Here is a 72,089-nt window from a genome sequence, read left to right as displayed (position 1 = left end):
GGTGGCCTGACACCACTTAGGAACGCCCGCTGCCCGGGGAGGATGCTGACTGGGGAGGGTGGACCCCGCAGGGTGGCACCTCCCCAGGGTCACTACACCCCGAGAGCACAGAGGCCGCAGCGAAGCGGCCCGGACTCACCCATCCTCCGAAACCTGGGTAGGCCATGAGGCTCCGACGGAGGTCTCCTTCACCCTCAGTCTGTCCCGTGGGAGAAAGGCACTAGGTCCGGTGCAGGTGCCCCTGCCCAGAGCTGCCCCTTTCCAACCCGCCCCGCTGGGGTCCAGCTCCGCCCTGCAAGGCTCTGATTGGCTGAACGCAGCCCACCCCTTCCCGGAGTCGAACCTTACTCTTCCTCGTCTCTGATTGGTTACATCCTGTCTCCTGGCGCCCAGTTTGTGCCTGCTTTGCTCTAATTGGCTCAACTTAAGTTCTCACCCAAGAAGCTTTTTCAGCGGTAATTTCCCCACCCTCTGTGGAAGAGTTCTCTAGGCCATTTACTCCTTGAGTTTCTTTTCTCTGTAGAAACTCAAAACCGTGTCCAGTTAATGAGTTGTTTTAACCTATTCCTAGACTGTAGCTGAACTTCAAGTAACACACCCGTGAGTTTCAAAACACACTTCTATAGTGTTGATGTCACACCAGAAGTTTAAAGTCAAGACTACAGCTAGGCCCCAGAGGCAATACACCCTTGACACCTTACTTAAGTTGTAGTAGAAATGTACAAATGGGCTAGTATTTGTAGTCTCGTAGATAAATTATAGTCACAGTTGTCAGATGAAGCAAAAGGACGTTTAGTCAACTTTGACTTTAAAATAAAGTTGAAAATGCAGTGTAAATATGTCACAGGTATGATCTATGTCCCATACTTTCAGATTTTAAAGGCTGTTTACATGCTGATAATGTGTTTCCTAATTATACATACCAAAAGAATCGCCTGATAAAAAGTTAAAGGTTCAATTGGATTGAGAACTCTAAATTTTGTAGCTTTAGCTTTAATAAGCTTGGATTTTTAGCTTAGAAACAAAAACAAAAGTATTATTTTGCATTTTCTCTGAAGAAATAAGTTAACATTTTTTTGAAAATGGAAGGCTGTCTTTTAAAAAAGTGTTAATTAGCAGAAGAAATTAACCTTGCAAAGCTGAGTAACTTAACTTGCTCAACTACCCTGCAGAGGAAGAAAGTGTTGGACCTTGTGAAACAATTGTTATCAGTAAGAGGCAGAGAGAAAGGAAGATTGCTAATGTCCAAGCTACTTTCGAGAAAGTTTCAGTTCCTGTAACACAGTAGGAAATACTTTAGCTAATAAGGTTAAATTATTTGGATAAATAAATTGGAAGAGGATAGCAAAACTTATGTGATAAAAGAATGTGTAACACATTATGAAAGTACCACAAGTGATATTAGAAAGCAGAAAAAATTACCAAATTTTGTTCCAACTGATCACATATTCAAAGAAATACTTAGGAAGGATTGAGTGATTGTATTTACACTGTTTTTCTAAATCAAAAGTCAGAATGGTTGTGCATCTTCTTTTGGTAAATGCACCATTAATGATGTATTGCAGTTGTATACATTGGGAGTCAGATTTCTGTGAGGTCTCATGCATTTCTGCATATCTAACTTCAAAGAGAGTTTTCTCTCCAAGGCAAAAATATGGATATGATTGCTACCATCCCTTTTAAGACACTGCTTTCCTTATATGGACTTCCTTCAGTGTGATAACAGATTCTGGTCAGCTCTGCTTTGTCCTGTGGGACTAGGCTCTTGTTGCCTCTTGTGCTTTGACTAACAAAGTCCTTTCTCTCTGACCCCAAAAATTCCATGCCTTATGCCAAATTCTATGAGACAGAAAGGCTAACTTGTTAGTTTGCAAATAGAGTGAAATATCAAATCCTTCAGAGCTCCTGGCAATGTATCTGTTTTTAGAGAAAAAGCTACCCCGGAAAGTAACTACCATAGAATAACCACCACAGAGTAGATACAGAGAGAATTTCAAGTGCAACAAAAATCTCCAAAAATGGAAAGTTTCACTTATAAATTTTCTGGTATTAAAAATAATTTTTAAAACATCCAGGTTGATTTTAAAATATTAGTAAAATTTGCTTTCATGATTCACTTAGTGTTCTATGAACAATAACACTTTATTAAAATATAATGTACTAAAGCCAATTTTAAGTCATGTATTTGTATTTCCAGAACAACACACATACTGGTCTAATGTGTGTATGTGTGTGTGTGTGTGTATGTGTGTGTGTGTTCTTTATTATTTTATTATTTTATTGTCAACATCTTGACAGAGGGGTTACAGTTACATAAGTAAGGCAATAAGTACATTTCTTGTTGAACTTGTTACCCTCCCTCATTTTTCTCCCACTTTCCCTCCCCCCACCCACCAAAGCTGTACAGATCATTTCCAACATGTTGTCTTGTGCATATTGTCCTTTGTGTCTTGCTTGATTTAGGTACCCTGGGTATTGTATATATGCTTATCTGAATTAGGGAAGAGAAGGGAAACAGCAAAAGAGTGAGATATAGTATATATTTTTGTACAATGAAAACTATACACAACAGTCACTGTGTGTTTTGAGGTGTTATTTTTTAAAATAGAAATATACTGGATGTATAATACCTATTATCTCCAATTTATGAATGTGAAAAGTAAAGTAGAGAATTATATTTCTCTTACAGTTGCATAATCAGTAATAAAGCTGAAATTAAAACCAAGCAATTTGGCCAGAGAATGTGGTCTCATACTGTATTTCTACTTCTTCCCTACCTCTAATTATAGCATTTCAAAGTATAATAAAAAGTCACTCCCAATACATAAAAAGGGAAGGTAAAGGATAGGAAAAATCTCAGTATGAAAAATATCTAGAGTAACAGATAAGGAAATACATTTGTTTTTACCAAGAAGAGTCAATCTAACCACTTACATTATATACTATACATGCTCACATGAATGCCTACCTGTGGAATTCCCTCTGAACTATGATGGCCTATGGACTTATCATGCATTTAGATATTTAGTTAATTATCTTACTCTCCCAAAAAATCGAAAAAGTTAAATTGATTATGCTTATCCTACCTACTGGTTGCCACCTAATTGCCTCTTTCCCTCTATATGAACGGAGTCTCAGGACACACATACAAGAGGTAAGAACACAAATCTTACTATTACTTATCAAATTTTCATTGCAGAAACAGAGCCTTTTCCTCATTGTGATAGTCAACTTTTTGCTGCTGTGTGTTTAACACCTTTCAGGGGAAAGGTTCATAGTTTCACATGCTTCAGTCCATGGTTAGCTGGCTTCATGGCTTACAGATATGTGGCAGGACAGAAACATCATGATGGAAGGGCCTGGTGGAAGAAGTAAGCTCCCCTCATGGTGGCCAGAAAGCAGGGGGTGGAGGGGGAAAAGAGAGAGAGGCAGAGAGAGAGAAAAGGAAGGACTTGGAATTCCATGTACTCTTCAAAGACACACATTCAATGGCCCATTTCCACACCTAGGCTTACCTTCTAAGATCTCATTTAGCTGAATGAACTAGACCATGGACAAAATCAGCATCCTTATGATCCAATCACTTCTGAATAGTGGCACTAGTTTAGGACCAAATCTTCAACACATGAGCTCTTTGGCACGTGTAAGTCATTTCCTATTCAAGTCTTAATACTCATATAAATCATTTATACTAAATATTTAAATAAAACTTATCAACTAATGAGAATGAAAAATAACACAGGTTGTTTTCTGTCACAAAAAAATCTAATTTACCTTGCATAATGTGTTAACTAATTACATTGCCCCAATTTATTTATTCAGCAGTGAGTTATTGAACACATGTAATATAACACTACTTTAGATAGGAAAAAAATACAGCAGTAAAGAGAAGGAGTAGTGATTGTTCATGCCAGTGAAGAGCTTACATTCAAACAAGGAGAAAAGACAGTAATAGTAAGATAATGAATATGGAAATTACACAGTATGTAAAAAGATGATAAGTGCTACTGGGAAAAAATGAAAATGGAAGAAAATTACGGGTTGGGAAATGACAGAATAAGTCACAGGATTAAATAGAATACTAAACATAGCCTCATTATAAAGGTGAATTTAGAACAATAACCTGAAGGACATGAGCAGGTTGTGTTCATAGATATATGTCAGAAAAAGAGTGCCAGGAAATATTAAAGCTAAATTCCCAAAGCAGGAGTTTGAGTGAACTGTTTGATAATGACTAGGAGTCCTGTGGCTTTGGAGTAGATTAAGCCAAATAGAGAGTAGTAGAAATAATTATAGAGCAGGGCCATTGAAGCAGATCTTTTCTCTCACATCTTTTATTCCTACTCTAGGTGACACAGCAAACCACTACGGAACGTAATATGACAATTTAGAAAAGATTGTTCATTCTGCTGTGGTGATTGTAAACTGAAGCAAGATCTGTGAACAATCTGTTTGTGGCCTACAGAGGGTGGGGAGAAATGGTGAGATTGTTAGTCTAGTAGTAAGGAAAAACCAGAAGTATTTTCTTAAGCTTCTAAATTTTCCCTTTAATATCCTGGTGAAACCTGGAGAAGCAGCTATTTGAGATGGGACCAAATCAAGAATCAGTACTGAACATGTTAAGTTTGAATTGTCTGTGAGATTAACTGACTGGCTCAGACAAATTGTTGGTCTAGAAATGAATAATTGAACAAGTGGGTCCTGCTGCAAACCACTCAATACTCTTCAGGGACTGTGTTTTATTCTTCCCTTCATATGAATCAACCATTGAGAAATGACAAACAACTCTCCACCGCACTCCTAGGCTGGAAAACTGATCCAGAACAATTTTAACTGAGAACTAATTGATACTGCTGGCTATGAAAGTAGCTCAAAAAAAATCAATGAGTATTAGAATTAACTTTATGACTCAGTGGATTAAATATATAGCTTACTACATATGACATATGTAATAGCTTATTACATTACTTCTATATCTGTGTAGCACTTGAGAAAGCTCACACAGTGTCTTATTCGGCTCATGGTCTAATGACAGAATACCATAATGCAAACAAACGATTTGTTTCTCATTATTCTATAAACTGGAATTCTAAGATCAAGATTTCTTGGGTTAGTGCATGAACATGGGTCAATCCTTGCGAACAGCTGCTGTCTCTCTAAGTCCTAATACCATATCTGCTTGGTAGGTGCACTAATCTTAGTACAGAAACCACTTTATGACCTTATCTAACCCAATGGCCACTTAAAAGCATCATCTCTAAATACTATTATCAGGAGTTATAGTTCAAGCACATGAATTTGTGGAGAGATTCAATTTAATCTGTCCCACATAGAATCTGAAAGGTAAGGAAGAAGAGACATTTAGTCATAAGGTCTATTGTCATGTTATCACACAAGAATTTATTTAGCCAGGCGCCGGTGGCTCACTTCTGTAATCCTAGCTACTCAAGAGACTGAGATCTGAGGATCACAGTTCAAAAGCTAGCCCAGGCAGGAAAGTCCATGAGACTCTCATCTCTAATAAAAACCACTAGAAAACCAGAAGTGGTGCTTTGGCTCAAGCGGGAGAGCGCTTGCCTTGTGCTGAAGAATGCAGGGATAGCACCCAAGCCCAGAATTCAAGTCCCAAGACCAACAATCCCAAGACCAACAACAACAACAAAAAAATTTATTTATACCATGCTTATTCATGTGGATTTCTTTTACATATATGTGTGTTACATAGACTCATATTTCAGAAATCATCCTAATTGTTTCTGGTGTGGGATAGTGAAGGGTTATATGTATGCAAATAGCATACATGTAAAGAATAAAGAATACAAATGTCAAGAAAAGGCAGCAGCAAATGAAGCCATTGAGTTTCAACCATATTTCATTGTAAGACCCAGTTTCTTTCATGAAAGACTGCCTAAAGGCTACTGCCCACCTGTGAGGACGGAAAGAAAAGAGTAAACGTCTAAAATAAAAGATTTAAAAAATACGACTTGGTACTCATTACCTTGCTCATGTAACTGTAACCCTTCTGTACAGTAGTTTTACAATAAAAAGCATATTTATTTAAAAATACTATTTGCCATTTATTACCTCAATTAACCAGTTGACACCATGACCTTTCCCTAGCTAAGCTTTCAACAACAGTTTCTGCTTCTAATTCTAGTAAATTAAGTTTCTTTTCCTTTTGGCAGTATCACAAACTTTAAAGCAATTTAACAAACTGCACACATTCGAAAAGTGTCAACAGGGCCCTTCACAGGTTTCCTCACACATCCTCGCATTGGTGATTTAGTCCTACAAAGCAATGCAAATGCTGTGTACTTTTTAATCATAATATGTATAGACAACTAATGCTCAGTAAGAGCAGCAACAATATAATTATTAACCTCAGTAACTGATTATTCAGGCAATGTTTGACAAAAATGTTTAAAATTTTAAAGTCAAGTCACACACTCACAAATAGTATTTAGTTTGTGTACAGATAATATAGTTTACTGTAAAGGCTGACATCATCCTTCTCTACTAATCCTCAGGTATTTAATGTATGTGTGAAATAAAAGTCTCCCTCTTTGTCAAGCTATTAGTGGGAATGAGATCTAGTAATAAGAATGAAGAAATTAGAGCCTAGTGATTCTTCCAGTCTAATGATGTTTGAACAGCTATATTGCATGTTGTCACACTTCACCTTTACAACTACCGTGGAGGTAAATAGCAGCAGTTACATTATATAAGGAAAATCATATAGTACTAGGTTGCATTGTTAAAGCAAAAACAAATGAAAATAGTCTCAAAATACTTGTTTTTTAAAAAATAACCTGATTATGTTTTTATGCTAGCAAAATGACAACCCACAGTGGTTATTGTGGTTTTTCAACAAATGCAGGTAAATGAAGTCACATTCTTAGATTTTTTGATATGACCAAAATCTAAGGATGAAATGATAATATCCTTAATTCTTCACATTATCCAAACTTAGAAACTGAAATTAAATAAAAATAAAAAGCTCCTTTACTTCCTGCAAAGTCATGATATGTGCCAATGTAGATGAAGATTCTGGGATTAATGTTGGCTTCAGGAGAATGCAGAGTAGGTGCAAGAACCCCAGTCATGGAATTAGTCAAGATTCTTCAAACTTACCTCAAATACTGACCTGGCTTCTTGTTCTTTAACGGTAAAGGTCAGTTACTGCTACATCCATTCCCAAGAATGGCTTTGTTTAAACACACTTATTATGGATTTTTAAGTCACTATTTACAAAGGTATTGATGTAGGTATGAGACAGCAATAAGGGATAATATAACATCCCACTACAAACAGTAAGGCCACTATGTAGCTGTAAGACAATGATTCAGCCGCTGATACCTGGATGCAGTTTCTCCATGAAGAGGGTACCCTGAAACGTGACCTTTAGTAGACAGATAAATGATGAAACTGAATGAAATAAGAGACTAAATACTAAACTCTACTCTTCCTGACTCAGATCTCCTGTCAATGATTCTATTCACTGAGCCCAGTCAGAAGCCAGAGGGAAAGGAAAACCACTGATGCTGTCAATCAAGGTCAGTCTCCCAGGAAACAATGCTATTTCAGGAAGGGTGGAGAGGGCATCTTCAGGACAACTGGAATTTATTAAGTACTTTAAAAGAAGCTCTAAACCTATACTTACTAATACCTACCCAAACCTAATAGCTCTTCAGTTAGCATCACAATCTATGCAATTATTATGTAAGAAGGAAAAAAATTCAGATCAGTTACATAAAGCAAATATTTATAGAACATTTATGGTAATGCTACATCTGTTTTTAATCAAATAAAAATGTATAACTGAACAACTAGGCTATACATTGGTTGGGTGAGGGGGAAATGACAGAAAGAGAAGGAGAAAAGTAGAGATTGAAGCCTAGGTTTTCATATTCAGCCACCAAGATTATCCTAAGGGCCACAACACTACAAGGGAAACTATAGCAACCAGACCAGGAGAAAAGGAGGAAAGAAAGCAAAGGGGGAAGAAAAGATGTAACCTAGCAACAGATTCTTTATGCAAGAGTTTACCCATAAATTCTCTAATAATATTGTAACTAATTGTATCAGAAAACTATTACTAAATAAAAAGAAGCTACATAAAAAAGGCTGGTTAAGAATGTGGGACGAAAACATTCAGGTATGTCAGTAAACATGATCATGATTATTTTTAATAAATTTCCTATGTAAAATGCCATTCTACATATTTTTTTAAATGAATCTACACCCAAGTTAAGGAACATTTACAGGCAAACAAGGCTAATATCTATTGGAAAAGCTTGTGACTATATACTATCTTTTCATGCCAGCAGACAGATAATAAATTAATCTTTCAAATTTTTCTGTTTCACTAATTCTTATACCCTTATATCAAAGAATATGTTACTGGTTCTCCTCATAATTTCCTATGTTAAATTCTTAGGGGAAGTGTACAGTAAGAATTAACTGACTCATTTCATCTACTGGCTGTGTGACATTGGCTCTTACAATGCAAGTAGTTTCTTTGGAACTTGCTTTCTATTGCGAAACATTGATATTCCTTATCAATCCTCTTAATATCATGGCAGAAAACTCAGTTCAATGTCTGTAAACAAGGAAATTTATTGTCTTTTTATCTCTGGTGACCCAAAGCCCAGGCTTGGCTTCAGATTAGGCTTTATCTGGACTTCCAGCTGTGCTCTCTGCCTTTGTCTGTGGGACATGAGGAAGTATTGGACCTACTCTTAATAGATCATTAGCCTATTGTTCCAAGTAACTATAGAGAAGTTTCATTTTCTTCTTAGGTCCTAAGTGGGTTATCTGCCCATCACCTAATTACTGTGACTAGAAGGTGGGATATCTTGATAGCTTAAATTGATCAGCTTTAACTTTAACTTTCTCTTTTGTGGGAAAGGAGCTAATACCACAAAACAATGTTTGAGGATGGGTGATTTTTTTCCTACAGACAATCTGGGGTAATTTTTATAAAAGACATAAATAAAGAAAGAAGGAAGGGAAGAAAGGAAAAAAAGAAAAGAAAGTAAAGAAAAGAAAGACAAATTGAGGGGGAGAAAGTGCCAGGCCAGTTTTTAGACATCAAAAAAGTTAATTTCGTAGACCTTAAAAATTAAAGTGGTAACATACAAACAGCTAGATATCATTACACATTGATCTTATATTCCTTCAACCCCAGCACACAGTATCCATTAAACAATCATTCCTCCTATGTGTTAAACTCTCCACTGCTGTTGGAGAGGTAAGAGAATTGAGAAAGGTGAAGATGTGTTGCTTAGTCTTGTGGAGCTTAGACTTATTAGGAATGGCATATACATTGAAATGTAATTGCATCACAGTGAAGCAAGTACGGTGTGGAAGGAAGCCCTGGAGGCTGTGGGGTAATAGAAAGAAGGTGGGAGGAGGGGCAGAGAGTCTTGATAACTAGCCCTGTATACAGGCTTGGTGAAGTCTAATGTATAACATAAGTTCCTAACATATAGACACTAACCCTCTTATCCTCTGATTAAGGAATGAGCCCTGGGCAATGTAGTTTTTTAAACTTAGAATTTTGTTTTTCACACTTTTTTCTTCATAGTTTTATTTTCTTTAAGGATGTACATATGAGTTGCAGTTAAACAGCATTTTGTGAGTGCTTCTTGGTCGGTGTCACTTCTTTTTACATTCTCAATTATTCCTCCCATATTACTTTCTCTCTCTTTTCTTAATTTTTAGATTATGTTTTACACTTGACAGCAGCTTGATTTTAAGTGATTTTATTTTCTCGAGATTGGGCATAGCTATTTAGTACGGGTAATAAGGTAGAAGGTTACTCTCTTTGCTTTAATATGTGTACTTCAAACTAAATTATAACCATGGTTTTAGCTTTCCAGTGTGAACTATTGATTACCTGCTTTTCTATCGAGTAACATCTCTGGACTAGTATGTAGAATCATGATTGTTTAGAGTTTAATTTCTTCCAGTGAAGTTAAGATTTGAACACAAAATCCCCACAAGGTGGCGACAGAGGAAACTTATTTACGGGAAACAGGACTGAGAAGGCTAAGAAAACACTGGATGTGACATTGTTCTTGAGTCTGACCTCAGACACATATTGAGCTGTAGGCAGGATCTGGTTCCATCTGATAACTAAGGTCAGGTTAGGAATGCCTTTCATGAAGTGAATTTGAAGTTTGTCTCTATTTTTTTTCCTCTGTAGTGTGTGGGTGTTTGACAACATTAAGTGTGAATAATAGTCTTAATTCCAAGAAACAGCATACAGCACATTTATGGGCATATAAGTCATCTAATCACTCACAGTCCATGCCTGCAGCTTTATTTATTCTTGTCTACCTATTAAAACCATAAATCATTCAACTTAAAATATTATTGAGCAGATCATTTAGAGAGATAAAATAATCTTGTCCACTAGATTACACGAAAGAAAAATCTCTCATCTAATATAAATATATTTTTTGCAGTTACTTTTGTGATTTGGAGGAGAAATAAGTGAATTGAATGAAACCATCTGTCATCAATGCCTTCTAAAAATATGAAAACATCTAAAGGTCTGATATGATTATTCCAGCAGAGAGTGGCTAAGCCTATATATTGTCAAAACAAATACCCAAACAAATACAGTGCATATACATTAACCAAGAATTCAGGTGAGTAAAATATTAATTGATCTGGAAATTAAAACCAGGAAATATTTTTATAATGCAGTATAATTTTACAATATAAAGTGATATAAACTAGAATTCTCAGTGAATAGATGTATCATATTTTCCTTAATTTACTACCTTCTCATTTATAACAGTAGAAGCTAATCAACAAAATGCTCTACACTTTTCAGTGCGTGCCCAACTTTCCAGCATTGATAACTTCATAGGATAAAGGCATGGGCTTAGCCTGTATCATTACTTACTGAGTTCAGATATGTAAATTGAGGTAATCTAAGGAGGCTTTGATACAGTAATTCCATTTTACAAGAATTTCTTATATACCATGTTTAGTCTCTCTGTTCAGCAATCTGCAAATACACTTCCCAAAATATGTAACCCAAAAGTATAAAAGCACTAAAAGTAGATCTGCTTTTTGAAATGCAGTATGACCCAAAGCCTCATCCAGAATATATACTCTGTCCATCACTTCATAAGGTATCACTAAAGCACATGCACATGGAGTCTCCTCACATTAGCCAACTGGGGAGACGAATAATTTGTAACAAAATGGTTGTGTGTTATGATTGTATAAAAGTTAAATTTCCTGATATGAATCCCTAAGTTTTCTCATCATGACTTTTAAAAGTGTAAGAAAATCCAATCATATGTTTTGACTGATACAGGAGTTGCTTTCTGGCCTTCTCTTTGCTTGGAGAATTAGCATGTCTGTAAGTGACAGGCAAGAGTTAAGCAAGCATTCTACCAATGTAACTCCAAATCAGAGTCCGCATGTTTGTTACTTTCTCCCCAGTTTATAGACTTTGTGTGTGGGTATATGTGTGTATGTATGTATTTCAGTTGGATTAATATGGGATCCAGTTTTACAAATACTAGTTAAGAATTTATGCTCTCAAATGTCCAGGGTACTACAGTCAAGAAGTAGCATATTTTCTATAATATAGAATTTGCTCTGTGTTCTAACTCAAATGTCTTGTCTCAAATGTCAGATGAATGGTCCAAACTACATCATGTCTGTTAATGAATTACTGAGACTATATGTCCATATTGATCATAGCATTGGCCAAAATGAAATCATAAATAACTCAGGACTATGTCTACCAAACAGAATCCCATTTTCCAAATAATCCTTAACAGGCAAGGAAAAGCGAAAATACATGATACATACATACACACATACATATATACATACATGTCTCAGGATATTATTGATGCTAAAACAAAATACCCGAGACAAGAAAATTTATAGAGACCCAACATTTATTGCCCCGTGGTTCTGAAGATGAGAAGTACAAGATCAGAATTCTGGCAAGGTTAGTGCCACTCATGGAAAAATGTTGGCAAGATCCCATCTCTGTCAACAAACTAGTAATAGTGGTGCATAGGCCTGTGACCTCAGCTGGGTTAGGAGATTATGGGCAAGAGGATCATGGTCTGAGGCTGACTCTAGCAAAATTAAAGATCCTACCTGGAAAATAATTAAGCTTAAAAGGACTAGATAGGGGATAGCTCAAACACTATCAGCCATGCCTAGCAAGTTCAAAGTCCCAATTTCCCAGCATATAGTATTTTCCTGAATCACCACTTACCCAACAAAATGCCTAAAGATGTCTAAAAACTGATGGAACCTGAAATGTATACTGGAAATAAAAAAGATTCAACAACAGGTCTAAGAAAAAGAAAGAGACATAACTAATTGTGGCTTGCCTTTTTAACATATATATGTTTATTTATTGTAAAGATACTTTACAGATGGGTTATAGTTACATGAGCAAGGTAATGAGTCCATTTCCTATCAAGTATTGTTACCCCCTCCTTTGTTTTTCCCCTACCATCCCTTCCTTCCCCATCTTTCCAACTCCTCCCTGCCCCCCCCACAAAGCTGTAAAGTTCGTTTTCAACATAGTATCTTGTACATTTTGTTGTTACAATGGGTCATCCTGTAACCTTATTTCATCATTTTGTTATTTCCCCTCCTGTCCCCAAATTAGAAAAGAGTATATACAAGATGCAGGACACTGGAATCAAATACAATGAAAACAGGGATTATACCATCCACTAACAGAAGTCTTGTTTATATTATTGAAATGGTGGTGGATTCTTTTTAAATTATTTATTTTTATTATCTTTAAGTCATTCTACAAAGGGTAGTAGTTTCTTAAAGAGAAGTTCCATTCTGTTTTCCCAAGGGCTTTCTCACCATGCTCAGTCCTCATTTCTTTTTTTCGTACATTTTTATTGTAAAAATACTGTACAGAGGGGTTACAGTTACATGAGCATGGTAATGAGTACATTTCCTATCAAGCATTGTTACCTCCTCCTTTGTTTTTGCCCTACCATCCCTTCCCTCCCACCTCCACAACTATACTCCCCACGCCCTCCAAATTCTAAAGTTTGTTTTTTAACATATTGTCAGTCCTCATTTCTTAATTGTGAGGCAGAGTGACACGTACTTGAAAACGATTAAGAATTGATCCTGAAGGTCATTATGTAATGCTGGTAGTCAAAGTTCAAGAAAGTCAGCTACATGGAAAACTAGCCTAAGTTACTAGCATATATTTTTATCTGGATCTTACCATAGTCTTTATAGCATTTATATTTATCTAGAAAGTTGGATATTTTGTAGTTGTTACGTACAGCTTATGAGCTCCATAAAAATAAGAAGCATGTTTATTTTATTAATTGCAATAGAACTGGCCTCCTGATAGTAATGTGTGTGTGTGTGTGTGTGTGTGTGTGTGTGAGTGTGGTGTGGTGTGTACTTGGGGCATATAGCTCTTGCATGACTTTTTCCCTCAGGACTGGCCTCTACCACTTGAGCCACACCTCCAGTTTTGCCTTTTTGCTAGTTCACTGTAGATAAGATTTTCTGCCTAGGCTGACTTTCAGCCACAATTCTCAGCCATCAACCCTTGAGTAGCTAAGTTTATAAATATGAACCATTGGCATCTGCAGGATTTTAAGCAATTGAATGAATGAATGGTATAATTTTAATACCAAATACTTAAATATCTACTTTTGACCTACTCACTTCCAGGACAGTAATTTCCTATCCATATCCTGCAACCCTTCCTCATTCCTCAGAGTTTGAAACCAAAAGACAGAAGGAAACAGAATGAATTGGGGTTCGTTGCTCAGTTTGTGTGTTTGTTTTAACATATTGAATGAAACACACAGGCAGGTAGGGAGCTGAAAGTGTATTTTTAAGAAGCCTTAAAATATACCTCTTTAAACTTAGTAACTAAAATTAATTATTTGAATGCTTGTGTAGGAACAACATATTTGATTCTTTTCCTGCTTGGTACAAAGTCAACTACCAAAATCAAAGTAAAAGAAGCAACAGGTTTTATGAAGAAATGGAAAATACAGTTTCTCAAGGCTAAGTATCCATGCACTCATTCATTTCACTAATTTTATCTGTGTGTTGGACATCAGGCCAGTTGCTAGAAACAACTAAAAACCCATATTTAGAGAAGAAATCATCAAGGACCTAGTATTTCTATGTCCTTTCTTCAAACAGCTTACTAGCCTTGCAGGGAGAAAAATTTTTAGCTACATAATATACTTAGAGAACACAACAAGACCACATGTTATAAATACTTATTAGGTGATTTTACACCTCCAATAACTAGTCTGAAAACTGCAAGTTGCTTACTTTTTCCACAGTGCCATTGAACTTCCTTCCCTATATTATCCAGACTTCACTGAGTATGCTTTGCTAACAGATTATTTTCTACATATGTCTTGGTAGCTTAAATGACCCCTCCATCTTCCATATAACTCTGGACCATGAGGTTCTAATTATGATGTTATCTACTGCTATCACCACCCCAATCATCTCTAAGCTGCTGAATGCCTCCTTTGTGAAAAACAACCTTAGGTACTTCCATTCCTGTGGCTTCTGTACTGAAATGAAGTTGCCATTTTTCAGTGTGAATGTCTTTTTTTTTTCCTCTTGTGACATAGACAAATGTTGATATTTACTACAAGTTGGTACATTAGTTGCTAATTAAGTTCCTAGAAGCTTCAGCCAAAACTTGCTGTATTGAATCCAAGAAAAGAATGGCAGCTATATCAAAAATAAGTTGCTTGGGGATTTTTTGTTTTGTTTTGTTTCATTAAAAGGAAGTTGTCTATTAAAAAATATGGGAGGACTAGAGGCATGGCTCATTGGTAAGAGAGTCGGTCCAGCAAGCTCAAAGTCCTGGGTTCAAATCTCAATAAAGAGAGAGAGAAGAGAGAGAGAGAGAAAGAGAGAGAGAGAGAAGGGGAAAGAAGAACCAGAAGCAGAAGAGGAAGAAGCAGAAGAGGAAGAGGAAGGAGAAGAGGGAGAAGAGGAAGAGGAAGAAGAAGAGGAAGGAGAAGAAGGAGGAGAAGGGGAAGAAGGAGAAGAAAGAGGAGGAGGAGGAAGTGGAGGAGGAGGAGGAGGAAGAAGAAGAAAGAGGAGGGGGGAGGGAAAGCAAGAGGGAGAGGGAGAGAGTGCAGAGAGGGAGGAAAGAGAAGAAAGGAAACTGGGATATCAACAAAAGTAAATGCAAATGGAGAATCTGAAGGATAGGCTGGAAAGTAGGAACTCTTCAGGGGTTGCTTCCTCCTGAATTGAGTTTGTCCGTAAAATTTCTCTGCTTGTCCCTCACCAGGTCCAGATCAAAGATCAAAGCTGTAAAAATACTAATAATCTAAGCAAGAGATAGTAAGCACAGTAAGACTGCTATTTAATACTCGCCTTTGCCTACTCACACTCTAATTCCCAGAGGAACAAATTAGTTCCCAGGCATCCACAGGTTTATTTTAGAAAGGGTACAGAAGTGACTTCCTCCTGGGGTTCCACAATTCTGGCAAAAGAGCTTTCCACTTTCCCTCTTCCCCTCCTGCCTGAAGTCCGCCCCTCTGCACCCAGCGAGGGCAACTCCAGATCTGGCGACTGACTGTATCTCCTTAGTTTTCTGGTGGAAAGTCCCGAATCACACGTGTTTGAGCCTGTTACACTTTAGCTGACCCAAAGGTCAGAACTTCTCTAGCACAAGCCAAAGGAGAATTGCCCAGGAAAATCAGTTGCTTTCCTTTTCTATTCCCCATGGTGTCCAGGACCAAAGATCGCTCCTTTCCAGCCAAAGGTTGGCTCCTTTCCAGCCAAAGGTTGGCTCCTCCCCAGCGAAACTCACTTCCCGCCCAGAAGAAGATTACGTTTGGAAAGTCTTGAAGAAGAGAATCGAAACAGAAACCAGGCTGGCAAAAGCATAAAAACCCTGAGGACGCAGGAAGCGAGAGCTCTTCACAGAGGGTACAGACGCAAAGCTCGGGCTGAGCCCAAGAAAAGGCGCAGGTCCCTCAAACCTGCCTGGCTGCGTCTCAGCGTGAAGGAGCTCTCCTGCGCCCACCTGGCGGCCCTGCAGGCATCCGACTGTTAGGCTCAGTGCTGGAGATTCTGAAACTCCCAGGCCAAAGAACTGGCACACCTGTTGACGCCGTGGTTGAGAGAACCCTCTGCCTTTTCCCTGACAAGGAAAGATGTCAAATGGGCACTCCTCCGACAAGAGTTTTCGCTATCTCATCTCGTGCTTCAGGGCCAGAGTGAAAATGTACATCCAGGTGGAGCCTGTGCTGGACTACCTGACCTTTCTGAGCGGAGAAGTCAAAGAGCAAATTCTGAGGACAGCTGCCACCCATGGAAACACCCCTGCGGCCGAACTGCTTCTCAACACGTTGGAGAAGGAGGCCTGGCCCCTGGGCTGGACTCAGGAGTTTGTGGAAGCCCTCAGGAGAGCAGGCAACCGCCTAGCTGCCCGCTATATGAACCCTGAGCTCACCGACTTACCCTCCCCATCCTTGGAGACTGCTCATGATGAATGTCTGCAGTTGCTGAACCTTCTTCAGCCCACCTTGGTGGACCGGCTCCTGGTTAGAGATGTCTTGGATCAGTGTGTGGAACAGGAGCTGTTGACAACTGAAGACAGAAATCGGGTGTGTATGTATATGTGTGTGTGTGTGTGTGTGTGTGTGTGTGTGTGTGTGTGTGTGTGTGTGTGTGTGTGGAGAGACAGAGGGGGGGAGAGGGAGAGAAAGAGCATGCTTGTGCAAGCTGGGCCTTCTGGGAGATTTTGTGAAGTGGAAGTTGCTGGCCTAATTTGTCCTCTTCCTGAGGGACTCAAGCTTTCTTGGTGAAAACTTGTTCCCTTCCATCATTCAAAAGACAGTATCTAGTTACTTCAAGACATAATTTTGAGTTTAATTTTAAAAGATAACTTTCGAATCCTTCTACAAAATAAATAGCATTAGTAATGTGTACTAGTAATGTTTATAAACACTTTCTATGTATAATTAGTATCATTTTTTGAAATGAGTTATTGCAATGGATGTTCAAAACTACTTGGAAGGTGCTAATGATATTAACTGTACAGATGAGGAAAGTGAGCTAAGTGGAACACTTCCTCAAGGGCTGCCAGGAAGAGCTAGGACCCATTGGGTACTTAAGATGTAGTGTTCGTTAACTTATTTAATTATAGTCCCATAGCACAAGGTCATCAAACTATGGCACACAAGGTAAACTGAGTCTATTAGATTACTGAATTGTAAATTCTCAGTGCTCACGGTTTTATTGGAACACAGTTATATTTATTTGTTTGCATATGTTTGGATGTTACTTCACAATTGAACAGCAACAATATCGCCTAGAAAGTCTAAGTATTTACTGCCTACATTTTTCAAGGAAATTTTCACCCAATTTCTACTCTGCATTTTACAGATCCCATTTAGTCTTAGTTTAAATGGGGAAATTTCCCTTGCCTGTCAGTCTGTCTCTCTTTTATCTCTCCTCTCACTCTTCCCTCTCTCTCTTGAAACCATCCCTTCCCCACACACATAATTACATTTTTTCTTTACCCAAAGTTTCCATATTTTCTGGAATCAGTTTAAAATTAATTCATTGAAAAAAATGTGATATTCATTTCAGTTTTCTCATTAGTAAAGGAAAGGGGGATTTTTTTAGTAGGTTGCATTTTGACAGGGTAAATTTTACAGATAATCTACTGCTTATTAGTTTTTTGATGCAGGAAAATGGACAATGAACTATACAAATACTGATTTACTTGAATCTGACTTAGAATTGTAAGTCAATAGTCTTATTTTAAAAGGCCTGTAGGCTAATAATACTGTAAGTCAAAGGCCTTGTCAATTCATTGTTACGACTTTGACATTTTAGTTTTTTATTTATCAGTTGTATTTTTATTACAAAAGTTAGGCTCTGGGGCTGGGAAGGTGGCTCAGTGGTAAAGTGCTTGCCTTTCATGCATGAGGCCCTGGGTTCGATTCCTCAGCACCACATAAGCAGAAAAAAAAAAAAAAGAATTACAGCTGTGAGCTTCTAGATCCCAGCTATATATTTCCTTGGACAGAAGAGAACCTTACTGCATTGTTGGTGGGAGTGTAAACTTGTTCAACCACTTTGGAAAGCAGTATGGAGGTTCCTCAAAAGACTACACATAGAGCTCCCCTATGACCCAGCAATACCACTTTTGGGCATTTACCCAAACGTTCACAAACAAGACTACACTAAAGCTACCAGCACAACTATGTTTATTGCAGCCTTATTTACTATTGCTGAGATATGGAACCAACCCAGATGCCCCTCAGTAGATGAATGGATCAAGAAAATGTGGTATAAATACACAATGGAATTCTATGCCTCCATCAGAAAGAATGACATTGCCCCATTTGTTAGGAAATGGAAAGGCTTGGAAAAAATTATATTAAGTGAAGTAAGCCAGGCCCAAAGAAACATAGGTCCCATGGTTTCCCTTATTTGCAATAACTAGTATATGTCTGCATTAAGCAGAAAAGGTCAGTTATGTATTCAAATGTTTTTTCTTTCATGCGATTGTTTCTAACACATTTATAAGATGATTTCTTTGTTGCTTTGTATGTCCCTCCCCCATGGTATAACCCCTGCTTTCACTGTATTTGATGTTGTTATAATTTGTGGAGGGGAAGGGAAAAAACAAATCGTTTAAATAGGGATACAGGTGGACCCATTGCAACAATGAGATGTATAAGTCATTATGTCAAAAATGAACTTTACCACTTTGGTAAGGGGAGGAGGAGGGTTGGGTGGGGGGAGGGAGGAGGATGGGATGGGAAGGGGAAACAAAGGAGGAGGCTACAATCCTTGATAAGAAATGTACTCATTATCTTGCCCATGTAATTGTAATCCCTCTGTACAGTATTTTCACAATATTTTTTTTTAAAAGAAAGAAATTTGAACACCTTAGCTAAAGAGAAAAAAAAAAGTTAGGCTGTGATTGGCTATGGCCTGTGATGTGACTTGGTCTCTCGTGACAAAAGCAAATTTTCCTTTGTAAACCTAGCAGCCTCTGGGCTTATCCAAAGACCCCAAAATGCATCTAATTTTGCTGGCCAGTTTTTATAACAAGTAAATTACTTTACATTGTTGTCTGTAGTGTTTATGTCATTTTGTGTATTGAAAACCAACTACAACGCATTATAGTAGCCCAGCTGGATATGACAAATGTGTACATCACTGTGGCAGAATTCTAATTTGGAACAAAGTATGCAGCCTTCAAGCCAGCTGGAGATGGAAGATGGCATTTCCAGCCACAGTAGCTGTGAGGAAGTCCAGAAGCAACAGAGTCCAGTAACACCACAAAGCTGTTTATGTTTGGTGGTATGATGTCCCGATTGCCAGTGAAACAGCACTTCTCCTTATTTACTCTAAATACTTCTGCCTATCAGCATCACTTTTGTCTTGCCTGGATTGAATTTCCGCCAGCTATATTTTATCCAAGTTCTTGATTCTGCCAAGCTTAGAGGCAGCTAGCAGTAATGCAAGGGATTTGACACAAAGAACATAGAGAGTAAAGGGACTTTCATGTACCCACAGCAGTAAAGGCCAGAGCAACCCAAAGTTCCTCTCAGATTCCTATTTCAAAGGATGCTCTGAAGAACTGAACACCTATGTATTGGAGGCTCTCTAATGAACAAGCATGTAACTGTGAGAGTCTGTAATGATTTTATGCATTTTTTTGCATTATCAGTTCCAAAAATAAGCATGGAGAACAATGGAAAAGACATACCAGATTTGGGAGAATCTCTTGATAATGTAATTATTGGTAATGCTTATCTAACAAAAATAAAAATCATAGGAAAACTGTATAAAATATCTTTTTATATTGGGGAATTAAGTTCCCTCATTCTGTGACAACTCATGAAAAAAAATAATTTTTTCTATGCAGTATTTTAGTAACCATCAAATGAAAATATTATTGATGAAAAGTTTACAAATAATAAATAACTCTTTTGAAGAGATATGAAGATTATACCGGCTTTTATTATCACTCATTTGTACAGTTCCTGGTAATGTTACAATTTCAAACACTTAAGTTGAAATTGAGATCTATTTTTTTCAGATTCATGGATTAAACTGATTTAAAGGGGGAGGCGGTATTTTTCTATTATTATCTTTAGTTATACAAAGGAGTTGCATTCAACAAAGCAGTTTATAATTTCAATGCATCTTGTTCAATGTCATCTCTTTCAACATTCTCGCCCTTAGAACCTAGACTCAACTGGGTATAAGGTTGGTAGTCAATAAGTACTGATTTTTTGATTGGATGTTTGAATTTATTCGCAAATGATGCCTAGAATAAGAGTTAAGAACACATGATATGTTGAACTGCTTTCCCAGACATTAAGCAATGAGTTAATCTTTGCTTAACTAAGTAATAAGGACTTCTAAAAATGATCTCTTATTTTTATTCTTTTTCCTGTGTCCCAGTAGAGATTTTTTACATGGTCAGTTATTTTGGTTTAGGATTCCCACCCCCATCTGCTAGCTCCTGCCCCCAATTATAGCAGGACTTCTTAAAACAATCTGAGATTCATTTTGTGTCCTATGAGTACCCAAAGTAAATATCTAATTTATTGATTTATTCATCCATTCAGCTTGAATTTTTTGAGTGGCATCTTTGTGCCAGACATCATGTTAGTGGTGAGAAGATAAGAGAAAAACACAGACTCGGCCTGTGTTTCCTTAGAGCCTATGCTGTATTGTTAATCAGAGTTCATTCTTACTCTCTACTATATGTGAGGTACTATTTTAAATGCTGAAGACTTAGCAACATACATGAGTCATTTTGTAAACTAATGTACCAGAATGAGCACTCATCATAAGGAAGTGTTTCTATGCTGCCCCACTTCTGTTAGGATGCCTAGTGACAGTTTTGCACATCCATAGACATGGACAGTATAAACTCCAAGACAGAAGTGATCATATGTACCTCTCTCTATATCTTGATTTCAACCTCCCCTGCTAAAGGCATGTTTCAGCCCTAGTAGAAAGCATTGACACATCTAGTTTTGGTGACCTTGCAAACCATTTATTTACCCAGAGAACCATGGATGCACGACCAGTCCAGCCAGTTATCCAAACATGAAGTTGAGTGTCCAACTAAGTCTCCACCCACTAATTTTGCGAGGCAAATTAGAGAGGGTAAGAGTCTTGTCAGAAAAAAGGTATGAATAAAATATTAGCTATGTGAATTTGAAAATAAATATTCATTAGAGTAAGACATGAACCAAATGCTTTTCGCATGTGAATTTTGCTTCCTGATTTATAGCTGGTGAGAGTTGAATTGTACAGGATTAAAAATCTCATTATTTTAAAAAGGTATCTAATAAGGTTATTCAAAATGAAAGAAAATTTATACATTGTATAATTGTGTTAGTGAGTTAGAACTTTATGAAAATATCCTTGGCTTTTATGCTTGAAGAAAATAGTATTAATGGATCTCCAAAATTGTGTTATGACAAGTTTGCTTATATTTTATATTCCATATATTAGTTAATAATATGAAGGAAGTCATTCTACCTCCTGTTATAGTCTCATGTCCAAATATTCACCTCAGCAATTTCAGTAATCATGCTTATGTATTAGGAACCAATACCTCTATACTATCTACTCATGCTGATGTATTAGGAACTACTACCTCTACACTATCATAGTAAAATGGAGTAAGCAAAGCACACACAGATGATAATTCTAAAAGGAAATTATACAAATTTTAGAATCCTAACATTTCACAGAGTCACAGAATGAAAATAGTTGTAGAAAATAATAGTATCACAACCCTCAAATGCCTTGGCTCAATAAAGGCAAAGTAGAAAAGACGTTTACACATAAATACTCAAAGGAAATTGAATCTATAGATTATGCCTAGAATTTTAAAGATGTATTCAATATAGTGCCCATTCACCTTTTAAGAGAAATTCTTTCTTATTCTATCAGATATATTTCAAGATGATTAAACAATATAATAATAAGAATGGATATAAGTAAGTTATATCTATAGCATTTACTTCTCAAATCAGGAAATGTAAAACATTATAAATACCGAGAAAACTAAAAATTCCATGTGGGAACAACGAAGCTAGAAAAAAATAGGAAAGGAGCTAGAAAGTAGTTACAAAATGCTACACTGGAGATGTACCATGCTTGTTTAAAGTTTAAGTCCAAATAGTCACATTAGCCAATTTTGTGAGCAAATGACCATAAAATTGGAGACAATTATTAGCTAATGAGAGCACCATCCAGCTTTTAAACCCAAATGCATGAGAGCAAATTCCACTCAACCACTTGGCAGATTTGTAACCTTTGAGAGGAAGATCAACATTTCTGTGCCTTGCATTGCTAATCTGGAAAAAAAAAGTGTAAAGAGGTCTTAACTAGTAACTAACAGTATTAAAATACCACTTAAGTAGAGATTTTACTGTGCTAAATAATGTCTGTAAGTGAAATGTCTGTAAAAGTAAATGCTTTTCTAGACAGTCCTAATAATAGTTTGTACAAAGTCTGTGCCAGATATTATTCCAAAAATATTAATAAATCCCTGGGCTAGAAAGTTTTAGAATACAATTACAGTACAGAAAATACTTAAATCTTACAGTGAAAAACCGAGCATTTTGAATCATTGACATATAGGAAAGACTTAGAAAAATACCTAAAAAATATTTTTATCCAGGATGCTGATTAGAGTCTCATGAGATGCTGGAAAAATATGGATTACCAAATATAGTTTGTCTAAACTATATCAGAATTTCTGAGTAGTTTCTTGATATTGGCATTTCTCACATGTTCACAGGTAGTTTTAACATGCAATAGGGTGGAGAATCTATTATCAGGTTCTTCTTCACACCCCATGTAGAAGTAGGGGAGATGCAGTGAGTCTGGATGCTACAGGATGCTACTGATTTCCTAATTTCTTTGTTGTTGTTGTTATTGGTGGTGGTGGTGGTGGTGGTGGTTGTGGACAGGGCCTAGGCACTCTCCCTGAGCTCTTTTTGCTCAAGGCTAGTGATCTATCACTTTGAGCCACAGCAGCACCTCTGGTTTTCTTTCTTTTTTTCTTTCTTTCTTTCTTTCTTTGATGTATAGAGGGGTTATAGTTACATAAGTGAGGTAATGGTTACATTTCTCGTCTAACTTGTTACCCCTTCCCTCATTTTTTCTCCCTCTTTCCCTCCCCCACAATCCCCCCGTGCAAGTGTACAAATATTCTGTTGTGAGTATCACTGTTGCATAGGTTCCCACTCTGTCCTTTGTCTGACCATTTTTGTTGTTTCCTTTCCTTCCCTTGTTCAGATTAACATATGTACCATACCCTGGGTTCCAAAATCAAATACAGTGACAACAAGGGATATATCATAGGGGGAAAACACAAAAAGAAAAAAGAAATCACATAGTAGTACATTGAGAACAACAACAAAGAAAAACCTCTTGTGTCCATGTCTTGGAGTTCATTTCACTTAGCATCATCTTATATGGTCATATGTACATAGCTATTGGGCTATTCTGCTACGATTATCCTAGATATATGTGATGATGAACCTCTACAAGGTTCTGGATTGATGCTTGTCTTAAAACTGTGTTCTGGTGTGGAATTGGGAATACTTTCAATCCCTAAAAAGAGAGATAGAGTAGAAAGAACTTACCTTTGATTGTGAACTTCCTAAGACTGCACAACTACAGGGCTCTGGGTTGGTCACTTCTTTTTTAGAGGGTTAATTGGAGATAAGAATCTCACACACTTTCCTGCCTGGGCTGGATTCAAACTGTGATCCTCAGATCTCAGCCTCCTGAATAGCTAAGATTGATTACAGGTATAAACCATTGGTTTATACACCCACTTCCTAATTTATTTCTGATCTAACCTAGCTGTGTTAGTACTCTCTGCAAATGTATTTTACTCGATTAGAGGAAAATACATTATAAAAATGATTTAAACATATGACACATTTTTAAATGATTTATTAGATTAATAGAAAATGTAAAGTGAATGAAGGGTAAAGATGTTAATGAATGGATATAGAGATCTCACATTAAGACACAGAAGCCAATTTCTTCAACATTTAGTAAAGATTGGGAAAGTTTTATTCTAACAATAATATAATGCAGATATTCCAAGAGAACATATACCTGTGGTAGCAATGATTACTTCCATAATATTTATAACAAAGAAAAATGGATATGAAATGTTTAATTTCTTACAGTATAAACTTTATGGGCTGAAAAGAAATCGTAAGCTATGGATATACTGGAAAGAATTGGCTAAGAGAGGAAGGGAGGGAGAGGAAGAGATACTCATTCAGAGTAGTCCAGATAAAAAATATTTATTTCCTATGTTAGTGTTGAATATTTCAGTGGCTTAAAAAATGAAGTATATTTAGCAGAGGCCATGACTCAGATCTTTTTTACTTGATAGACTTCAGAATTTGGAAAACAAGCATTGCTATTTTCTTTAGCGTTTGAACAAATGCCTGTGTATTGATGCTTAATTGCTCAGTTTTTCTAAAGCATGTTTCCAGCTTAAATCAATTCAGAAGATGTATCAATGACTTTTTATTTTCTTCCTTAAAACAGATTTCTGCTGCAGAAAATAATGGAAATGAATCTGGTGTAAGAGAGTTACTAAGGAGGATTGTACAGAAAGAAAACTGGTTTTCTGCTTTTCTGAACATCCTTCACCAAACTGGAAACAATGAGCTTGTCCGAGAGTTAACAGGTGTTGTTTGCTCAGAAAAAGATGCAGGTATTTCTAATTTTACTATTGGATATTTTACACATTCTGCCTAGTACCTGAGAGTTTTCTTAAGCCTGTATATAAAACACCAGTATTTTGGGGATGCAAATTTTAAAACAGGAAGAGATCTGATAAATCATTTATTGTATTCCTTTTACACTTAAGGAAAGTAAGACTTGGGTAAAGATAAACTTATCAGAAACCTCAACATTCAGGAACCTGGGACACTCCTAGCCCTTTAGTACTGAGTCATTAATCTTATTTTGGAAATAAGATCTTTGGCAAGATAGTTTAGTATTAAAATACAAAATAATGTAAGAGAAAATCCTTTTTCTCCTGAGTAGCTAGGATTACAGGCGTGAGCCACCAGTGCCCGGCTGATATCACTTTTTTGATATCAGGTTTGTTTGATTTATATATTCAATGATTTAATATTGAAATTATGCTAAGCACAAAGTAAGTCGGCTATTATAATTATAAATCCCCAGCACTCTTAATGTCTGAGTGGAAGCATCATCCAGTTGGTCCCTTGTCTAAAGCCACAACTGTTTTCAGTAAGAAATTCTCCATGCAAAGTTAGATGCATTTTCCCCTTCTCTTTAAGATGAGAAAATCTGAAATGACACTTGAAGAAATTTTCTGTCTACTGTTAGATCTCTCTTGAAGATCCCACTTTCAAGTAGAACAGAAAGTCCTTTTATTTTTTTTAAGTCCATCAAGTCCTCAATAAAACCCCGAATATGCCTTGATTGAAGGCTAAAAAGCAGAGAGAGAGGAATGGACAAAAAGAGAAATACAGAACATTTCATTGAATTAACAAACAACTCCTGAGGATGTTAGAAACATGAATTTAGTGCAACCTTAAAGCAGATGTGCATCTTGTGCAGAACATGCATCAAGGGAACCAAATGGAAAGAGCACAGCTGCAAGAAAGTCACCTGACTTACATCTTAATTTATTCAGCCTTCAATGCCTGTTTGAATCTCTGAGACCGTGAACCAGAAGATAATGGTGAGGCCGGAAGTCATCCCACTTTTCTGATTTCTAGCATAATACTCATATATTCACCTTTTTAGAAAAAAATTGAAACCAGGTGCCAGTGGCTCATACTTGTAATCCTAGCTACTCAGAAGAATAAGATCTGAGGATGACAGTTTGAAGCCAGTCCAAGCAGAAAGTATCTGAGACTCTGATCTCCAATTAACCAGATACAAAATGAAAGTGGACGTGTGGCTCCAGTGGTAGAGTGTCAGTATTAATAGCACTCAGGCCCTGAGTTCAGGGCCCAGTACTTGCATGAAATATTTTTTGATGGTTATTTTTTGATAAGTTATTTTTTGATAACCATCAAAAAATCTCTCACTGTTCATGTTAAAAGTATTGTGTATGGTCTCATAACTTGTTCTAAATCTTTCACACTGTCAAAAATTTTAACATATATATTAAATAAATCTTTAAGAGCATTTCTGTTTTCAAAACAACAATATTTATTTGTATTATCTAGAAGCTTGTATTACTTTTCAGAGTTACCTATTCTTTTTTTTAAAAAAATCTAAAGTATTTAAGTTATATTTGGAAACTCCATTCTGTTTTTACTATAACAGTAACAGTTGTGTATGCTGTATAAAACATGCCTTGTAGAGTTACTTACATTGCAGCCTTTTTATTCACAGAGAGTGGGCAGTTGTCACATGATGAAGGTCCTGAAATAAATGAGCCCCTTCCTTCAGCTTCAGATAAGCCAAATGGAGAAGGGCAGCGCAGCCTGGAGAATAGTGCATTGGAGTCATCCTTGGCAGTCTCTTCTGAGGTTTCAGGTACTATAAACACATTGCTACGTTAAAGACAGCTAATTATCACTTCCCAAAAAACACACTGGTGGACTTATACACTAAGATCTATCAAACACAGGAAAACTGGGCACTGGAGTATGTGAGCATTTTTATTAAAACAATATTTTAGAAGAAGAAAAGGTAATGTTTCTTAGCTTAACTTTCTCCAACAAATACAATGTTGCTGTGTTCTAAAGATGCACATACTTGCTTCTAATTTTACTTTCTAAGCAATCTGTGGTCATTGTAGTGTGATAACTAACACAAGCATGTGCTATAGTTCATGGTGTCCAAAATACCTCCCCAAAATATGTCCATATTCCCAGCATAGAATTGACACTTAAAAATTGATCCTCAGGCTTTCCTGGAGGTGGATGTGTAACATTACTTCTCCTCTGTTCATTAGATATCCTTCTATAGCATAGTTTTTAATAATTGAATAATGAAATATCCAGTATAATTAAATAACCAAATTGTTGAACTGTTACTATGTTTCCAAATTGGCACATGGTGAATAATACTTTAGTCCTTTGTATTTAAATCACAGTTGACCTAATAAAAACATGTCATGTGATAGGTGTGGCTAATCAAGAAATTCCTCCCCTAACATGTTCAAATCCCATAAAACTATATTCATGCATGTACACATCCATACATACCTGGTATAGAAGTAGACTAGGTCAAATGGTTTAATATAATTTTGTCATATATAATTTTTGGTCATATATAATTCTGTTTCGCTGTGGGAACACTCCACATGGTCTTTCTCAGTCTAAGGGAGTGCCTGTTTCCCTGAAGTCTTTTCTAGAGTCTTTACTAGTTTACTTGCTGTTAAAATTATACTTTCAGCCAGGCACCAGTGGCTCACACCTGCAATCCTAGCTTCTCAGGAAGCTGAGATCTTAGGATCACGGTTCAAGGTCAGCCCGGGCAGGAAAATCCAAGAGACTATTATCTCCAATAAACCACCAGGAAATTGGAAGTGGCTCTCTGGCTCAAGTCGTTGAGTGCTAGCCTTGAGCGAAAGAGCTCAGGGACAGCACCCAGGCTCTGAATTCAAGCCCCACAACTGACAAAAAAAAAAGAGTCTTTGTTATTTAAATTTGAATGCTCTGATTTCTACTAAAATATATTTAGCAAGTGGATACTCTTTTTGCCTTTGACTACCTATTTTCTGGTAGGACATTTGTATTCTTCTTGCAGTTTTCAATGACCTGTGGAAATATATAAATGAACAATCAACATTTTCTAACAACAAAAAAAACAATTTTTTGTTGGTTGTGGGGCTCGAACTCTGGGCCTGGGTGCTGGCCCTCAGCTCTTCAGCTCAACACAAGCACTCTACCACTTGAGCCATAGCGCCACTAGTGGTTTTCTGGTGGTTTATTGCAGATAAGTGTCTCACAGATTTTCCTGCCCAGGTTGGCTTTGAACTGCGACCCTCAGATCTTAGCTTCCTGAGTAGTTAGAATTACAGGCGTGAGCTGCCAGCACCAGGCACCTTTTGAGTTTTTGAGAATTATAATTAACACATTTTATTTTTGGTGGGATTGGAACTCAGGGCCTGGTGTTTGGTCATCTTGTTTGCTGGAGCTTATCCAGCTGTATCTGACAAAATTAAGCTATATATAGCTCTTTCATTGAATCTTTTGATTTCCTATTTCTGACTGCTCTCCACTTAAATTAAGGAGGTATATTTTTCGCAGATAATTTTGTAAATGTTTTTCAACTTCTTATTTTAGAAATTTATAAAATATACTGAAATCTTTAAATTACATTATTTATAATTCAATTCTTTCTTTCATTTGCTATAGCATTCACATGCAGGAATTTAACTCTTCTATTTTCCATATCAGTCTACATGTTATTTTAGACATTTTCTAAAATATTGAGTATGTAGTTAATGATTAAGGGAAAGAATGAGAAAAGACACTGACATAAATTTGCATATTTATTGATGGATTCCTAAAATATTGTTTCTATTACTTAGCCATACAAATCATTTCCCTATATAACTTGAAGAAAGTTTTCAAAATTCAAAAGTAATAATGATAGTAACATTTTAGAGTATTCATTATACTTCCAATGAAGTATATTTTGAATATTAATAATAAAAATGAATATATTATCACTGCATTTTATTATATATTATTAAATAAATGTATTTACTTAGTATTTAGACAAGAGAATATAGATTCATGTAAATTTTTAAAGTATTTTGTAAAAAAGATTAAGTGTTTTAAATTGTGTTTGTTAAGGAGAGTACAAAACAATTGGAATATGTCAAAATAGAGAATACTTAAACATTATACATATATATCAAAATGGTTGGATATGTTTAGAACATATGTTATAGGGTTTAGAAAAATGTCATAGGGTTTCAAGACATAAATGATTTTTTTTTTGTCAGACGTAGGACTTGAACACTGGGCCTGGGCGCTATCCCTCAGCTCTTCAGCTCAAGGCTAGTGCTCTACCACTTGAGCCAGAGCATTACTTCTGGTTTTCTGAGTGGTTTGGTGGAGATAATAGTCTCCTGAATTTTCCTGCCCAAGCTGAGTTTGAACCATAATCCTCAGGTCTCAGCCTCCTAAGTAGCTAGTATTACAGGCCTGAGCCAACCAGCACCTGGCTTGACATAAATGATTTTAATCTGTCTTTAGTACACATTATCTTTTACAATAAAAATAATTATCACTTTTTTTTTTGCTGGTACTGAGATTGGAGCTCAAGCCTGGTGTTTATCAGCTAATTTGCTGGTGCTTTAAGCACTTGATCTACTTCTCCAACCTGTTTACTTTTTGTCTGCTACTTTGTAAATAGAGACTTTTCTGCCCAGGCTGGCTTTGAACTATGATCCTCCAGCACTGTCCTGTGTAGTTAGGATTACTGAGATGTACAAATTAATGGGATCCACTGTGAAATTTCTATACGTGGGCACACTGTGCATTGACACTGTCCGTCCGACTTGCTTCCGCCCTTGGCCTGTCTCTTCCTTCCCACCTCCCCCTGGCACACCTTGCCTGCCCCCTAGAAATCATTCTTTTACTTTCACTCAGGTCAATTTGCTATTTGTTTTCCAGTGCTCACAAAGGAGGCAGAGTAAGCAGCACTGTCTCTCTGGCTCTTCACAGTATTTTTAAATGCAGTAATTCTGGGGCTTTCACACCAGATGAACTACCTTGGGGAGGCATCTTGTTGAATTACAGATTCTGAGTCAACAAATGTAGAGAGCATCCGGTGATTCCATTCTCTCAGATGCTACTGCAGATAATGGTCACAGGTCACACTTCATTTGTGGAGATTAGCTAAGTGTTCTAACATCTGCACTTTCCTTCAGACATCTCTAGTCTATAGCACTGCCCAAATCTTCTCTCACAATGTGGGTCTTTCTTGTTTAACAGTTTCTTAATGGGATACTTGAAAATTCTATGGATTGCTGGTGGTTTTCTAAGTCCAAAACTAGAAAGAATTGACGACCAAACTGAGTCCGGGAGAGGATCCTGAATCACAAATGACAGCTTTCAGACGAAAGTCACCTTGCAATTTACCTAATCTGAGTAGGTAGTAGACAAAGTTGCCTGGCACCAATGTCTTTCCTGTAGTCATAGGTACTCAGAACGCTGAGTTCTGAGGATCATAGATCAAAGCCAGGCCAGGCAGGAAGGTCCAGGATATTCTCCAGGTGACCACCAAAAAGCCAGAAGTAGAGCTGTGACTTAAGTGATACAGTTGCAGTCTTAAGGACTAAAGCTCTAGGACAGCACTTCGGTCCTGAGTTCAGACCCCAGTACTGGTGTGTGCGTGTGCATGCTCACGCACACACACACGTAGAGAAAGAGGCAAATGTTTTAAATTTGTTCTTCTTTTTACACTTACAGGCTTTAAAAAAGAAATATATATATACATATATATATACACATATACACATGGACATTATTTTAGTTGACAGAAAAGTTTGCCTCCCCTCCCTTGAAATCATTCCCTATTTCCTCCCTTTCTCTAAACACCCTGTCTCACTTCCTTTCACTTCTTTTCCTTAAGAAAGAGTTAGCACACTCCTGTCATTGGCCAGGCACCTTATTCAGTGCCAGGATACAGTAGGAAATTTTCCATCATGGTGTGTGGACCACATAGCAGTCATCTTAGAGCTGCACTCCTAACAAGAGTTAGGAAAGAGAAGTATAGAGTGTTAAAAAAATATGTGTTCATGTGATGGTGTGCAATGCTATACAGTAATCTAGACAGGAATCTGAGGACCCAACTCACTGGGATCTTCTAGATTGTAGGAACGCGATGACAAGCAGGCTTCTCAAGATCCAGGTTTTGCTTTTTTGATAATGCTGGTGATTTTAAATACGAGGATCTGTTCATTTTCTGGACCTTACCCTAGAATTACTGATATAAATAACTTGTACTCTTTGCCTAGAAGAAGGTAGCTTAGACTAACTTGGAACTCACTATGTAGTCCGAGTTCATTTCAAAAACTCATGATCTCACTGCCTTGAATGCTGTGATTATAGAATATGCTACTGTACCTAGCTAATAAATTTTTTGATTGAAATTTTTGTTGTAAATTCAATATGAAATAATTTTGTCTATAAAGTGTTCTTAGAATAAAAGGTGTTCTTAGAATCTAACTGTGAAAAATAAATGTAAAAGGAAGAAAGTAGTTTCTAACATGTATTTGAATAATTTTGTATGCATTTTAAGATAATGATAACATATATTCTTTATTTCAAATTCAAATATAGTGGGTTAATATTTTAGACTATAACCAAAGTAGTACTGAAAGAAACTTGTTAAAGCAAACATTAAAGATGATTTTAATGTGTAAAAAGATAAGTAAATGAGGCAAAGCATTTGTAATTCTAAATTAAGGATTTCTAAACTAATTTGCATATCTTCCATGCATCCATGTATTGTTATTTGCAGTTACAATGCAAAGATTCTTTTTTTAGAACTCTCTACTCCCTAACACACATAACCATTACTGTTGGCAATAGTGACTATTCCTTAAACCAATTAATCACCTCTCTCCTGCATCCTAAGTGTCATATCTCAGAATTTTGTAATGGATAGCTCTGGTGAGTGTGTGCATACTATCACACACCTGGGCTGTGATTTCTTCCTCTTCCGTTCTCAGTATGACAATCAACCATTTCCCACTAAGAAGGTGTTTAGTAGTTAAAATATAACAAAAAATAATTTTACTCTCTCCAAAATCAAAGCAATAATTTATAAATGACATGTAAATATTTATTAGATTATTAATTTCAATTTAATTCTGGATATATTGGTTCTGCTACTGGGTACCATTAGTCATCTTATAACGAGAATATGTTACACACTTCTGGTATTTCTGTAGACCACTTCCATATACAAACACTAGTACACAAAATACACATTTGTTCCCTTCTATAATAAGGTTTCAATTATAGGAAATAAATAGGTAAGTGAATTTCTTGAATTCTATAGGTTTCTAGCAAAATTGCAAAATCATTTTTAATCATCTGCTATTGATACTTTGTCAAACAAGTGAGAGGTTAGTTTACACGGAGCTTTTTCATACATTGTTTTGTGAATTAAAGCTCTGTAATAAAAGTAAAAGCCAAGTGAATGAGATTTCAAATCAAGTAAAATTATTTAGTCAGAGAAAAATTTCTGAAACTTAACCACTACTTTGTTAGATCTCTGTATTGTAAACCTAGAATTGCAATACCCAAATACAACCGGCAGAGGGCGCTTTTACATTTCTAAAGAGCGAAGAATTTCTCAGTTCTGATGTGGATGATAATGTAACGGTGGCGCGTGTCATGTGTGAATACACAGTGCGCATGACTGTGAACGCATGTGTATATTTTGATTTATATATTCGTTCACGTGAAGATTTTAAAATTCCACCCCAGCTAATGAGCTTACCAACCTGCTTGTTTTCAGACTTTAATACCTTCTTTTTCATATTCCCCATATGTTCAACTCCTTAGGTTTATCCGGTGACATTATGCTTTGGAATATATTGTGGATATATTTTGCATAGATCATGTTCTGTAGGAGGGGTTTAAAAATTGACCTTTATAAAACAGCCTCCTTCTCCCTGACTCAATCTGTTACAGCACTTTTTCATTGTTGTTGTTGTTGTTTTGCCTTTTTATAGACCAAAGTCCAATCTTAGATTTAGTCTATTCTAATTTCTTTTAAAATGCCACAAAATTTATCCTGGGACTTTAGGACCAAAATAATATTCTAAATCACTAACCTGTAATGGCCTAGAGATTTTTAGGATCTCTAGAAAGAAAAAAAAATCACAGAATTTGAGACCTAAAGGGAAAAGATAATTGCTTTAGTAATTGTCTCAGAATAACCCTTACTGTTTCAGGATTTATTTGAATTAAGAATATTTCCTATATGTTTAATTTTTTTCTGAATTTAGTTATTAATTACTGAAGACTAGCAGTATTTCTGATTTAGTTCAAGCAGGTGGGGGTGGAGAGAGGAAAGGGAGAGGAAAAGACAGCATTGCTGCTGACACTGCTGGTATTGGAGCTTATTAAAGAATTTCATAAGCTCATATTTTATCAGAAACTACCATGGGTTATCTATGCCTCACAAATGCATAAGAGTACAAAAAGGAAATAAGGATAAAGGTATTGTATCAAAGAAATAGCACTGGCATATAGTAATGCAGGCCTGACTTATTTATATGACATTTGTTTGTGGCCACAAACTTTAAGGAATTTTAGCAGAATTTTAACAAATGTGGTGATTTTCTTTTTAATTTGAGCAGTAGATCTTGCCTTATCTTATTAGGGGTACAGACAAGGATTAGAAACCAAGTATTTGCTGGGTGCCAGTGACTCATGACTGTAATCTTATCAACTCAGGAGGCTGTGATCTGAGGACTGAAGTTCAAAGCCAAGCCAGGCAGCACAGTCCATAAGACTCTTGTCTCCAAGAAACTACAAAAAAATTAAAAAGCCAGATGTACAGCTATGGCTAAAGTAGTAGAGCATTAGCCTTGAACTTGTGTCAGTAATGAGGCTCTGAGTTTGAGCCCTAGGACTGACACAAAAGTAATATACAAATAAATAAATGAGTGAATGAATGAATAAAACAAACCAAGCATTTATAAGGACAGAAGTGACTTGGTCAGGTCATAGAATCGAATGACCAAAGTATTGAGCCATTGTATTTGTACTCAAAATGGTTGCAATTTAGGTGAATAAAACAAATCGCATGCCTCCAGAGAGAAAGATTATTTATTTCATAGGAAAGATGCACAAGATCTATATGTCAAAGGGGAGAGAAGATTTGGAAAAGACAGAAGACTGATCCATGAATTTGATCATTTGGGGGAGAACAGCAGACATTTCACTTGATCCTTGAAGTCCTTTGCTGGATGGAAACAGAGGTGGGCAGGCAGCAATTCAGGTTGGTAGAGCATCATTAACTTAAGTAAAAACAAATATGCTCAAACATGCTCAAGGAAACAGTTTCATAAAAGGGGATTGAACATTTGTGAAGAGGGGACAGGTGGTGGTACTGGGGCTCCTCAGAGTCTAGGCACCATCTCTTAGCTTTTTTGCTTGAGGGTCTATCATACAAGCCACTTCAGGCTTTTTGGTGGTTAACTGGAGATAAAAATCTCTGGTGAGTCTAGCCTCAAACCACAAGCCTCAGATCTCAGCCTGCTGAGTAGCTAGGATATATAGATGTGAGCCATTGGCTCCTAGTTGACTGTAATTTTATTTAAATTATATATATATATATTTCTTTGTTCTTTGTCGGTCATGGGACTTGAACTCTGGGCCTGAAATTGACTGTAATTTTAACAATTGCTTTTCCCAAATCAAGAGAAAATTTTAAAAATTAATGACTCGGTGTTTGGATAATTATGAAATACCAGTCCAATGAATGTGTTTCATTTCAGATGATCACTGTGGGGCCATCTTCAATGAGGAGAATGTACCTAGTGGTCATTTCGTGAAGTGACATCACCCTGATATCCCCTCTTACTTGGCTTTTTTGCTCACAGCTAACACTCTATCACTTCAGCCATGCCTCTAGTCCAACATTTTGCTGGTTAATTGGAAATGGAGTCTTGTAGGTTTTGCTACCTATGCTGGCTTTGAACCTCGGTCCTCTAGATCTCACCTTCTGGGTAGCTAGGATTATAGGCATGAGCTACCAGAACACTACCATTTCATTGTAATATTTTGAAATTGGTTGTGATGAGAATATTTATGCCATGAAAATTAGCAAAACTCTTTTAAACCATGGTGAACTCTTTAAAACCCAGTGTGAAGAGTGACAGTTTAACATTACTTACTCCCCTTTAAACATATGTCCCCTTGTACTTCCCCTGGTCAAGTTTAGGATTCCAATTCACCTTTGTCTACCTTGCAATCCTGAAACCTCATTATTGAGGAGCCTTGCTTCCAAGGTGGTCATCTTGATGCTTGTTGCTATTGGGTAGTAAGCAAAGTGGTCATTCCAATGGGTGTGGTTATTCTAAATCTGAATAACCATCGTTCTATGTGCAGACCTAGGTGCAAAGACCAACAGGCATAGATGGTACAATTTAAGCTAACATTGCTACACACACAATTCAGATTCAATGCTAGTTGAAACATTTCAGCAGTGAAAGAGAGGGGGGGGGAAAACAAAACCAAATTCTATAAACAGGAGCAGAGGAGCTCCGCAGATAGCCATGTGGGCCTGTGCTCTCGGAGAGATTTTTCTCTTTGGGGAACTCATTTCCTAGAAGCTTGGATCCAGGAGAGAATATGCAAGGTGGGTGGCGGTGGCTCCTCTCCATTCTGTGAGAACACATGTTCCCTGGCACAGAGGACAAAATATGACAGACCAAAATGTGAGCGTGTGTGTGAGTGTGTAGATCCATATACATAGAGCTGAAAATAAAAGTGATCTATTTCCTCTCACAAAAGATGGTTTCCAAAGGAAAGGAGATATGTATGATTATTAATATGAAATTAAAGCCCTTTTGGTGAACCCATGCAGGCTTTGTATGTATGTGTATGCCTGCACCTGCGTGCATGTGTGTGTGTCGAGTTTTCGGGGGTAGTTTTTAATGAGAGACTTGTGAAGCTGAAGGGAAGCTAGATGTGACACACTCCAATGCATCGCCGAGTGCAGAACCAGAATAAACATAAAATTACCATGTAAAATGGAATTAGACATCTTGAAGACCTTGTGAGCACTAGCTCTCAGGAGAACAGAGCAGTTGGTGTTCTTTCTCCATATACACAGAGGCCCTTTCTTCTGGTATTGTTTCCTAAAGAAATGCAAAACTACCTTTCAGGAAAGAGAACCTGTAAGGAGGCAGGGATAAAGAGGCTACATTGTGAGACAGGTAGCGAGGCTGAAAATAGGAAAGACAGTGCCTGGAAGGAATGGAAGTGAGAGCCAACTTGAGTTTTACCTAAAGAAGCTTAAGCTCTGAATAAAAACTGTATTATTCTCTGCTGCTGGTTATAATAAGATTTTCCAGCAGAGGGCAGACTTTACGTTCAAATAGATGTAAAAGCACTTCAAAGATGCTTTTCCAAAATCCTTTGAATTTTCTTAACTTCAATATTTTTCATTTCTAAGTGATTTTGAATATATATTTTAAAGTATTTAAGGCCTGTGATAGTGAAATATGAAATTTCTTAGATTCCAATTAGTATTTCTTCCCTGTTAGCCAAATAGTCAAGATGTCTTTCCAAAATGAGGCAGTTCCTCCATGACTTTGGCTGACCTCAGATATCTAACCAAAGCTGTTCTTTTTCTCTATTACAGAAAATCCTGTCTTTGAACACAAGCATAATTTTCTTTCTTACAAGAGAAATTGATATGAATGACTACTTTTACAGAAATTACTGTCGTTTTGCACTTTCTCTCATAGTTTTGATAATTTCCCTAGAGAAAATGCCGTGTGTGTAAAAGTCAATTAACCTTAGTAGGCAATATTCAATACACCTTTAACCAGCAGTTTCTCAAGATTCTCCTCCTTGATTTAACAAAGTCATTCTTAAAATAATAAATAAGGAAGTACTAATTGCTTGCTGATTTCAGATCTGGAGACCTAAGTTGCTGTTTTCTAAATACATGTTCTTATGGAAAAAGCTTATCACCAATTGACTTTATATATGTTTTACCTTAAAATCAGATATGTCACATGGGTTTATTTATTAGAACCAATGTCAGACTTCATTTTGATAAGCACAAATTAAAAAAAGAAAGTAATATTAAAAAATAGCAAGTATGAGAATTTTGTATTGTGGTGTTTGTGCTGCTCCTGGGGCTTGAATTCCAGGTCTGGCCACTGTTCCTGCTTTTTAGTTCAAAGCTAGTGTTCTACCACTTGAAGCCCACTTCTACTTCCATTTTTTGGTACTTAATTGGAGATAAGAGTCTCACAGACTTTTCTTCCTCAGGCTGGCTTTGAACCGTGATCCTCAGGTCTCAGCTTGACTAGCTAGGATTATGGGCATATACCACTAGCACCCAGCAATAGAGGAATTTTTGGTACATACTCAATAGGTTGGTTGGTTCATCTTTGGTAACGTGAGTTCAGTTTATAGATCTTGGTGTCATTTTTTTTTTGGAGAGATGTATACATGTGTGTGTGAGAGATAATTTTTTTTTTTTTTTGTCGGTCGTGGGGCTTGAACTCTGGGCCTGGGCGCTGTCCCTCAGCTCTTCAGCTCAAGGCGAGCACGCTACCACTTGAGCTACAGCGCCACTTCTAGTTTTTCTGGTGGTTTATTGGAGATAGGAGTCTCACGGTCTCTCCTGCCCAGGCTGGCTTTAAACCACGATCCTCAGATCTCAGCCTCCTGAGTATCTAGGATTACAGGCGTGAGCCACCAGCGCCCAGCTGAGATAATTTTTTTTAAGTAAACGCAGCAGGAAAACTTCTAGGGATGGCATTTTCAATGGGATATACAGTATATTTTATTTTATTACTAAAGTTATTTCCTTTTGTACTTTCTAAGAAAGAAAAGAACAATAAAAATGCAGAACAATTTGCTGCCTAGGAAACTAGATTATTTTAGGGTAGAGAAGCTACAGATTTATGTACTCTTAAAATGACAAAGAAATGGGCCTCTGTCTACTCGCTTTGATTTTTTTAATAATAGGATCAGCAGAATTATTGCCATTAGTTTTCTTCCATGATGACAATAGCATTCCTTTCTAATTTTCGTGCAAAACTGAGTATGGACTCTTGAATGGAAAGTTACTGGGCTTCTATAAGGGAATAAGAAAATGTTAGCAAACTACAATCACCTCTTAAACTTTTCTTCCCCCACTCCACCCCCTTGGAAAGATAAGCTCTGTTTTAATTTTAGAGGAGAACTTGACATGACTATGAAATGTCTGTTGCTGCTTTTTTTTTAAAGCAATTTTTATTTCACTGAACACGATGGATACAGGATGCTTTGCTTGTTTACAAAGCTTCCCACAGATCAGCAGCCAAGTTGATGTTGTAGCAAAAGTACTAACTTTCTGGACTTTTACAAAGGTAGGGCTGTCCCCCCAGAGAGGTGTGGTATAGATACACTGCAGGATCTCTGTGAGTCTTGGATTCTCACCTACAAAATTAAGCTGACAATGCATATCTTTCATGTGTTGAGAGCTGGAGACCTAATTTTCATGACAGTTTTCATGCAAGCTCTGAACTCGGTGTCCTCCAGATAAATTGCAGATTTGATTGTGAGATTAAAATAAATGATCTAGACAATGAACTTAATCGGTAATACTCACCTACTAGTAGCAACACTATATCAATATTTCTTTTACATATTGTATAAGTAACTCCCACAAAATGTATTCCCTCTAGAATAAAGCTTAAGGAAAGCCTGGCTTCACATACACAACAAATAGATGGAAATTATGGGAATTGACCATCATCACAAGTGATCATTTCTATTTCATTTACTGAGAGTAATTTTATATTTTCTACATTATATTTTTATGTATGTTTCAGTGATTTTGTTATTCTCTTCAGTTCTTCATTCTACTTGTAAAAGAACAAATCAACTTACGTTTTTTTTTTTTTTTTGGCTTCACAATTCTCAGCCTGTATTTCTAGAACCAGAATTATCCCTGAAATGACATTTTTCCCATCTCATTTTACACCTTGCCTTTTCCTTACAAATCATATTCTCTTTTCATCAGTACATCTGCCCAAAATGCTCTTCGGCTTGACAGCTCGATCCAACACTCGCCTCTGAGTTTCTAACAAGACATACCTTTGGGAATTGCAAAGTGCTATGTTTAAAATCTCTCAGTGAGATGCGCAGGTTTCCCTGTGTGATCATAAGGGATTCCTCAAATCGAGTTTCAGAGCTAATCTACGACAACTGATAAGCACAGTATTTCACATTAGTTTATTTATGTTGTGCTAATATACTTAAACAGTATGTGCGTCCATTGAGAATTTTTCTACAACTTTCTTACCAGCTAACTTCCAACTTTCAAGAAATTCCCCTATCTCTCTCAAGCTACATGGACTTATTCAAATTGGAGGGGAAATGTCTAAGATGTCACAGGATACTCAATAGAATACTAGGCTGCAATAAAAAGGAAGACATTATTGATAGCAATAACACTGGATGAATCTCAAATACTTTGTGCTAAGTTAAAGTGGACAGACATGAAGATTGCATGTCACACGGAACCATTTTTATGACACCCTGGGGAGAATAACATTACAGGATCAGGAACCACATCTGTGGTTGCTGCAGGATACTAGGGGAGCATTGTCCACAAGGGGGCTTGAGAGGACTTTGGGTTGTGATGGAATCATCTTCATTGTAACAGCACCACAGAACAGTATACAAGGATTAATCTCATTAAAACACACTTGAAAGGAATGATTTTTTTTTTGCAATATAAAGCTACTTACTTCCTATGACTTGAAAAACAATTAACTGGTTATAAGTACCTATAATTTGTATCTCTTTCTCCAGAAGTTTTGTTGGTATCATCTTATGCATCTGCTTTCTATTTCTATTTCCAGCCCTGAATACACACATGGCACTCAAGAGTATTTTGAAGTAAAACAAAAGGAGCTACCTGAGTAGAATTGATTATTGCATTGAAAAGCTTTAGGAAATAATGTTAATATCTCCCAAATACAAAGATTATGAAATATGGTTTATTCTAAGAATATTAGCAACTGGTTTGGATGCACTAGTAACATACCAACTACATAATGTACATTCATTTTTAATTATGTTTTTGTTATCTTTAAGTAGGTATACAAGGGAGTTACCATGTACAAAGGGGTTACCATGCAGCAAATCAGTTTATGAATACAATGGATCTTGATCAGTGTCACCCCTTTCATCATTCTCCCCAATTTATTTTTCTAGTCACTTGCAATTGAGCTACTGTGCCAAGAGCTTACTGTACCTAATATCAGTTAATAGCCTGTGAAATAAGTGATGTCAGACGCACTTTAAATAAGAGCAATCTAAAACAGAGCAATGTCAATTGCGAATTTCACAAGTCTGATTCCAGAGCCAACCTGAAGAATCACAGTGCTCTGACTTTTAATGGGGTAACCCTATTGCTGCTCCTTAAAGCTGAGACTGAATACATCCGCAGAAACAAACATTGTGGGAAAAAATCCCTTCCTTGAAAGAAAGGTATACAGAAAGCTTTGTTGCTGATGACAGAAAAACAGAAAATCAGGATTAAGCAAAAATATATGCAATTTCCATTCATACTAACTATTGGAAGCTTAGAAAAGAAAAACAGTATTTCCTACTCCCATACGCTTCTAGTAAGGCGTAATGCTAGGCTTCAGTGATATTCTTCTTGAGAAAATTCAGTTTGAAGTTTTAAATATATACTTATCACTGAAATATCATTTTCATAACTACCCAGTGGGTTCAGGTACTTTTTTAATAATTTTCATACTTCATTAGTTCTCTATCATTTTACATGAAAATAGCTCGATGATTTCTGCTTAAAAACCATTTTCAACCTTCAGTAGTCTTTGTCGGGGCCATTATCTTCATGAAGAATACTGATTAGAATCACACATGCTTGAGATGGTGCATTTGTTCTCATGTTGCATGTACAGTATGTGAAATAGGTAATACATATTTGAATCACTACCCAGTAGCTATCTATCCTTAGAGGAGTTTTTGTTTTTAGTGTAGCCTGCCAGAAACTCTTACCTTTTATTCATAATTGTCTGGGTGTACCTTCCTCACTTTGCATTGAACTGTATGTTCTGTGTGCTGTAGAGGTGTGCAGTTAAAATACGTTTATACTCGGAAATATTTTAAAAATATTTTAAAATGTTTTCCTTTGCAGAATCAGACACAAGTTTGGCAGAAGGAAGTGTCAGCTGCTTAGATGAAAGTCTTGGACATAACAGCAACATGGGCAGTGATTCAGGCACCATGGGAAGTGATTCAGGTACTGCCTAACTGTTGTGTAAACCTTAAAAAGTGTGAAATAAGACGCCATATAGTGGAATGCATGGGGGCTGCTCACACACTCCCTAATGTACTACTTATGTAATTAAGGCAATTCTTTTCTGCAGGAGTCATCCTGGAACCGTGCCATTTACTTCCTCTAAAAGTACAACTTACAAAAGCCTGAAAACCAAATCCTAATTTTCACTCAGGCTCTGTCTTTTTGATCTGTATATGCCACATTTCACAGAGTCACATCATCTATTTTATTATGAGGTCTGTTCTCATTCATTGGGACTGCGCTTCAGTTCTCCATGCAGCTTGGTACAATTATCTTCCTCCAGGTGCAACTTTTTATTAAATTATATTTAAGTGAAAATATAACACTCTCATTAAGAGGAAGGTGATTAGATAATTACAGATAACCAACAACACCCAGGAAACAGAAAGGTTAGAAATTACACATACAGTTAAAAGAGTCTCATTTTGTATACACAGCTCTTCAATAGGAGTATAAGATGAGATACTTTGGTCAAGAGTTGAAGACTTGACTAGCTATTTCCCATAGTGTTCTTCATATTGGATGTAAATCACAGTAGCAGTAGAAGGCTGTGCTAGTTCCCACCCCCTATTCCTTCATCAGTTAAATATGTTTTCCTATTAGATTTCCTAATCTGTCATTTCAGTGGACTCAAACTATTCTTTTATATTCTTTGATAGTATATTCTGTGATTACTACTACTGAGTTAGGAGGTTAACATCTTTTGGCTATGGGCCATAAGTTATTAGATATCTATTACATAATTTTATCTATATATTTGAAATAGTTCATAAGTAAAAGTAACAAATGACCAAAATATTCTTTGCAATGTGAACAGCTAAGAAACAATAGAAAACCGACACGTTCCAAAACATTATTTTATTCTTTATTTATAGTTGAGTTGTTTCCACTTACAAAGTATTGTATAATTTAGATTATCTTCCTGCCTTGTCAGAATTATAGAAATATAGATTTCAGTAAGTCTTACAGGAAAGACAGTTTGTATCAAGGCTGTCATTTCCCTAAGAGCTTCCTATATTGTACCTCTGCTTCTACTTATGTATTCTTAAGAACAAGTTCATTTGGAGAAAATAAAGTAACCAGGAGTCAGTCATAACTTTAATTGTAATTTAAAAGAGTTAATTCATTTTCTGTTCAGTTCAGCTAGAGCTTATTAAGTTCTTGATGTAAGCTTATTTCTGTAGATTGTATTTGTTTTTCTGTCCTTGTCATAACACTGTTAAAATTTAATAATTAACATTTCTATTGCAAGTTATTGATGGTACAACTAAAAATATACCCCAGCCAATAGTTAACATCTATATGGCTGATTTTAAGCTTCTGGATGTGGTCTTCATTCTTATTTGTCTAAGTAAGGGCTTTTTAACAATATTCATTCATTTGATAAATTATCTAAAACGTATCCTTTATTTGCGGGGCATTTTGCCTATTGAGAGCTGTTAGCAAATGTATTTGCTGATTTTTTAGTCTTCAATGTGGCGTGAAAGACGTGATAAAACTGAGTGCAATCTACTCTGAAAAAGCAAATACATTTACAAAGGCAAATACATATTTTAGAGCACATTTTCAAAGGACACACTTGAAATCCTAGATAGATCAGTGTTTAGGGACAAAGAATTACTTTGCAGAGTATGCAGTAAAATTTTGAGCTGGTGGAAATTATGACATTTCTCACCCCCAGGTTAAGCTCAAGCCATAATCTTCAATCAGAAATTTTGGTAAATTGGTGACGATATATTGAGTAACTGGAAAGTATTACGGGGTTTGCAATTGTATTTTAACCTTTGCCATTGACATTGAAAAAGACGTTATCCTCCATGTGTGTAATCCTCCTTAAGAGGCAAACTTGCAGACATGGTACGCTGAATGTGAGCTTACACAGGTCATGTTCTCTGTGCAAATATTAGACCACAGCAAAATCTGATCATTGGTCCTTTTAAAGTTTAAGTATTCTAATTACATTGTAAAAAAATTTCATTTCCCATTTTTAGAGATATATACTCCCTTCTTAAAAATGTGGTAATGTACATTGGCTTGGTGTGTACTCTATTTTGAGGTAATATCTATTAATATTTGTCCAACTGAAATCATGTATTTTTCCATAGTTGCACACTATAGGTAAAAGAATACTTTGTCGATTTCAAACACATGCAGTGACAGACCTTTTCTCTCTAAGAATAGCTCAGCTGTCAAAATCAATGTGAGAATGAAATTTGCCACATGGTGTAGTTCCAATAGAATATTATTATTTAAACCCTATTTGATTTCTTTTTTGACCATTTGTATGATATAATTTTGAGGTCTGCAACAGTTTTTTGTGTTTTGTTTTGAATTGCACAATGTAATTCAAAGCCGGTGCATCCTGAAATACTATTTTCTTTATTGTATGCAATTGATTATGCTTTTCAGAGAAAGCCAAAAATAAACAAACAAATAAGAACCCAAACATATCTTTTATAAGGGGAATTGGCTCCAGACTCAGCGATTCCAGCCCAGTTTCTCCTTCTGGTGACAGAGAAGAGAAAATTCTTTTTTTATGTTTATAGGAATAATTTCTTCATCCCTGTGTCAGAGGATGTGATAAGACAAGAATCAAGCGGCATATTTAGCACTCACCCAGCTCTTTTACTTTGGATGCTATTCTCACATTGAATCCAACTCTAACTTCTACCATATCTGCTCTGTTTTTATGCATTTTAAACGTGAGGCTGCCCATCCAATCTCCTAGTCTTAACTCAAAACTAAAGACTATTATCGAACTAATAATTTATCAAGCAACTAATTTATCTAGGCATATATATGTATATACACATATAGGCTTATATGTATATATAATTTTATGGAGGTGAAATATTAGGATATTAGGATTTTGAGTACCTATAAAAGCCACACAGTACAGAAGTAGGCATTTGTTACTAAATCTGAACTTTAATTAGATGAATTATTACATCTATTATTTTATTTTGGCAATGCTAAGGTTTAAAGTTAGGGCCTCACATTTGGGAGAAAGGAGCTCTGCCAACTTATCCATGCCCAAGCCCTTTTTCCCCTTACTTTTCTATTTCCAGGGCAGGCTCAGATTTTGATCTTCCTACTTATGCCTCCCACCTAGCCCCATATTCAAGTGTGAGTCACTATTACCTTGAGATGGGGTGTTCACTAGCATTTTGACTGGCCTGGCCTTGAACTGTGATCCTTTCACCTCTGTCTTCTGAGTAGCTAGTATGACCCTTATGCCAAACCTACCCAGATATCGTAAACAGTAGCACTAGTGTTCCATATACTGAGTTCTTTGTGGGAGGAAAAAAAAAAATATATATATATATATAGGCAGTACATGACAAGTAATAGTCACACAGTCAGTATTTACTACAGAATGAATTAGTGGTAGGTGACCAGTTAAGTAGCATTAAGTCTTTTGACTTAAGTTCTAGAGTTAAATTTTTAAAATGATGGCTGTTTACCATTCTAACCCTTTTAAAACTAATTAGTACTTTAAATATCTTACACGTGTAGTGTAGTCAGGCTGACATTTTACTCACTTAACCTGGTTTTAAATTCCTTGGAAAGATAAATAAAAAGGTGGTAATATTTTCTCCTTTCAAGTTCTGTTGTAGTAAATATAAGAGAAGGAAATTATTCTTCAAACATAAACATGTGTGAGAAAGGAAACACCTTATTATTCTTAAAAATCTATGTTAAAATTTACCTAGAGTGAAATTCAAGGAAGAAAAGATATTGCTATCTTTTAACAAACTTTCTCCATTAATTAACAACTTATTATTCTTAAAAATCTATGTTAAAATTTACCTAGAGTGAAATTCAAGGAAGAAAAGATATTGCTATCCTTTAACAAACTTTCTCCATTAATTAACAACTTTATAAATATTTTGGCTCTTTTGGGAAGAGTTATTTAATAAATTCTTCTAATGAAGATAAAATATTAGGATTCTATAAGCTCCCTAAAGTAAAAAATAGTGTTATTCTTGAATAATTTTGAACCTTACATGAATGTAAGGTGATCAATACAATATAGCTCAAAACCAACATTGAAAGAAATCTCATACATGCGTATTTTAACTGCTGTTGGCCTTGTGAGTTTTAAATGAAGATCAAATGAAGTGAATCAGCAATAATAGCTTAATAGTATATAGCTCATCTGTCTTTACTCATCCATACAGATAGCAAATTTCCTGCTGGGTCAGTAGATGAGCTTTACTAAGTGATGTTTGGTGTGAATTTTCCTACCTGTTCAGATAGCACTATCACAACAAACTAAAACCTATTTAAATAGAATCAGCCAGTGATTAAAATGGACTCATCAGCAAGTTCTTAGGAGTTAATGGGATTATGTTAGCTTAGTTTTATTTGGATTTGGTAAGAAGAAAACTTATTTCATGTGGGATGAAATTCTGGTTGGTGCTGTCATTTTATTTTTTCTCATGATAATGTAAATTTTAAACCTGGACGTAGAAACTGACATAATGTTTGTTTGACTAAATTCCACATTGTAATCTTATACATTTTTTACATCTTTTCCTCTTGGCTAATCTAGATTAAAAAATAAAATATATCTAAACAAAGATATGTTGTTATATTTTTTAACCTCCATCACATTAAATTATGTTTTCAATTCTTAAAAATATTTGTTAACTTGGAAATGATTGTTTTATATTGTCCTATACAGTTTCTGGAAACAGTATGAAAACATGGAGATAGACATATCAGGAAGTAATAAGGTTACAATTCAAACCTAAATGGGAAATTTAGTCACAATGTAGCTTGATGTTACAAAATGGTTTCACCTTTCAAAGAAAGCCTACCAAATTAAAGGCTAGGAGGGAAATGCTGCTTCTCAGTTTAACTGAGGAAGGAAGGAAGACTTTACATATGCATACACAAGTATGTACCTGGGTGAACAGTCAACTCTCCATATCAATTGGTTTCACATGTGCAGATTTAAACAAAAAAGATCAAAATTATTTTGAAAACTTAATACTCTTGTCTCTATTTCCTAAACAATACAATATCACAACTATTTACACAAATCTACATTGCAACAGGAATTTTAAGTAGTCTAAAGATGATTTATAGTAGAAGGGGTATTATAAATTCATATGCAAATATATATATTTTATATGAGATGTGAGAACATGTGGACTTAGGTATTTGAGGGAGCTATTTGAACTCAAAGACCCAAAGATCAAGTGATGAAAAAGTGAAGTATAATAATTTCAGCTTTTATCTAAAGCTAAGGAGGATGCTGCAAAAACTAATTAGGATACTTGTAATCCTAGGTACTTAGAAGGCTGAAATTAGGAGGATTATAGTTTGATGAAAACCCAGACAGAAAAGTTCACAAGATCCCTTCTCAACTGAGGGTTAGGAGATCTGGCACCTACATGATCTAGTCAAAATGAGAAATCTGAAACAGGTGGATTGAAGTACATGAGTGTACCTTCGGAAGGAAATGAAACCCTATCTAAAAACCAGACAGTATAAATAAAGCTGGGTGCTAGTGGCTCATGGTTGCTGTATTAGCTACTCAGGAGGTTACTATTTGAGGAATGCAGTTCAAAGGCAGCATGGCCAGGAAAATCTGTGAGACTTACCTCCAATAAACTACCAAAAAGCCGGAAGTAGAGCTGTGGTTCAAGTGGTGTTAACCTTAAGCAAGAAAAAGCTCGGGGACTGTGCACAGGCCCTGACTTCATGCCCCAAACTTGCACACACATTTTTTTTTTAATTAAAGAGACAGTATAAAAGTCTGATGGTATGAGTCAGTGGTGGAGTGCCTGGCTAGTAAGCAGAAGATCATGAGTTCAAACCCTTGTGCCATCAAAAAGTTGAAACCAAAATAAAACTATGCTTATTGTAGCATTATTTACCATAGCTAAGATATGGAACCAGCCCAGATGCCCCTTAATAGATGAATGGATCAAGAAAATGTGGAATGGAATTCTATGCCTCCATCAGAAAGAATGACATTGCCACATTTGTTAGGAAATGGAAAGACTAGAGTTGGAAAAAATTATATTAAGTGAAGTAAGCCAGGCCCAAAGAAACATAGGTCCCATGGTTTCCCTTATTTGCAATAACAAGTATATGTCTGGGACAAATAGAAAAGGTCAAAAGCTATGTACATATGACCAGATAAGATTAAGTTAAGGGAAATGAACCCCAAAATAGGGACACAAGTGTTTTTTTTCTTTCTTGCTAACATTTCTAACATATTTATAAGGTACCATGTGATGTTTTTTGTTATTGTTGTTGCTTTGTATGTTCCTCACCCACACTATAACCCCTGTTTTCACTGTATTTGATGTGGGTATAATTTGGGGAGGGGAAGGGAAAAAACAAAATGTTTAAATAGAGATATAGGTGGACCCATTGTAACAATGATATGTACAAGACACTATGTTGAAAAATGAACTTTACAGTTTAGACTGGGGTGAGTGTAGTTGTGGAGGTGGGAGGGAAGGGATGGTAGTGGAAAAACAAAGGAGGAGGCAACAATGCTTGATAAGAAATGTACTCATTACCTTGCTCATGTAACTGTAAGCCCTCTGTACAGTATTTTCACAGTAAAAACCTATTAAAAAAAAGAATCCAGAACAAAGATAAATAACAAGTCCTATTTCACTAGTTATTGTTGCTATATGGGTGGAAGGGTTAAAAGAAATGAGCAGAGCATACTGGTAAAACAGGAAATATAATACATTAGCAACATGAACTGCCAAGTCTACACTTCTGCCTGCCCTTTATAACAATTCTCTTGGCCTTGCCCACTCTGAAACACATCTTGCCCCCTACTGAAGTCTGTGTGCTTTTAATTCACTCCATCTTCACCCTCACCCTAGACCGCTTCCATATGATAGACCGCGTGGATCATATCCTACAAGTATGGACAGGGGGCTAACCCTCTGTGGTATAGCAAATAGGAAATAGAGCAGTTTGAAGCACAGAGGAAAAGGACTCTGCAAACCAAGGGGCTTACATATTCTGTTTCAGCCTTCTTGGCCTTACTTGTTTTATTGTCTATTCTCTTTGTTTCTTGACTTAACTCCCTCCAGATGAAGAGAAGGTGGCAGAAAGAGCCTCCCCTGAGCCAGAACTACAGCTTAGGCCTTACCAAATGGAAGTTGCCAAACCAGCCTTGGAAGGAAAGAATATAATTATCTGCCTGCCTACAGGAAGTGGGAAAACTAGAGTGGCTGTTTACATTGCCAAGGACCACTTGGACAAAAAGAAGCAAGCATCGGAACTTGGGAAAGTTATAGTACTGGTCAATAAGGTATTCAAAGGAAACAAGTGAAACATCATTAGCTCCTTTTCATGTTAATATTCTGAACCTTTAAAGAAAAATATGTGTAGCAATGAATCACAAATTTAGTTTGAGTATAATTTATTTTATGTTTGCTATTTGTTTCTATTTTCTATCTAAATTTTTAACCTTACAGTTAAATTTTCTGTAAAATTAGAATATTAAATCAAATATCTGTAACTTATATACAAAGATTGCATCTACTCAGCTATAGTAAAGGTTAACTACTCCTGATTTAAGTTATCATTTTATATATATATATGTATATGTATGTATGAATGAACACAACATATCTTGAGAATCTCAGCTCACAATATTTTTTAGAGTTTCTTTAATCATAGATACTTCATTGAAGATGTCATCCATGGTATATTATAATACATTTGCTATACATGTAATAAACTGAATATAAATTCTGCCTTGCAACAGCAAGGCAGACAGGGAGACAGCATCCTGAGTCTTATGGTAATTTCTTTTATCCCATGGAATAAATAACAATAGTTCCTTTAATATGGTTTCTAGACCCTGCATTATTCCATGGTATCTTAGTTTTCCAAGTATTTATCCAAGACTGCAGTATTCAGAGCTAGAGATCCAATTCCACAGAAGCAGAGTACAGGAGAGATAAGGTGTGACACTCAGACTAGACTATGTTTACTTTGACATCACAGACTTATCCTCATTTGAAAATCTGTTAAGATAGAGCTCTCTAAACTTATTTTCATGAAGTTAACGTTTGAACTTAAATTCAGATACTTATGTTTGTCTCTTCATATCATTCTTCTTATATAATCATTTATATCCCTTTTAATGTATTGAATATACCTTCTATAAGATTTCTTTCTCTTAATGCTTTATTCTAGTCAGAAATCTTTGATCCTATCAAATCTACATGATTCTTACACAAGAACATTTACACATACTAAGTGTTAATCTATCCTCATCATTTATAGTCACTGCATTGTTATGGGAATATTGAAGAACATAGCTACTCCTTTATCTGCTTCTTTACTGTTTTGTTCTAAGAATTACTAGAAATCTTTCTACTAGTTCTCTTGGCTATATTGTAATTGTTTGCCATCTATCTTATTTCTCTAAATTTTAAAGTAACTTCAGCTTTAATGATGTCTGAATCAGGAAATATCCATCCTAATAAGTCAATGTAATATGCCTTCTGTGTTTCATCCTAAAACATGGTATTATAACCCTTGCTCAACAAAAAAGAAATCTTGCTCCCAAGCACTATTCATTCTCATCTCCCTTCCTCCATTCTTTCTAAAGTTATAGCCTTCAAATGCAGGGAGAAATGAAAACACCACCTGCCCACCCAGACTTTCCATTTCCTATCTAGGACTTCCACATCATGAGAGATAAATCCCAGGTTCCTTCAGATGCTACAAAGCAGTCCCATATGATTCAGCAGGAGTAGCTAGCAGTTGGGTTTGATTAGTCTTGGCAGACACTCTGTCACATCTCAGGAAAAGACTCCAAGAAGACCACAAACCTTCCAATTAGCCATGTCAGACTTGCATCTGGCTTTCTCTGTGGCCTTCAGTAGGAAGTCAAAGCCACCTAGAGTGATGATGAGGATTATCCAGCTCCTGTTATTTCCTGTGACAACTTGAGATCTCCCAAGGCAGCTCAAAGGATGCTGTTTCTCTGGAAGGTTTTGACTTACCTGTAATGGGCAGAACCTCTCATTGCTCTGTCATTCCATGGTAAAGTAAATGTTTAATTGTGTTATCCAGCACGAAAGCACTCAAAAGCAGAATTTGTTCTCAAGGAATCTGTAATTTAGGAAAAGATGGGAGGTATATGTTGACAATACAACATTTCCTTCAAATTTCTAAAGCATTCTCATGTGTATTATCTTATGAACTCTACAAAGTGACTCTATAAGGTAGTAATTATGCTTTTTCTCCCTGTCTGAAAGCTGAGTTTCTGAGACTTTTAATAGTTTGTTGGAGTTACTAAGCCTATAAGCAGCAGAGATGAGACTTGAACTCTGTTCTTCTAAGCTAAATGATTTTCTCTTTCCAACATATTGTACTACTGCAAAGAAAGGACAGGTTTTCTGCCTGCAGTAAGTTAGGTTCTTCATTCGACTTTCACATCCAAGTTAACATCTTTCTTATTTTATTGAAAAAGAATAGAGATGACTCCGACATAGTCACTGTCACACACACAAAGTTCCTAAAGTGAGTCTCGTCAGGGCTGACGTTCTTCCTTCTGGATCATGCTAGCTCTCTAAACTGAATTTATTATTGATTCTCTGCCTCAGAATCTTTCCTTCTGACTTCCTTCTTGGCTTACTCCCTAAGTCTATACAAAGGAAAGGATAGTCTCAGAAATGGCTTTGTGGAAGAGAGAGATAAGAGCTGTGGGACTCAAATTTTAAAGCTTAAATGTCACATGGGAACATAAAGGCTTCAAGGCTCTGTCCTTAGAGATGGGTCCTGGAGCTCAGGAATCTTCATTTGACAAATCTGTTAAGTTATTTAGGTACTTTAATTAAAACACTAAATGGCAGTTTCTCTCATTACCCCTCCATGGTAATGGTTGAGCTTTCATTCAACAGCCTTGATTACTGATTTTAAGACCATTGTGATTCCATTCATGAATTCCTTAGGAGCTCTTCCTCACTTCCTTCCTAACTGAATAATAAGGCAGAACAGCGCTTTTCCTGTGCTGTCTTTCACAGCCACATAGCCCTTATTTAACCCCAAACAGGGGTTTGTCTCAGGTAAAAATGGTGACTTATAGAACTCAGTGGCAAGGTGACCATCGATTCCATTATCAGTCTCTTTATGAGGAATAGAATGTGTATTTGTTGAAACTTACTCTTCAAACTCTCTCCCAACCAATTCTGTATTTTCCATAGTATAAACTCTTGGGTTTTCATTGTATAAATCCTCCTAGGATGGGCCCTTCATGGGGCCTGGCTTACCTCTCTCCCATTCCAGGAGGTATTCCATGTGCCTTCTGATGCATAGTATGCAGGTGCCCATCAGCCACCATCAGCAGCAAGAGTTAGCTGAAAAGGAGGAAATGTTGCCCCTTCCCTTGCCAAGCCTATTTTCTGTTTTATCTTTGCTCAGTCACCAAAATGATTCCAGTCATTCATTCTCGCAGAGCCTTTCCATTCTTGCAGATGTCTTCGCTCTTCCCTGCTCTTTCCAGTCCCTTCTTTTGACATGTTGTCTCTGGCCTAATGCCATCACACACAACAGCCACAACAACATAGGGATGAATAATGCAACTATTATTATATAACAATGCAAGTTGTGAAGATTCTGTAAACTGTTATAGCAAATTCAAAATACACTCCTGGGTGTTCACAGCTGGACCAGCTCTAAAAATTAAAAAATAAACTCTCTTTATATGGCCTCATTATCTCTTCACCGGCATGGCTCACTACAGCCAAATTCCCTCTGAACATTGTGTGTGTCGGGGGCGGGGGGGGGGGGGGGGGGGGGTCCGCTGTTTTTTCCTCCTCTGGGATAAGTTTATATTGTGTTATGTTGTCCTGGTTTGTTTTGTCTTAGTCTTCTTAATCACAACTGGCATTCTGCTGCTTCAGTTTATGCCTCCACTCCAGCTTTTGGATGGTTTATTGGAGGAAGAGTCTCAAGGACTTTTCTACCCAGGGTTGTCTTTGAATTGTGATCTTCCAGGTCCCTACCAGCCTTCTGAGTAGCTAGGATGAACCACCAATACCTGGTATCACCTATTTCTTAAACATTTTTGTTTTCCAAATATAATGTCTGTGTAGCAAGTATGTAATGAATGTTTGTTGACAGCTGATGCAAGGGATAATGCTTAAGTTAGTGTGCAAATTTAGCTGTTAATGTAAACACTCTTCTTTATTTTTGTAACACATTAGGCCTTTAACCAGCATTCTTTATTTGACGTGGTGTTTCCTCTCTCTCTCTCTCTCTCTCTCTCTCTCTCTCTCTCCCTCTTTCTCTCATTTTAAAATCTTCATATTTTTTAAAGGTAATACTGGTAGAACAGCTCTTTGACAAAGAGTTCAAACCATTTTTGAAGAAATGGTATAATATTATGAAATTAAGTGGTGATACTCAACTGAAAATATCATTTCCAGAAGTTGTCAAAACCTATGATGTCATTATCAGTACAGCTCAAATCCTTGAAAACTCCCTCGTAAACTTGGAAAACGGAGAAGATGCTGGTGTCCAGTTGTCAGGTGGGTTGAAATGTTCTATTTTAGAAAAAGAAGAATTACTACTAATAATAACAATAATAGTAGTAGTTATTTTCTGTTTTGTGCAGAATGGATTAAAAAGGTAGAAGAAAGGCAGGAGAAGAGTAAAAACAATTACAATAATTAAATGTAAGACTGGGTGTGGTAGTGCATGCCTCTACTCTAAGATACTTTGGGAAACTTGGGAGGTAGAGATCAGGAGGCTTACAACTCCAAGCTACCATAGGTAAAAAGTTGTAAGACCCTTACCAATAAATAGCTGGGAGTGGTGGCCTAAACTTGTAATCTCAGCTATGTGGGAAACCATTAGTATGAGGATTTTGGTCTGAGGCTAGCCAGGGTAAAAATGTGAGACATTAAGCAAAAAATAACTAAAACAAAAATGGGCTGAGTGTGTGGCTCAAGTAGTAAAGTGGCTTTCTAGCAAGCAGAAGGCCTTAGTTCAAACCCTATTAACAAAATGCTAAAATAAGGATATAGGATGACCAACTTAACAACAAGATGTATAAAACACTATGTTGAAAATGAATTTTACAACTTTGCAGGGGGAGCAAATGGGGAGGTGGGGAGAAAAGGGATGGTAGGGGAAAAACAAAGTAGGGGGTGACAATGCTCCATAGGAAATGGACTCATTAGCTTGCTCATTTAACTGTAACCCCTCTGTATAATATTTTACAATAAAAATATATATTAAAAAACTCTAATACAACACAGTAGGTAAGTAGATAGACAAATAAACAGATAAGCAGATAGATAGATAGGTAGATAGATATGATATAGATACAATTCATAACAAGTCAAAATTATCCCTCCTTATTATTAATGAAGTTTTCATTTGATATAGTAAAAATAAAAATTATGAGTCTAAAATTGAATACTTTATTAAAGAACAAAGTATTGTCTTAAGAGGTTGTTTTTGAACTAAAAAGGATATGAATTTTTCTTTCTAACATATTTTAGCACTATGAGCTTTGTGAATTCCATGTAGGAAGCAGGGTTTAATTCTAACAGAGTAGTTTTGTGATTTTTATGCATGAACTTTGGTATGTGTAGGTACTTCATACCATTAGCTCTCCTTCACTGAGAAGAATGAGCTTATGCCATTACAGAGCCCATAAAAAGAAATTTCCATCAAAGCAGACACCGTGAAAAAATTGCAGGATGGAATAGGAGAAACCCTATTGGCACAGGATGAAATTTTCTTAATAGAGATCCAGAAACATAACAAATCAAAGAAAGGTTGGACAAATGGGACTGTATGAAATTACAGAGCTTCTGCATGGCAAAGGACATAGCTAGCAAGATCAATAGAAAGCCCATGGATTGCGAGAAGATCTTCACTAGCCATATAATGGACAAGGATCTCATATCTAAAATATACATGGAACTCAGAAAATTAAATCCCCAACAACAAATCCTCAAAGAAATAACTGTCCAATAAATAAGTGGGCTAAAGACTTAAAGAGAAACTTCTCTGAAGAGGAAAGAAGGATGGCCAATAGACACATGAAGAAATGCTCAACCTCCCTGGCCATAAAAGAAATGCAAATCAAAACAACATTGAGATTCTACCTCACCCCAGTTAGAATGGCTATAATCAAGAACTAATAACAACAGATGCTGGAGGGCTTGTGGACAGAAGAGAACCCTACTGCATTGTTGGTGGGAGTGTAAATTTGTTCAACCACTTGGGAAAGTAGTATGGAGCTTCCTCAAAAGACTCCACATAGAGCTCCCCTATGACCCCGCAATCCCACGTTTGGGCATTTACCCGAATGATCACAAACAAGACCACACTAAAGCTACCAGCACAACTATGTTTATTGCAGCTTTATTTACCATTGCTAAGATATGCAACCAACCCAGATGTCCCTCAGTAGATGAATGGATTAAGAAAATGTGGTATATATACGCAAGAGACTTCTATGCCTCCATCAGAAAGAATGACATTGCCCCATTTGTTAGGAAATAGAAAGACTTGGAAAAAATTATATTAAGTGAAGTAAGCCAGGCCCAAAGAAACATAAGTCCCATGGTTTCCCTTATTTGCAAAAACTAGTATATGTCTGAGACAAGTAGAAATGGTCAGATAAGTTGATGTTAAGCAAAATGTACCCCAAGATAAGGACTCAAATGGTTTTTCTTTCTTGGTATTGTTTCTAACATTTTTATAAGATGATTTCTTTGTTGCTTTGTTTATCCCTTCCCCTTGGTATAACCCCTGCTTTCACTGTATTTGATGTTGGTATAATTTGGGGAGTGGAAAGGAAAAAACAAATTGTTTAAATAGGGATACAGGTGGAGCCATTTCAACAATGAGATGTACACGACATTATGTCTAAAACCAAACTTTACTCAGTCTCATGAAAACAAATTTTACAACTTTGGCTGGGGGATGCGGGTAGGAAAGAGAAGGGATGGCAAGGGGAAACAAAGGGGAAACAAAGGAGGAGGCAACAATGCTTGATAAGAAATGTACTCATTACCTTGCTCATGTAATTGTAATTCCTCTGTATGGTATTTTCACAATTAAAAAAAAGAAAAAGAAATCTCCAGAATAGCTCAGCCCACCAGTCTCAACTTGTTTCTATCATTACAACTCTCTCTATGGAAAACAAACCCTTTTGACTATTTTTCTCTTAAGACTTTTCCCTCATTATCATTGATGAATGTCATCACACCAACAAAGAAGCTGTCTACAACAACATCATGAGGCGTTATTTGAAACAGAAGTTAAAAAACAATAGCCTCAAGAAGGAAAACAAACCAGTAGTTCCCCTGCCTCAGATCCTAGGACTCACAGCTTCTCCTGGCGTTGGAGGGGCCAAAAATCAAGCAGAAGCTGAAAAACACATTTTGAAAGTAAGTTGTCAGCTTTTCATATAACCAAAATAGCTGGAAAAACTGCGCATGCTTCTTGGGCAGTTAAAAGTTCAAGGGCCATGATCAGCACTTAAATAAAAGCTGTTTTCTTTATAGTAAATATACAGTCACCAACAAAACAATGATAGGCTTTAATAAACAGCAATGACATAAAATAATAATTGTGAAGAGTTGATCTACTTAATGGGAAACCAAGACAAACAGAATGCCTTCTTTTCAACCTTTTCACTTCTCTAGTTGAACTTCAAGATGTATATTCATAAAATATGACATCTTAGAATATGGGTTTCTAAACTGCTTGGTTTTCTGTGACTTCTGATAGTTATCATTCTAAGAATTTGGGTTACTCAAATTAAGTTGGAAATAAAGTTATGAGGATCTTTCTTTAAAGATAAACTTAATAGCTGCCTCAAATGGTAATACTACATAAAACACTATTATGGTGTATTATGTATGATATGAAACAGAGTAGTCCAAGAAACATACTGTCACTTACAATTACATTTAAATCATAACTTCTTTCTTTTAACTTAAATTCAGTAAATGAAATGCATTAGTGAGGTCAGTATTCAGAGGCATAAATTTATCTTGACTTCAAGATGTAATTTATTTCTGGACTTAAGGACTTAACTCCTATTTAGTCCTATTAAGGACTAACTTCAGATACAAGAGTTAAGGCTATTTCTTCATTTGCATTGTCTTTTTTATGTATAGATGTGATTGAAAATATAGCAGTTCTTTGTCACTCTCAGGAACTTACTGTATTTTCTCATGTCTAGTAATCCAATTACAAAATAAAGTTTACAAGATGAAAATAATATACTTTTCCTAAATTATCCAACAGTGTGATTTAGAAGCTTCTTGTTGCTATATTGGGACAATATTAATACACATTGGTTAATCAGATCCACAGTAAAACAAATAATGCTATACATTACTTAGGCTTTATACTACATATTCATGTTATAGATAACATACAAATTGCAAAAGCTATACTGAATCAATTGTAAGGAAACAGTAATGATTTGATTATTAAAAATGTCTTCTTTCCAGATATGTGCCAATCTTGATGCATTTACCATTCAAACAGTAAAAGATAATCTTGACCAACTCAAATGTCAAGTAAAGGAGCCATGCAAGAAGTTTTCAATTGCAGATGACACAAGGGAAGTATGTGTTTAAATTTTATTTCTATTTGAGTGGTAACACCACATTCAATCAAAGATGGTAAAGGTTGTTGTAGTGGACATCTGAGTAATCATTATTTTGAAAGTTAAGCAAACAGCTTACCATTTTATGCTTTTTAAAGCTAGTTATTGGGCATCAAAGCATTGTTATTGATTATCTCTGCCATCCTCTTTTCAAATTTCTTGTTTAAATGAAAAAAATAGCTCATTGTGAGCCTTGTATTCATAGTAGTATGGAGTTGGGGGGAGTTATGTAGCTACACTGGAGGGATTATGGATTATGGTAATTTACCCTCTTTTTTTTCTTTTTTTTACTGTCAAGTGATTTCTAGGATTGGTATTCTCACATTGCATGCAACTATTTTCTTGTTACCAGATTACAATTGGCAATAATAATGGAAATCCTGACAGGCATAATTTTACTTATTTATTTTCTTAGGAAGATATTGCCATAGCAAAGAAGTAAAATAATACATTTAATGGTAATTTTCTGATTAATATTTTCACTTATTGTAAAAAGCCAACTAGAATAAATTTGTACATTATGATGAATAATTAGTTCCTCTTGTAAAATTTAAAAGCATGATTAACTTTATAAACACAATAATAAATTTATCTCACATTGAAATTCTACCTTATAAGGGTATTTGGATTAGTGATATATGTGTGCAATATACAATGTTGAACTTGAAATATAGTAGGCACTATACCAGTGTTAGTAAACAAACTCCACAAATTTCTTTATTTTATTTTACTATTATTTATTTTTATTTTCCAGTGCTAGTAACTGAAAATAGTACCTTGGTCATTTAGGCAAAGGCTCTGCCACTAAACTGTATCTCTGGCCCACACATTTTTTTTTTAATTCTGAAAAAGAGTACTATCTACTTTAGTTGCATTAACACATTTGGATATATACTTTATGCATTTTCACTTATGTGATGTTTGCTCAGTTTTACTCGATAAGCTTAAATACATGCTTCTATATATAGTCACCAAAAAAAACCCAAACCAATATTTCTCAGATTAGTTTAAAACAGTTACCATCTTTTTGCCTTATTTAACTTTTTATATACTTTTCTTTGAAATATAACAAGAAAAAGTACAAATTAGCAAAGGCACCAATTTTCATGAACTGACCTCACTCAGGCAAACAAAATTATGACCAAGGGACAATACACTGCCAGTTTTCCACATCCTCTCATTTTCTTTTCCAGTCACCAGACTCCTAGAGGGCCCAAAACATTTTGATTGACTGAACTTTATACAAGGAGTGTAATTCTAGGTATTTTCAAACACCCTTGACCCTCTATTTCAGTAGAAATAATATTGAAGCCAGATAAATTTTTCTTAAATTAGATAGTAGGCTTTCTAAATAATTTGACAATATTTCAGTATGGTTTTAAATTACCCTTATTTTTCAAGATGTTTAATGTCCACTGCCTTTATTTTCTTCAAAACTTTAAGTTGGAAACTCAAAGGCAACATTGGTGTGCCTTAATGGTGGGAGTCAAAAGCCAGCTGACAAGAATAAATGTAATGTACAAAGAAATGGTCTTGAGATTATCCTGTGATTTTATTCTCAGAGCAATTCTGAATCAAATTTATTATAATGTGCATTATTTTAACAAGTTTGTTAAGTAACAGATAATGATAAATGTTTGATTGTTTTTAGTATCCATTTAAAGAAAAACTTCTAGAAATAATGACAAGGATTCAAACCTACTGCCAATTGAATCCAATGTCAGAGTTTGGAACTCAGACTTATGAGCAATGGGCCATTCAAATGGAGAAAAAAGGTAATTTAGATTTTTGTGATTCTCTCTAACAGATTATCCAATGTTTACACCAGAATTTTCAATGAGTATGCCACATATTCACAAGCAAACTGAAAGTATGTGCAATCTGAAATCATATTTCTGTGGGAGACAAACATAAACACACTTCAATTCCTTATCTAAAAGACTATCAATTCATCCAAGTTTCTCTATCATTTATTGTATACTTGAAGTATTAAGAGAACTATTAAAAGCTCTGTGTCCAGAGGCAGACTCTACAAATAAATTTCCCATACTGTTTCCTGTGGCTCAGATCCAGCTTCTTAGTGTAGAGCTCACATAACAAGCATAGGAACTGGAAAACTTGTCCCTTTTTAGAACCCAAGGAACACTTGGAGCCTTCATTTGCTCATTTCAAAACCGAGGTGAAGCTGGTTTTGGAATCGTAATATATTTGAGTTCATAGCACAGGTTTTTGGGTTTACATGCTCATTTTTTCAGACACATAATGAATTCCTTCACAGCTGCTAAAGAAGGCAATCGCAAAGATCGGGTCTGTGCAGAACACTTGAGGAAGTACAATGAAGCCCTCCAAATTAATGACACAATCCGAATGATTGATGCCTATAAACACCTTGAGTCTTTCTACACTGATGAGAAAGAAAAGAAGATTGCAGCTGCAGAAGAAGACAATGATGAAAGTGAGAATGATGACAAACAGGAGGGCAATTTAAAGAAACCTTTGAAACTCGATGCCACCGACATATTTCTCATCAATTTATTCTTTGGTAAGATTCAGTGCTACCTATTGAAGAGTTTTATGCATTCACTTCTCTATTTCCTGTGGGTTCTGAAAAATGCTCTCCAAAGATTCATTTGGGGAAGGAGGGCGGACAAGGAGAGAGGTGATCATGAATGGAGGGAGAAAGGGGAGAAAACCTGTATTCACTATATTTTTTTGTACATTATGTAAAACTAGTTAACTCTTAGGTAAGGTTGGGAGTGGGGAAATGGAGAAGAAATATTGAAGGGACAACATTGGTCAAGATGAATCATACTCATAGCTCATATTTTGACTCATGGAACTGAAACTCCTTTGTAGAACTACTTAAAATAAGAAAAATAAAATAACAGTATATTTTTGAAAGAACAAATCCTATGGAGACTATAGGGCTGTTTCTTAATTGGTGTAGACAGATTAATAATTGGTTATATCATAATCAGTCAATTGATCATCCAGTTTTAGTGTAAAAATGAAAATTAATTTGCTAACTAGAATCTATTGGTTATGAGGTATAGCACAGGATTAACTATAGAGAATTCAATTCTTATTGCTTCGTTACACAAACATTTCCTGTGTAATTATTTGTGTACATTAAAATTTTTCTTTTAAAATTGTTTTTGTAGAAAAATTGCAAAAGTGCTTATAATTTTAATTTTGAAATTACCTTTAAGTAGTTGAACAAAGGAGTTATCATTTAACAAAGCAGTTTATGAAAATAATGCATCTTGATCAATGTCACCTCTTTCAAAATTCTTACCCAATCCTCCCTTCCTCACCCCCTCCCTTGCTCTTCTTAATTTTGTAGAATACACATTGAATTCTTGGCTACATTCTCTCCTACTTCACCTCTCCATTCATCTACACCATTATAAGTTTATAAGCTAAATCTAGCTTGCACATAAGAGCTGGTTGAAGTGGAAGTTATTCTGCAAGGAAGCAGGAGGCTTACTTGAGATGGCTCAATAACCTTTAAAAATTACTTTCTAAAATTAATTCCTTAACCAACCAATAAAAATTGTATTATTTGTGATGTCAAAATGATGTTTTGACATATGTATGATGCTAAATAACTCTCTTAATATAATTGACATTAATAATTATACTTACTACTCAAAGAAAACAAGAACATGTTGAAAACATTGGCTGAAGACCCAAAATATGAAAATGAAAAACTCACCAAGTTAAGAAATACTATATTGGAACAATATACTAAAACTGCTGAATCCATTCGGGGAATAATTTTCACAAAAACAAGACAAAGTACATATGCTCTTTCCCAATGGATTGCTGAAAATGAAAAATTTGCAGAAGTGGGAGTTAAAGCCCACCATCTGACTGGAGCTGGACATAGCAGTGAGTTCAAGCCTATGACACAGGTATAAGCATCCTTATTACTTATTTAATTGTTGTGTTGTTCTTTTTCTTAAACTGTCATGATTTTCATCAATTTGCTCACCACCTAGCAAACATAGTGATAGGGTAAAACACTTGTTCTATGAGGAAAGCTTGAATATACTATCAGCTTAGTCTGTCATATTTGGAATCATTTTTTTCACATAGTTGGAGGAACTTCCTAAGTATGTGAAAGTATGTGACTTTTAATGACACTGGAGACTGAGGGCTACCGTATAGTTAAGTGCTAAATTCAGATCTTTACTGATATGTGTGTGTTACCATTAAAACTATGCAAAAAAGATGGTTACATAGGTGAATTTCATAGGAAAACTTGGAAAAGTTAAAGTATTTGCAATGTTAGATATAGAGATTTAAAAGGTTTTATGCTCTTTTAGAGATTTTATTACCTTTTTGTGGTTTTGGGTTTTTGTTTTTATATGTTTTTATTGTAAAAATACTGTACAGAGGGGTTACAGTTACATGAGTAAGGAAATGAGTACATTTCCTATCGAGCCTTGTTACCTCCTTCTTTGTTTTTCCCCTACCATTCCTTACCTCTCCATCTCTGCAACTCCTCCCTCCTGCTCTCCCCAAATTGTATCCTTATAGAAGCATTTTGTTATATCCCTTCCCCTCCCAAAATTATAAAAATGTATATACAAGATACAGGGAACCAAAATTAAATACAGTGGATAGAAACAAATAATTAAAATTAAATCAGAATTAAAAGAATTAGAATCCAAAAAAACTAGAAAGAATAAACAAAACAAAGATTTGGTTCTTTGAAAAAATTAACAAAATTGACAGACCCTTAACAAAAAAGAAGAGAGCATACCAAAATAAACAAACTCAGAGATGAGAATGGAATCATCACCACAGAAACAACCAAGATTCAGAACATTATAAGGGACTACTCCTCAAACCTTTATGCTAATAAGCTTGACAATCTGGAAGAAATGGATGATTTTCTAGCAAATATCAACATGTTTGTTGTTTTTGTTGGTCGTGGGGCTTGAACTCTGACCTTGGGCACTGTCCTTGTGCTCTTCAGCTCAAGGCAAGTGCTCTACCGCTTGAGCCACAGCGCCACTTCTGGTTTTCTAGTGGTTTATTGGAGATAAGAGTCTCACAGAGTTTCCTGCCCAGGCTGGCTTTGAACCATGATCCTCAGATCTCAGCCTCCTGAGTAGCTAGGATTACAGGCATGAGCCACTGGCACCTAGCTTTTGTTTGTTTTTGTGCCCATAATACTTGGGGTTGAACTCACGGCCTTGTGTTTTTGTTTGTTGGGTTTTGTTGTTGTTTTGTTTTGTTTTGTTTTTTTGCTCAAGACTGGAGCTCTTCCACTTCAGCCACACTGCCACATCTGGCTTTTTGGTGATTAACTGGAGATTATAATCTCCCAGACTTTTCTACTGAAGCTGGCTTTGATCATCAAATCTCAGTTTCCTGGGTAGCTAGGATTATAGGGATGAGCCACCAGTACCTGCCTTATTTACAATATATATGCTGTAATCACAATTAGTACATATAAATAATTATATATGTGTATACAGTGTATATATACATATTTGTGTGCATATAATTTCTATACTGTGATACTGTATACAGTGTATATATTGTTCATAATATATATATACATATATAGCATATATACATATATATATTATATATGGTATAAGTAAATACAGTTTCTAAACAGTATACATATATACTTGTATATTGTTTATAGTATATATATAATAAGAAACTATCTAGTACACACAGTCAATAGTATTATGTTTCACTTGAAGAGGAAACAGATCTTGCAGACATGAACACTATGAGTAAAAGAATGAGGTTCTGACAGAGTTAAATATTCTGAAAACTAAAGTCACATTGACTCTTACCAGCAAAGAGGATACTTCAGTGCCCTTAGAGTCACCATCATTCTATTCAATGTAACAAATTAAATCTATTTTAGTGCTTTTATTTTTGTTTTAGGAAAAAAGTTCTTGGTATTATATACACATTCTCATTATACCCTGAACATGCACTTACTTTATTGTTGTTTCTAAAATTTAGTGCCAGAGAAACCACATTTCCTTGGGTAATAAACCAGATTTGGTTTTCTTCTTATAGAAGAGCTATTTTATTTAATGTGTTTCCCAGTTTTGCTTCCAGAAAGCTTGAAGGCAAATCAGGAGTTAGTTCTGACAGCCTCTGCTAATCCTTATAAGTAATACTTCTGTATAGCTTCACTCTGGGTCTTATTTTTCAGTTTCTATTACATTTACCAGCTTTAATGTTATTACTTTTATTGTAGGTGACCTCGGAGACTATTGTAAAAGAGGTGACATGCAAATTAAAAGTCTCAGTTTATCTCCTTCAGACTTGGAGGCAACACATCAAAATACAGGGCATATTCTCTCATTCTTTCAGGCCTTGCCTTGTAAACTGGGAGTAGACTCACCCATTAGGAGAGGAAGTAGGAGTCTATATGATGTGATTTAAAGATTTGACATTGTGCCTAAATTTTGTTATTAAAGTAACTTCACAAAGTTCAGGTACAGACATCTGCTAACATTCAAGGGCTGGTAAGCTTGCCTCAGTAGACATGAGGACCCAGGGGAGAGAGTATTAGCAGGGCCTTTCTACTGAGTTCTGTAACAGTCAGGCATCGAATAGCCCCTGTGCTGCCTCTAAGAAAGACAGGGAAAAGGACGTGAGAACCCATTGCTGGGCAGATAGGTTTGTTTTGTTTAATACATAGAAACAAAAGAGATCATGAAAGGGCATTAAAGGCTAACTTAGCTGGCAACTTTGGTGAGGGTACAAATGAAAATAAAACATCACTGACCATATCAGACTAGATTTATGCTTAGTTATTCTCTTATGCAAGGGCCAGTGGACATAATTTTTAATGTATTTTTTTATTCTTTCAAGATTTAGGTTTTTCACCAAGAATTACTTGTAATTATATCTCTAGTAGGCTATTCATTCATTTTTACTTATAGTGCCCCTTTTAGTAAGCCATACATTTTTCCTCAGAAAATTAATAAGAGGTTAAGTTTAACACTGTTCTCCAGTCTTCCAGCTTCCCTTCCTGGAAGCAGCCAATGTTTTCAGTGTCTCATGTGTTCTTTCAAGAATATCCCATATGCTCCTTGCCTGAGTGAGTCTTAAAGTGACCGATACAGCGAGCATTTTCTCTGTGATTCAGAACTCATCAGGCTAAAGAAAGTATCGCTGAAACTTACTCTCTGAATATGAAAGACTCTGTCATTGATGTAATGAAAAGAAAAGCCCGTGTCAGCTTCTCATGTCTGTAACCTCTCCTCAGCCAACTCCTTTCTGCCTCCCAAATCAACCGTCAATTTCTTTTCCTTGGCATCAGTGCTGGTCTTTCCACCTCCAGACTGGAGGATGGAAATATTTTTGTTATTGTGTGGTAATCCCAGATTGGAAATCAAATGTTGTGTCACCATCATGTCTTTGTTCGATGCCAAAAACAGATGGCAGCAAATCCATGTATGATCTAATCCTTTGATTTACACTGACCAGTTGCAATTTATTATTTCTTCTCCTAATTAGAAGATTTGAATGTGTTTAGCATCACAAAATTTAATTTATTAAAATGTTTTCCACAGAATGAACAAAAAGAAGTCATTAGGAAATTTCGCACTGGAAAAATAAATCTGCTTATCGCTACCACAGTAGCAGAAGAAGGTCTGGACATCAAAGAATGTAATGTCATTATCCGTTATGGTCTCGTCACGAATGAAATAGCCATGGTCCAGGTATATTCAAATACTTCTATTTGGCCTATTAAGTTGCCTTCCTGCCTTCCTACTTTTGTTGCTTTCTTTTAGTAAAATGACAGAAAACACTCTTTGCTCTTAAGTATCACTTTTTCTGCTAAAAGAGCAATTTTTAAAAATTGTATAGTATTGCCATTCATATTACCATTTTTAATATATATGATAAACAAATACCAGTTGTAGTTTTAATCAACAATTCCTCTATGATTGTGGCTTTTGTGTCTGGACACTTTCTAGGATCATGACATTGGCTCCATCTGCAAGAATCAAAACAGGCCTGTTCATTCCGTAAGACCTCTTGGACACGCACAAAGTCCTCATGGAATCAGGAATCTGAACCACACAATCACACAAATGTCTGACAAAGGAACACACTCTCCCCTATTTGTCTGAATTTTCTATGCATTCAAAATTTTCCAAATGTCAGGCGTGAGCAGTCTTGGAAATGTAAGGCATGAATAAATTCATTTAGTCGAAGTTTCCATTGCAATCTTTCTTTATCTCTTATACATCCATGTTAACAAAATTGTGGTTAGTATTTGTTGAGTATGTCCAGGAATTATGATAATCGATATAATACTTATTCTTTCTGCAATACTCACAGAAGGTTTTTGCTCACAGCTTCAATTGCACCCTCCGATGGAAGGCAAGTCAGGGAACACTAAGCTACCTAGACAGACATCTAATTAAGAAGCAATTTTTCAGTAGAATAACCAGAGGTTTGTTACTCTCAATGAATTTTTTCTTTTTTTATTATCTTTAAGTAGTTATACAAAGGACCTGCCCCTTAACAAAGCAGTTTATGAATACAGTACATCTGGATCATATCACCCCTTTCAACATTCTCACTTCCCAACCTGCCTTCTCTCTCACTTTTCTTAATTTTGTAGGTTATACGTTGAATTCTTGACTGCATTCTTCTCCCTCACTTTTCTATATTTGTCTGCTCCTCTCTCCATGATGCTACCCCTCCCCTTTTGCCTGGTGTTCATTTTGTTGAACTTTGACTTTGTTTTTCTAAGAAATCACACAACTTGGATTCTCCTATGTTTTCCATGATGGTATTGCAATTGACATGCTCTTGAGCCAGGCCACTACAGCTACTACTACTTAACATGAATGTGACAATAATCCTATTAATAGGTATATAGGAATTTGTCTCTGTACCAGCCATGTATTCAGCAGAAGATGTGCTCTGAGTTCAAACTAGGGAATCTGGAACAGATCAACTCTTTAAATTCACTGATCTAAATAACCACTTTTGGTTCTTAGGATTTGAAGAGTAGCTTTGAGGCTGGACTGAATGGTCATATGTTGTTGAGACTTTTCAAAGTTTTTTTTGTATGTTTGTTATTGTAAAAATACTGTACAGAGGGGTTACAGTTACATGAGCAAGGTAATGAGTACATTTCCTATTGAGCATCATTACCTCCTCCTTTGTTTTCCCCCTACCATTCCTTCCCTCCCACTTCCACAACTACCCCAACCCACTGAAGTTGTAAAGTTCACTTTCAGCATAGTGTTTTGTACATCTCCTTGTTAAATGGGTCAACCTGTATCCTTATTTTCAAAGTTGTCATGGTAATTGGACCATCAGAACTCTGGACTTTGGTTGTATATTAAAGCATGTTTAAGTCTTAATGAGCTGACTCACAGGGAATAGACAACAGCAAACTTTCCTTAAAGTGGAACTATCAGTTGGAATTTGTAATGCAGACCAATGAATACCTTTCCAGACCAAACCCAAGAGAATTTGTCACAAAGCACAGCCTTTTGTTTACTTGATTTTTCTCATCTTCTCAGGCCCGTGGTCGAGCCAGAGCTGAGGAGAGCACCTACATATTGGTTGCTCACAGTGGTTCTGGAGTGGTTGAACGTGAGACCGTTAATGATTTCAGAGAGAAGATGATGTATAAAGCTATTCACTGTGTTCAAAACATGAAACCAGAAGAGTATGCACATAAGGTATTGCTTTGTCCCAGCTCTGAATTTTGTCTCATCTAAAAATTGCTCCATGTGCTTGTCATTAATATCCCTGTGACTACCTCAAATGCTGAATTGTAAAGTTCTGTTTAAGGAGTTGTACATAGCCAGATTCATACACAAAATATCAAGATTGTGGTAGACAGAGAATTATCCTGGAGTCTTATGCTCCTTCCCATGAAAAAAACTATAATAAATATAAGCTGCCCTTGATTTAGAAAGACTAGTACAATTCACTCATTCGACATGATCTGGTAATTTTAGTTGGACCTAATCCATTATTATAGGTGTTATTTTTATTCCCAATGTATTTCCAAATTGTTCACAGTGTACCAAGCAATGTTTTAGGACCAGAGAACAAGTAATACAGACAAAAGTTCTTCCACAAGAAACTTTCTATCATGCCTGGAAGCGTTTGTAGAAGACAAAATAAACCACAGTTAAAAAGCACCATACATATAATATAAAGATAAGCACTAGAGAATTGAAATTGGATGATATAGGGACAAATCCCTTAAAACAAGTATTTGAAGACCACTTAGAGTGATATTCAATGATTAGCCTCAATGATTAAAAATATGTAATATGTCATCTAGCTGCACCTCAATTTACTAACACAGACTTATTTGAATTGTGTGAAGGAATACAGTGAAAAAAGTATATATTTCTGCAATATTTCAGGAAATCCTTCATACCACTGAATTAAAGACTGTAACTACTATAATAGCAAACAATCCATTTAGAAGAAAATTCACACCCTTGCATATGTGTGTGAATGTTAGTTTCTTAACATTGGAATTGGCTGTACCCTAAATAGAGTTTCAGGAAATGGATGCTTTCAAACTGGTGTGCAAAGCTCTAACCAACTCCAAGGCTTCCTGGCCAGGTTTCCATACAAACTTGTATTTTAAAAGCCCCTTAAAGACAAAGCGAACCAAACATTTTCCAGGTATCAAACTTTTTCCACCAAATAATGACACTCAAAAGTTACTATCTCACAGTTCGTATCTTAAGAGAATGAGTTAAGTATTTTTAAAGTCTGAAGACTGAAGACTAGTTCTTCCATCTCTGCAGCTCAAGGGTCAAATTTCCTCAGTCTCTATAATAAAATGTTGTAGGAGTCAGCCTTTCAGTAATATAATAAAATAACTGACACCAGCAACTTTCGAAAGAAAGAATTGTGTTTGGACTCATGGTTTGGAGGCCCAAGATCCAAACAGCCTAGAAAAGGCTTTGGTGAGGGCTCTCCTGAGCTATATCCAATGATGCCAGAATGCATGCAGTTGATTGCATGTGTGGTCTCTTTCCTTATAAAGTCACAATGATTCAAGCAAGCAGACTCCACTCTAAAATCTCTAACGCAATCACTTCTCAAAGGCTGGCTGCACTGCAGGAACCATGACTAGTTTAAGTTCCCACTCTCTTACTACTACCAACATAAGACTCTGGGGATTCCATTTCCACATGGACTTGGGGCTGGGCACCTGACAATTCTTGGAAATCCCAGACTTGTTTTCCTTTCTAGATCTTTGGTAAAGACTTTTGTCTTCCTTAGAGTACCCTCAAGTGAATGGAAAAGCAGAGATGAAAGTGTAATAGGGTACATTCACTATTAAAAGGCCCTACCTAAAAAAAAAAAAAAAAAAAAACTCTGGGAGAATATCTCCATTCTTCCAGTTTAAGGATACTTCTTGACTAGTGCTCAGGTAACATTAATAAAAGTTGAGAGTTGACACATAAAGTGAAATCTAATTTTCATGTCCTATATAGGCTCTGCCTATCTGAAAGTCTCCTAAAATCATGCCAACCTCTAGGAGCAGGATAAGAATCTTATACATTTCTCTTGGCACTCATCACAATGACTTTTTCTCTGTGATTTCTTTTTATTTGGATTTAGGCTGATTATATACTAAATTCTTTTTGTGCTCCATTTTTATTTCCAAGACCACAAACTAAGTTCACACTCTTATCATTGTGTAATATCTCCAGATTTTATGTGACTTACTTTAATAAGAGTATTAAAAAATTTAAACGTTGACCTTTTCTTTGTGCAGATTTTGGAATTACAGGTGCAAAGCATATTGGAAAAGAAAATGAAAATTAAGAGAAGTATTGCCAAACAGTACAAAGACAATCCATCATTAATTACTTTTCTCTGCAAAAACTGTAGTGTGCTAGCCTGCTCGGGGGAAAATATCCATGTAATTGAGAAAATGCATCACGTCAATATGACACCAGAATTCAAGTGAGTACAGGAAGAAACATTTTTAAAATAGTTTTCAACTAGTGAAATACATTGTATTAAATGTACAATAATATTTTAAAAGTGGGATTTTTTCAAAACTTCCCAGATTTAAGCCTTCTAATTATATTCCTATTTCAAATGTCTATTTTAAAAATAACTTGTCTGATGTGTAGCTGGCAAAAGACTTCTCCCATTATATAGTCTCTCTTTTTAGCTTGTTTTCTACGTCTTTGCCATGAAGAAACTTTTTTTGTTTGATGGAGTCCCATTTATCAAGTCTTTCTTTGATTTGCTGTGCTTCTGCATCTTTACTCAGAAAGTTTCTACCTGTGCTCAAGAGCTCTCATCTTTCTCCTGTTCTTTCCTATAATAGTTTTCCAGCAATTCCACTCCTGGAAATTTATCCAAAATATTACAAACCAGGATAGAGTAAAGTCATCATCATAACCATGTGTATTGCCTCATTATTCACCAGAACCAAAGTATAGAATCAGATATCTCTCAATGGACAAATAGGTAAAACAGATGTGATATATATATTATATATGAAATGCAATTTTACTCATCCATTTGAAAGAATGATGTAGCAATATTTGTAAAGAAATGGAAAGACTTGGAAAAAATTATGTTAAGTGAATCAGGGATGAATGCTTTCCCTTATATGTCGAAGCTAGATTTTGCTTATAAACTTGTAAGTAAATAAGTTGGATAGCATGCAAGTGTATTAACTGAAATAGGATAGATTCAAGGGAGAGCTCAAACAGTGTAATTCCTTAGAAAGGCAAAGTCAAAGTTCAGCAGGGAAGTAGGTACTGGAAATGGGTAGAACAGAGCCAAGGGGAAAAGGGTGTAAAGTGAAGAGGAGAAGAGGAGGAGAATGCAATCAGAAATACAATGTATATCCTAGAAAATTAAGAAGTGTTAAAGAACAGGTGAATACAGGAAGGATGGGTGAGAATGTTGAAAAAAGTGATATTGATCCAAGTGTATTGTATTCATAAACTGCTTTGTCAATTGGCACCTCTTTTGTAAAACTACTTAAAGATATTTAAAAATTTTAAATTTCATTGGAATTGACAAGAAGTGTGAGACCCAAAGCCATTTTGATCCAAGGTGTATATATATATATATATATATATATATATATATATATAAAATCACGACACAAGGAAGGTGTGTAAGAAGGGGACATCCACCCACATCTCACTCTGGTCTACAAATTGAAGGCAGTAGGAAGGAAAGAATTGAGATGTCTGGGCATGAGCATCAAGTACAATATGGACCCATGTGCTGTATAGTGGATTTTGCCAATTCTCACTGGTGGTTCTTCCTCTGATAATTTTAGGGAACTCTACATTGTAAGAGAAAACAAAGCACTTCAAATGAAATTTGCTGACTACCAAACAAATGGAGAGATTATCTGCAAATGTGGCCAAGTTAGTACATGGTGTGGTCTCAGCTTTACTTTAGCCAAAAGGAATGTTAAATTGGATGCATATTTATATTTTCTTCTCAATGTCTCTTTTGTTTTCCAGGCTTGGGGAACAATGATGGTACACAGAGGCTTGGATTTGCCATGTCTTAAAATAAGGAATTTTGTTGTTTTTTTCAAAAATAATTCATCAAAGAAACAATACAAGAAGTGGGTAGAATTACCTATCGCATTTCCTGATCTTGATTATTCAGAGTATTTGTTCAGTGTTGAGGATTAGTATTTGATTTAATTTAATATTAAAATATCAACATTTTAACATTTAATATGATTCTGATCAGTGTTTTCATACTATTGAACTGTGAAAATTAATATAACTACTATTTAATAAAACTGTTTTGCATTTTATTATATTATATTTTCTATTATTCATTTATCTTATTTATTGGCCAGAGGAAAGGAAATCTACCAATAATATCAACATGGAGAATTATAGCATTGTAGGACAACTACTGAAGTATACATGAGGATATAAGGTATCAATTTCAGTTGTCATTGACTTTCAGTATAAACCTAGGGAATCCAGTTTACGTTTCTCCAGCCTCCCTATCTTTCGAATTTTCATCATGATGCCTGTTTCTGTTTCTATGTGTTTTGTATTGCTACACAAAAAATTACCACAAAGTTAGTTCCTTAAAAAATCCATTTATTACTAGAACACATTTTTTAAGCCAGAAGTTGAGGTGAATTTCTCTGCTCATGCCTGAAAAAATTGAAATTGAAGTGTTGAGAGGCCTGTGTCATCATTTGAAGACACTGAGAGCAGAATTCACTTTGAAGCTCATTCAGATTGTTGCCAGAACTTGTTTCCATGAAGATGTCTGACTGGGATTTCTATTTTCTTGGTGAATGGCCACTGGAAATTGTTCTCAGCTCCTAAGAACACTCTTACCCTGGTTGCCTGCTCAGTTTTGCCCTTCCCACCAGGTTCTTTGCTTTTTTGGGGTTGCCGGGAAATTTTCTTGGGCCGGTTAGGAGGGGCTTTTAATGTAACAATTGTAATAGCAGGAATAATGGTCATGTCATATCCACAGGCCATACTCACATTCACAGCAAAGGGATTCTTCAAAGCATCACAACCGATCAGGACAGGAATCTGAGCCAGTATAGACTTGTGCCCCCTTTACCAGTTGCCCAATTTTTGTCACTTATTACATACATATTCTATGGAAGCACTCTGAAAAACATGGAGCGCTATGATGGACACAAGAAGCACCAAGTAGCTTAGCCTTCAAACATAAACAGGCATGTAATACACCATGAAACTACTGAAAGATAATGTTAGTGATTAAATTTGGATTAATTCTCATGCCTGTAACTTTACCCTGTGTTTCTGGAGAGAACAACTTTCTTTCCATCCAGGGCTTACACAGGATTTAGCAGAGAGCCAGGTACTGGATGTGACTACGAAATAAAGAGAAAATGGCTGCCCCTGGCCTCCACTGCTCATGCATAAGGGTAACCTCCCTGAGCAGAGACAATTCTAATGTTTCGGAATAAAATATTTCTATTCTTAATAGAAAGTCTGTTATAGGATCTTCTCCTAATAGACACAGCATTGGTCATGGAAGAACCACCAGAAGAAAACAACACCCACAACTGACTATTGTAACTGATACTAAGTGTCAAAGATTACTTGCTCCACTGAAACAGTTAACTCATCTGGAAAGAAGAAAGAAAAAAATATTGGAAGATATGAAAACAAAAATCTCTGTTGGTTTTAAAGATGAGTTAAATTTGGCATTATAAGAGTTTTGACTTTGTTATTATTCTGTTTAAGACCTAAGCAAAGATGAATATTAACAAATTGAAGCTCTGTGGAATTTAAGAGGACAAAAGAAGATTTGGTTTTCTTAAAATACTTTTTAAAACTCCATCTGACTCCACTTAAAGTATTGCTGT

General features: G+C 36.0%; 2 protein-coding genes across 2 annotated transcripts in view; one reads left to right on the top strand and one right to left on the bottom strand.

Moving 5' to 3' along the window:
• Positions 1-285, bottom strand: part of Gca (grancalcin, EF-hand calcium binding protein) — a 20,828-nt gene extending 20,543 nt beyond the window's left edge. Inside the window, exon 1 of the mRNA XM_013030844.1 lies at positions 140-285. Coding sequence (XP_012886298.1) covers positions 140-166 — 27 coding nt within the window. The 5' untranslated portion in view covers positions 167-285. The remainder of the gene's footprint in view (positions 1-139) is intronic.
• A 15,661-nt stretch (positions 286-15,946) lies between these two features.
• Positions 15,947-70,535, top strand: Ifih1 (interferon induced with helicase C domain 1). The gene is made up of 16 exons (XM_013029646.1): positions 15,947-16,634; positions 24,601-24,769; positions 26,434-26,577; positions 40,927-41,031; positions 48,165-48,385; positions 52,412-52,622; positions 55,285-55,502; positions 56,577-56,693; positions 58,386-58,509; positions 59,013-59,276; positions 60,389-60,648; positions 64,297-64,446; positions 66,271-66,432; positions 68,505-68,695; positions 70,041-70,131; positions 70,231-70,535. The coding sequence occupies exons 1-16, from the start codon at positions 16,182-16,184 to the stop codon at positions 70,405-70,407; spliced, it is 3,057 nt and encodes a 1,018-aa protein (XP_012885100.1). The 5' UTR covers positions 15,947-16,181; the 3' UTR covers positions 70,408-70,535.
• Positions 70,536-72,089: the final 1,554 nt, after the last annotated feature.

This window comes from Dipodomys ordii, unplaced genomic scaffold (genome assembly GCF_000151885.1).
Source record: "Dipodomys ordii isolate 6190 unplaced genomic scaffold, Dord_2.0 Scaffold5, whole genome shotgun sequence".
Taxonomy (NCBI): domain Eukaryota; kingdom Metazoa; phylum Chordata; class Mammalia; order Rodentia; family Heteromyidae; genus Dipodomys; species Dipodomys ordii.
The sequence above is the reverse complement of the archived record's forward strand: the minus strand, read 5'-3'. Positions and strand labels throughout refer to the sequence as shown.

Excerpts from the sequence above, each read along its gene's own strand:
- Ifih1 (XM_013029646.1), top strand. The coding sequence starts at position 16,182 with ATGTCAAATGGGCACTCCTCCGACAAGAGTTTTCGCTATCTCATCTCG. Across the intron at positions 52,623-55,284 it reads TGCTGGTGTCCAGTTGTCAG|ACTTTTCCCTCATTATCATT; the intron begins GTGGGTTGAAAT and ends TTTTCTCTTAAG. Across the intron at positions 55,503-56,576 it reads CTGAAAAACACATTTTGAAA|ATATGTGCCAATCTTGATGC; the intron begins GTAAGTTGTCAG and ends TCTTCTTTCCAG.